This window comes from Blennius ocellaris (assembly GCF_963422515.1).
Source record: "Blennius ocellaris genome assembly, chromosome: 17".
Lineage (NCBI taxonomy): Eukaryota > Metazoa > Chordata > Actinopteri > Blenniiformes > Blenniidae > Blennius > Blennius ocellaris.
The window spans coordinates 3490006-3550953 of NC_137666.1; the positions used below are offsets into that span (position 1 = coordinate 3490006).

Consider the following 60948-nt stretch of genomic DNA (forward strand, 5'->3'; position numbering starts at 1 on the left):
CCTGGTTGTTATAGTTTATATACAAATTTATTGTAGCCTGCACAATCTACATACTTAGTTCAACATTTACATAACTAATTCTTTTTTTTTCTTTTTTTTTAAAATCCTCAATAAAAGCCTTGGTATAAATTGTCTGGCATTTTTGTAACTAAATTCCAAATATTGTTTAAAAAAAACAATCCAAACGACGAGCCTAATTGGTTTAGGACGGATTATTTTTCTCGTCATTGTGCGTTTCTGGCACGGTACATTCAACACAAAATAAAAATCCAACGGAACCATTCATAAATATTATTATTAAGATAAGAGTATTAACTAATAAACCATGTCTTTAATGATAAAACTGGTTGAAAGTCATTAGGGACGATGCGTTTCATGTTAGGCCTGAGTCTCCCCGCCTCTTTCAACCTTACAGTGATTTTAATCCGCGTTGTGTTTTTGTCTAGTCGAAGGAAAAACACGGCAGTCTTTTGTCAGTCTTCACAATGTCAAAGGCAATGGCAGCAGCTAAAATGGAAAATTCTACATTTACAAGTAAAGAGCTTTTCTACCTTCACAGATATCCTAATACAGGCGCTGGACAGGCCTCTCCTCGAGGGGTTTGACAAGCTTTTCCTGTCAGAATTCACCCCGAGGATGACGATGAGGGCGACGACGACGAGGAGGACGAAGGGGAGGGTCCGTAAATGTCGTCGCCTTCCAGTTCCGAGAGCCTTACCGACGAGGACGACGTTAATTCCCTGTCTCTCTCCTTCCTGCTTCCGGTGCAGACCGACCTCTGGGCCGGCTTAAACTGCCAGGTCACCTTCTTCGTGGTCGACAGCTGCTCCACCAACGCCGCCGTCTTGGCGGGCGACGTGTCGGGTTGACTTGGCGTGGCCTCCGTGCCGCCGGGAACCCTTCCGGCGGAGCCACTGTCGCGTCTGCCCTGTTCCGTGAAGAGATCGCTCAGCACCTCGGGTTCGGTGGCCTCGCCGAACAAGTCCCAGTCGGGTTCGGCGGGCGAATGCCCGGGCCGCGCCACGCCGGCCGACTTGGTGCCCGGAGCGGACGTTCTCGAGGAGCGACTGGGATCGGAGTCTGACTGATCCGAGTCCCAGTCACTGTCCCCGGCCACGGATCCGCATCCCAGTATTGACACGTCAACTGCTCCCGAGCCGGAACTCTCCGAATCGGATTCCCTGGAGGGGGGGTGAGAAAAAAAAAATCGGTCAGAAAAACATTAGAATTAAAGAGAAATACAAATTTTAAGTTTCTAAAGTATCTAGAACCTTAGGCCATGTTTACACGCACCTGGACATTTCCACCTCTACATTTAGAAAAAGATTTTCATCGACACCGACCCGCATAGGCATCTGGCTCAGAGCTGCTATGAGCATGCCCAACCTGTAGGGGGCAGTATAGCCAGAAGCTTCCATTTCATCTATGCGCTACCGAATAATGCTCTTAATGCTGTTTTTTATTATATTTCTGTGTTTCTTCACGTAACAGTTCTTAACAAATTTCCAGCTTAAACTTTAGATTCTCTCAAAAATGCGGCAAACCTGACGTGGGACATAAGCAATCTGTGTTGGCAATCGTCATGGCAACCGAAGTGGGAAAAAAAAACCGAAGTGAAATTAGATCCAAATGTTTCGTGTTGAGATGAGAACGAGATCAACTCATGTCAGAGCGTGTCCTCTGTTAAAAAGTTCTCATTTTTAATTCATTATGTTAATTAAAGAAACACTGTGTTCAAATCTTCGCTTCAAGCGTCTGACATTTCCCAACTCGTCCCTCCCACACCTTGGTTTTTATTCATCTGGAACAACAAAAGCTTTCTGGTTTACTGATGAATAAATTGATTTTTCTGGAGTCCCTTTATTCGCAGCAGCTGAAAGGGACTCCCACTGTAGTTTGACGATCTCCTCTGTTTTACTCAAGTACATGCTACGGCCTCTTCAATGGAGGCTTTGAACGTGTTCCCAGCATTCCTGGAAATGCAGGAACTGGAAAAGAGTTAGATAATTTGTAAAGGAGCTCAATACTAAATAATTCCTGTCAACTCATGCGAAAGGAGAAAAAAACAAAACAATCCACAATGAACAGATGGTGGAAGTACAACTGTTGAGTGGATGCGCATAAAGACCTCCGCATAATTTTGAGTATTTTTCAAGTCAGGTTTTTTTGTCATGAATAATTTCCAATAATATTCAGAACAAGGTCAGTCCATTATTGTTTCCAACAGAATGAGCTTGCACAAACTACCACTGAAATCTGTCTGAACATTTGCCAAAACGCTTCCTCACCAAGAACAATTTAGATGTTGGCAAGTAATTCCGAAGTTATTTCCAAATTTTAACCTCAGTTAAAATAAAATGTAATTTACTCTAAATTAAATTAAATTAAATTAAATTAAATTAAATTAAATTAAATTAAATTAAATTAAATTAAATTAAATTAAATTAAATTAAATTAAATTAAATTAAATTAAATTAAATTAAATTAAATTAAATTAAATTAAATTAAATTAAAAAGTTAAGGTCTGAAATAATGTAAGTTCTGCACTTGTTTTGATGGTACAGAAGCAAGTTGGGTTAGTTTGACTATGTGACTAAGACGTATCCCTGTGAAGAGTGTGAGAATAACAGCTTCCATATTAAAAAAGAAGATATTTATATGGAAAAACATGCTTATGGTTCAAAAACCACCAGATGAGGGACATTTCGCTGAAACAATGAAACGCTTACTTTCCACTGTAGGATGTGCTTCCTGCAGGGCCCAGTAGGAGGCAGGCTGGTGCAGCAAGGTAGACAAAGCTGTCGGTGCACAAAAAGTCTCCTTCTTCCGGTTTTTGCGGGCCGAGGAATGCTGCCTTGGTTGCTTGCTCCGTATTCGGTGGGTCCGCATAGGTTTTGGCGCTTTCTGTGTGCTGCTGTATCGTAACTTTTTTACCGTCATAGGGGGAGACGTTTGCCGCCGTGGCCGGTTCCCCTTTAGAGCCGGGTCTCGCGGACACGGCGAGGTAAACAAAGCTGTCCGACTGGACAAAGGGATCCAGGTCGCCGCAGTCGAGTCCTGAGGTTCTGATCGGCTTCTGGCTGGGATCGAGAAAGTGCGTGAACGGCTGTTTCGAAGGAGACAGAGGCAGAGGGGATTCCAGGCCCATGAGGGTCACTTTTTTCCTCGGCGGTAGATCCTCACTTTGTTGGTAAATTGGCATCATGGAGCCTTTGATGACCGAATGCTCTCGGTGGGTCTTGATGATTGAAACCTTTCCTATCTTCACATCCTTTCTTCCGTCGTCATCTAACCCTCTCTCTTCGTATCCCGCCATTTTTTCCAGGGCCTCTTGCTCCCGTTGAAAACCCTCCACGCCTTCTTGCGTGGACGTGTCGAGGAGCGACGGGTAGCACCACTGCAGCTCCGAACTCTCCTCCCTCCCCCACTCCTTCAACCCGCCGTCTTCCCCGTCTTTTTCCAGCGACGTGCTGCTACTGCCGAGGTCGGAGCCGCTGATTGGCTGGTCGCTGTCGGAGCCGGCTTCTTCTTGGCTCTGATTGGACAAGGAGAGGAAGACGCCGCTGGAGTCGGACTCTAGCGTCAGGTTGGAGTCTGGAGAGCTGTCCTCTTTTGTGGAGCTGAGGTGAGATATTTAAAAAAACAAAAAAAAAACAACAAAGGAATTAAATTACTGTTTGACCCACCCCATGTGTTTCCTGTGACTCCTAACGCTGTCAGCTATTGGCACCCATACATGACACCCAATTTGTTATCACCTACTTTTTTTTTTTTTTTTAGATCAAGGGCATTTGATTTGTTTTTGTTTTTATTTAACCTCACAACCCTGAGACAACATGTCTTGGAAGATCTGTGCTAAAGTGCATTAGCGTTCCAATTTAGCAGAGGTTGTGGCATCGCTTAGTTTTTGACATTCATTAGCCAGTCATAATCTCCACATTCACAGCAATTTGTTCTGGTCTTCAACATGATCTTTACTGACAGATTGAGGGAGGAGTGCTTCAGAAGCGTCGCAGTTTCCTCGGCGCAAGTCAGAGCTATTTATTTGATTTGTCTGATGTCAAATGTGCATTTGACACCTGCAACGCCGTCGTATAATATAAGCTATGACAACGATAGTTATGAAATGCTCACTGAAAGACTAAAAGGTAGTGTTACTTACAACAGTCAATTTCATCTAGATAATTAGAGATGAATGAATATGAATGAAGTAAAATGTGTGATTTTTCACCATTAAATCAGCCAATAAAGGACATAATTTCTTAAGCGTTCACAATGATATTACTCCCGAATGGACAAAGTGTACATGTGAAGTCAAATCTGCTCAATTTACAGGCTAATAATCAACCACAGACAGATCGCCTGAAGTGGACATACTATCAACCTTACGATATGCGATAATAAAACCGTCAAATGATGTGGAAGCCAAACACTGAAGTCTAACAGATCCCAGGCTACACTGCCAAGTTTAATCATTTAACTCATCATAGGATAATCTTCTCCAGGAACAGCGTGCTTCGGGACTCAAAGAACTCCGATCTATACGAGTTCTGTCCACTGCTGAGATGTGGCGTCCCTCACGGCTCAAGCATTGGCCCACTAACATTTAGCTCATTCATACCACTCAAGAAAGGCGTTTGCACATATGTTTGTTTTTTGGTTTTTTTTGCTTTTACTTACATGATGAATACATTTTTTAATTGTGAGAAATCTTGACACCATGCTGCGCAGTACACAGTCGCAAGTCAAAATCGGGTGCTGATATATTTCACTGCTCTGCGAGTATATGTCAAAAATATAGAAAAGAAGGGAAAATGAGGAATGAAATATAAACATGCAGACAATGGCAGTGAATAAATCAGCTGTGAAAGATGAGGTGACTCCGGCACCCAACCAAATTGACTCCGAAAATTGTCAAATACAAGAAAGTGGCTCTGAAATATCAGTGAATATAAATAGTATTCTATAAGACTCTCCCTTCAATTGAACTCGGGGTTTGTTGGTATCGAGTAATGCTAATATAATTAGCTCATTTGTAAGACTCACCAAAGATTTATTATATATTGACTAAATTCAGTCTTCAGCTTCAGTTTTTCCTGCCACGGTGACCAAGATCTATATAACCACATATAAAGTTAACGTCACTAATATTATGTGTTCTTTTCACACACTGTGTCTTTCCTTGAGGTACCTGGTGCCGACAGTGGAGGTCCCAGTGGATCTGGTCGACCAGCCGGCGGGGGATTTGTCTATGTCTGTGGCTGGCGAAGCCACGGTGCTGAGCTCCAGAGTCACCTGGGATCTGCTGCCCACTCCTGAAAAGTAGAGCACGTATTCAGCACGACTGCACAAAAAGGACGGGGAGTGTTTAATAAATGCGCTGCCATCTTTAAAGGTGCCTTTGGAATCAGTAGGTCAACGTTAGTGTTGGGTTTCACGGGGAAAGCTTTTCCTTTCTTCTTCTTTCTTTTCTTTTTTTTTTTTTTTTGGAGTAGTGTTGGATGATTGGAAGCAATTGAACAAACAGACACCTCTCTTACAACCTGTTATTTTTCTAGCAGCAAAGATTCTCTCAGCCTTGCAACAGTTACAAAAAAAAACCCTCCACATCAGTCACCTGGTTGAGATTTATTCCCTGGTTTGATGCTTTCGCTCAATCACTTTATGGACACTTGAAGTTATTCTACAGGTTCATTCCAACAATCTAAAACGATCTGTAAAACACATTTCTAGTTAGTGTTTCAGCTTCAAGCATGTGTGCTTTTATTGCACTTAATGGTATTGATTCCAGATTAAAGGTTGTATTTCACAGGCAACAGTATTGATAAACTATAAGAATGAGCCATGGCGTTACTGAAATGGTCTTTAAAAAAAAAACCCTGTGTTTTATGTAATTCACGGTGTAATTCACAGACCTTTTATGATCTCAGATTTAAGCACAAATCATAATGAAATTGAGCTACAGGCCGAAACACTTGGGAGCACTGAAACAGATATTATACAGTTGATTATATTTAGAAGAGCTGAGCTTCTGGGAGAACCAAAAACAAATCTGATTGCTGCTGTGAAAGTAGGAAAAAGAAACTGGGGTCTAACACATTCGTGGCCAAAACTCCTCTTGGAAGTGACACGCAGCGTTCACCTTGAGATGAAAACTTCTGACTGTTTGGTTGTTTATTTCTCTGTGTTTGCTCTGTTGTGAACTCAGTTTAAAATGGTTGAATTTTTTCCCCAAGTATGGCAAAAATAACAATTATGAGTCCAACCACATGTGCAAGAAAGGAATATTCATTTTGTAGCATTAGCTTGTCCAATAATAGTCAAAAGTTTGGTGAGGCTGGTGTCAAATTACAACGAGTCTGTGCTGCATGGTGGCAGGCTCAGCACTGCTGAAAAATCTGGCAACTAACCTTAAAAAAAAAAAACAATGGTGTGGATGTGGATGTGGATTGCTTAAAAATAGAGTAATATTAACAGTTTCAAGTTTCAGTTGTGCAGTGCACAAGATGAAACATGCTACTTTTGTACAATACCAGATTAATATATATATATATAAATATATTTCCCTACTACCCTACCATTTTAATCCTCACGCAGGTCATAATACCCCACGCAGCTCTCGTTTCAATCAGAAAAAAAAGAGCCGGAGAAAAACCGGGCCTGGTGACTCATTAATACAAAACAATGAAAAGTTGCACTTTACTGGCACTAATTCACCACCATTGCCTATTCTGGTCCATGAATACACGCAATAATTCACAGCCACCCTCACAGCCGAGCAATAAAGAGCAAATTCACCGAGCTGCTGTGTGCAATAATGGCAAATATGCGGACATTTTCACTGGTTACACAATCAAATAAAAAGAACTGATTACAAAAGTCCCATTTAGTGACAGAAAATTGAAGGTTGCTGTTTCCAATTTAAATTTTTTTTAAACTGATATACTAACGATGGCCAAAATCCTTAAAACAAAAAAAATGTATACGCTCACGTAAATTGTGAAAGTGGAAATTGAGAGAATAAATAGAAACAGTGACCAGTACAATTTAGTAAAACAGCCCTATTAATGTTTCATTTGTAAAGGCTTTAAATTCTTCATAAAATGTTTATATTATCTGACTTGCACAGATCCTCGTTTGGAAGTAAAAACTCACCCAGCAAGTCAAATCTTTCCCATTGTTTGGTTGAGATATGCATACTTTATGATAAATCCAACACATGGTTATTTACTTATTTTATTAATCAGAAAAACTTTTTCAAAAAAAAAAAAAAAGGAACCGCAGTCCCAACACATTAGACTTTTAATTTATCTAACACTTGCTGGGAGGGCAGCCACAAAGGTCGTCTTTGTGCTAACTCTGATACGAAGGGGCATTAACAGCTGCTGCTGTAAGGTCTCTGAGTTAATTAAACAAATTATTTTTAGAGAGAAAATTCAAAAGATAGAGACTCTGTGGGCTTTTTTTTTTCTACTGTGAAAGAAATGTTGGTTTCCGGGGAATAAATCATAAACACAGTACAGAGGATTGTGTTTGTCAACGTCGGGCATTGAACAAACGATTGTGATGCATAGGGAAAGTATGGACGCATTCTTCTGAGAACATGAAATAGATTGTTTTGTGTCTGTAATTAGCAGCCAGGCTTTCAGTGAAAATTGTTCAATTCATTCAGTTTACATTGACATCCATCAGGGGCTTATTTTCAGTTCTTTTTTTTCCCCCCAGAAAAAGAGGTATTGATTCAAATGCAGTGTGTCACTGCAGTTGGCTGAATAAAATGATTGAGATTAAAGAAAATAGGGATACAGGGGGAGAAAAAAAAAATCCAAGCGTCTACCTGAGAGAAGAGGTGCTTTGTCCCTCTGTGGTCCGGGGTGTGTTTGGTACATGTCGGCCCGTTCCCGCTGGGGCTCCAGAAGTGCTGGGTATACATCCTGCGTGTCCCTGTGGGGCTGAGACAGGTCGAGGTGCTCCAGGTCAGAGTCCAGCTCCCTGGCCCGCCGCTCCAGCTCTGTCAGGCTGAGCTCCGAGGCTGCTGAGGACGGAGGGTGCGAGCCTCCAAACCCAACTGGTGGCCGGAGAAGGGGCCAACGCTGCAGGGAGCCCGAGAAGGAATCTGCGTCCCCTTCTCCGGCTCCTGCCGCCCCCCCCCTTTCCCAGCCGTCTTCATCCCACAAGGTGTTGACCATGTCAAGGACGGCGTCCCAACTCTCCATGCCGCCCTCCTCCCCCGCTTCTTCTCCGTCCGCCTCACCTTCGTCTTTTTGGAATTTAGTCACCGCCTCCTCCATGTCTTGTCCATGCTGCCCTCTAATTGTAATGCCTACGTCCTCCACGTTTGCGTACATTATTTCTACTGCTCTCTCTCTCTTCACCTCCTTGTTTTTGTTCGTGTTGTCCTGGACTCTTACTTCTACCCTTCTTTGCACCTTTTCTCTGCGAGTCTCTTCCACTAGCTCGACACTAACCACGACCTTCTCCTTACCCACTTCATCCTTCACTTTAACTTCGTCTTCTATCCTTTCCTTCTCTCTTTTCTCCTCTTTTCCTCTCTTCTCTTCTCTCTCAGTGTTCTCCTTACTCTGCTCTCCTTGCTTTTCTTTGCTCCTGGACCTCCTGGGTTCTTCTTGCTCTCTGCTGACCCTCCAGTGCTCCAGGTTTTGCTCCTTAAGGGAAGCTCTGCCCACCAGACCCTGTCCCAGTTCTGCGTGAGATGGCTCTTTGAGTGAGCACCTCCCAACGATACTTGTGACATTCACGAGACTTGACAATGGGTTTTCTGAGAAGTGACCCGGGCGGGGGTGAAGGTGGCCAAGTGGACGTCTCTTCTCTAGGGCAGAAAGGACAGCAGGCAGTGGGGGAAGAATGGGGAGATTGTGGAGAGCGCCGCCCTGCCGGACGGTCCTCTTCCTAACAATGATCCTGCGGGGCCAGGTAGACTCGATGCCTTCGGCCGGGCTTGTCGGCTCAAGGTCTCTAAACCCTCTGTTCTGCCGAGGACTGAGAACTCCTGGTCGCAGGCCTGTCGCTGTGCCAGGACGAGTTCTGGAGCTAGACTTAGATGACTTGGATTTGTGAGATCTTGAACTTTTCTCTCCATGACTGGGTTGGATTTTGTCAGTTTCTGATGGCTTTTTCACAGCTTGCTCTGTCAGGATAACCTCAATTTTATCTTCATCCACAACAGTTATGTGAGCAGTATTCATAGTTTCAGTGCTCTTCTTAGCATCACTGACAACTACTGGCTCACTGCTGCTTGTTCTGTCTGTCTCCCTGTCAAACTCAGCTTTTATTGTTGCCTCGGGCTTCGATGTTGGAGCAACCTTAACATCTGCCTCAAGTTTAGTTTCGACTATAATCTCTGCTGCAGGACCAATGTCATCATTAACTTTGGCAAAAACTTCTGCTTTTGTTTCAATCTTTCTGTCCATATACCTTGAGCTATCGTCAATATCTGTCTCCAGACCAGGCTTTATCTTTGGACCAGATCTATCTTCCATCTCAACATTTTCGACAGTCCTGCTCCTGTTCTGAAAGTCATTAAGATTTGGCGGTACAGGTTCAGCAAAAGACTCTGGTTTTGTTGCACTCCTTCCAAGTTTGTCTCCACTCTTTGACCCTCCTCTGTGTCCCTCTCTGTTCACAACCTGGGGCACATTTTGAACATCCAACCCAGACTGCACCTTTCCTTCCAAATCTCGACCACCTGGTCTTGTTTTTACTTGGGAGCCCATTCTTGTCTCTGGCATATTCTTGAAGGTAGACCTGGATCCATTATCATATTTGTTCCAGCTTTCATTTCTGTGATGTTCTTGCATTACAGCCCTATATTCAGCCTCTGACATGTTTCCAACCCCAACTTCACTCACTAACCTTGGTCCACAACCAGATTTACTGTCAATCAACACCAACCCAACACCCCCATTGTCATACTTTGGTACAATTCCCCCTCCTACACCTTCAGGTCCGACCTTTGAACCTGCTCTGTTCCTCCCCACAGCTCCAGTGCCCATTCTGGGGGCAGCATTGGGGGAAGGTGAAGGGGAGGGCTGAGGCAGTAACAAGGGTGTCGTATCGAGACCCTGGTCAGGATCTAAAAAGACGGAGTCTCTCTCTGAACGGAGAGGGACTGGTCGGCCATAACCAAATGTTCCAAAAGATGTTTCCCGCCTCTCTCTTTCTCTTGCTCTTTCCCTCTCCAGCCTTCCCCTTTCCCTCTCCCTTTCCCACTCTCGCTGGGCCCACCCTCGCTCCATCTCTCTTTCTCGCTCCCTCTCCCACTCCCTCTCTCGTTCACTGCGGCCCCAACCCCCTCCTCGTTCCCTCAGGTCTTGCTCAAGGTCATGAGCAGACAGTTGGACCAGTGGGGAGCGGTACGGTGATCGTCTAAGCTCCTGGGGTGGCGACAGCCTGAGGCTCTGGGTTTGAGAGTAATGCCTTGGCTGTATGGCATGGGGTGGGGAACAACGTAAACTTTGAGTCTGACTTGGGCGAGGTTTAGCGGGGGAGAAAAATACTGGCGTATGGTAACCTGAAGAGAGAGGCGAGCCGGAGAAAGGTGAAATGAGGGGGGAGGCAAGAGAGGAGGACTGACCCCCGGGAGTGGTGTAATGCCCTGGGTTTAGATACCCCCCTCCTCTATCCATCATTTCAGAAGTAGTAAGCTCCAAACATTCTAAGTGTTTTGGAGGTGTTAAGACTTTCCAGGAATGTCGACTATCTCTGCTCTTTGTGCTGTCTCCATGGTGATGGTGGTGGTGATGGTGGTGCTTCTTTGATGAGGAGGAAGACACTCCCGGGGCTGAGAAGGAGGACACGGAGGGAGAAACGGATCGGTTGAAATGTCCAGGTGAATGGCAGCTGCCGCCATCTGCATCCTGACCCCCGAGCTTCAATGAATCATAGATGGCTCTTTCATCAAGTCGTCGCACAAAGGAAGGATTTGGCGTTAAAGACCGAGGCGGATCAAACATGTCGGGAGGAGGTCTGCTGACTCGGAGGGAGCCGCTTGCAGAGTAACTGAAGCTTCCCTCTCCTCCGAAGTCTCTCCTTATAGACCCTCCCACATGATGGTGGTGGTGGCTGTCGATCTGTTGATTGATGCACATGGTATCGTAGATGGACCGTTGGGGTATGTAGCCATCCCCGTATCCCCCTTCCACTCCCCCATCCCGGCCTCCCAGTCCCCCGTCTCCAGCTCCGTGTTTCTCCAGGCAGCAAGAGCTCTTCCTGAAACATCCGGGACGGCTAAGAGGCTTGCCCATGATTGGTCGGATGGCTGAAGGTGGGAGGGGTTCGTGGGAGGCCCGGGAGAAGTTTGAAGGATGAATCGTGAAGTCGTTTAATTTGCTAAGTCTAAAAAGAAATCCTTACAAAGTGACCTTCAGAATGTGCAGGACGCCTGGCAAAAGGTTTTCAAATTGCCACGGCATATTAGAAAAAGTGTTGCGTTCAGAACACTGAGGCGTAATCCTTCAGTTTTAATAAAAGGTGAGGAAAAAAAAAAACTTGTGATCAAAGTCTGGTGCTTTTGCAAAAACATCCTTTGGTCAAATGTTTCGAGACCTTAGAAAGAAAAAAAAAAAAAAAAAAAAGTCCATGTGGAAAATGGAAATTGAATCCTACTATTCCCCTATTCCAACCAGATATTGGAGAACATCGTGACAAAAGGTTTTATGTCCACAAGATAACTGTATTTCGCTCATCCTGTTGCCCACTCTCTTCACGACGCGGCTGCATTCGTTTATTGTCCGGGGCTGTCTGTTCAGAGCCAATTAAATCTTTATCCAGCAGAGCGTTAGTCCGTCAGACATTGAGAGACAGAAAAAGAGCAAGTACAGTGGATGAAGGGCTGAATCCAGTCGAAACCGTCTTGTCTCATTCTGGCCGAGTCTGGTGATTATCGCTGCCTCTCTGTGGAAAACAAAACAAACGAGAAAGAAATGACTTTAAGGGAGGACAGCTTGAGAAAGTGTCTCGCTGTATATCAAAGTTAGTCCATAATAGCAAATTCACTATTAGAATATGCACTCGTAATAGATATGTTGTCATTTCACTTAAAGGAGTCATGCAACCAGTGTACATGCCACACAAAGAATTGTTGTTTGCGTAAATGATTGTATACTTATATACCGCCCCCTGTGGCTCTGAATGTAGCTTTCCTATATTTCAAAATAGTCCCAATGATTAGCACAACGTATTTTTCACAAGCCTGAAGCAGGGTGTTGAACAATTGGCATCAAACAAGCAAGAAATATCAAGAGAAATAACAGTGAAGCTTTGATGAAGTCTTTGGCAACTTTGCCCAAAACTAGAACAGAAAAAAAAAAAAGAAAGAAAGAAATTTTTTGGCCTTTTCAGCTTTGATTTTATCCATTTAATTTTAATTTACCAACTATGCTTCCCACATTTTAATGGAAGTATGGTTTAAAATTGCTTGAGTGCCTCTCCGACAGCGCCTGCAGAACACTTCCCAGAGAATTGACAGGACAAGCGGCTCGTCTAAAAGGTTGCAAACCATTTCGTTTGGCCTATCGACTCAAATATTATTGTTAATTTGTGCTCAATTCGCTCTGGCCAAACAGGGCAGACCTGAATACAAAACGCTTTAATTTCTTAAAAGCCTTTTGTTGATTTGGCTTTCCAAAAGTTACTCAGTTAGCTAAGACTTTGTACTGTGTTGAACTTAACTTTAATAGTACAACTACAAGATGACAAGATGAACAAGCATTAATTTAATTATTGTGCCTGACAGAATCAGCCATAATGTCTCGAATGAGAGAGCGTCAGGTACTGTCATATTTACTCTTCCACGAATGACGTTAACTGCTTTCTATTAGGTGGAGCTGAGGACTTAAACATTACGTTGGCCTCGCTCTTTAGGTTTGTTGTATAGATATGCTGACTTCTGCGGCACGATTGTATAAGAATCGTTGAGATGAGATGATGATTGTGAAAAAAAAAAATGGTAGCCTCTCGTGGTCAGGTTGCAAATTGCAACCGAATATATATGGCTCCTACCGCCTTTATGAACAAATAGAAGCATCTTTACCGACCGTCTCCGCGATCGTCTATTGATAGAGCTACTGCAAAGATACACGGGTAAAATTGAGGGTGACTACACACTCAAACTGTTGATTCAAAAAATACAGAAACTTTTTAAGAAATGGTGATTCTGCCCCCATATTTGTCATATATTCTCGATTAAAAACAAAAACCACACACAAAAAAACCTTTCGGGAGAGCTTTCTGTTTTGTTGAAAAACTGAAGTCGCTCAAGGCCAATCCCCCCCCCTAAACATTTTTTCACAGATGTCACATCTGAGGAGATAGAGCATACCAGCAGTTCACAGAAAAGGCAACAAAAGACTAAAAGAAAAAGAAAAAGAAAGCCTCAAACAAGTCAGACTGCATTTTGAAGTTGGAGAGATGTTAATGCGACAGCCTGCACCAAGCAGCCTTAAAGCCCCATGCAAATTTGGATCCAAAAATAAAGTCAGGGTGACGTCAATATTCCTTCAAAGCAGTTTCCCTCCATCAGCACGAGAAATCAAAAGCAGATTTTTTCGGTTTTGTTTGTTTTGGAGGTGGCGGTGGGGGGGTTATTTTTTTGGCCCCACTTACATTGGAATGACATTGAAAAGAATCTCAAGTTTGCCTTCTGTGAATGACCTCCAGCAGCGAGCCAGCTTACTGCAGCCGTGCAGGAGCGAACGGAAACTCCAAATATCACCTCAGACACCTGAAAGTAAGAGCGAGAGACATTTTCAAATTTCAAGCTTCCGAAGTACAGCGGCATGCACCACGCAGATGTGGAAGCCTCGGGGCAGCGCTGGCTAATTTCACCTCCGACACTTCCAAGAGTATGCGTGGGGGGGGGGGGGATAAAAGTTTAGAGCTTTTAGCCCCCCCCGATTCTAGAACTCAACCAAGTGCTGTCAGTTTTCGGATCAGGGATTGCATTCCGCGGTGAGCCGTCGACGCGCATCAATCTCCGGTCGGAACCGTGTGAGTCCATGTATCAGCAAAGCACCCCCCCCCCCCCTCTCCAAAAATCATGAATAAGTCGATCACTGTTAAAAGCAGCTGATTTATAGTTGAGAACCTCGACAAGCCCTTTGCTGTCTTTCTCTATCTTCCCAGTTTCCTTCAAGCATCCGCTCGTTCTCTCTCCTCTCCTGCTTTCTTTCATCGCTGCCACCTGCTCTGCCCCCCCCACTCCTCCTCCCTTCCCTTCCCGTCCACCCCCCCCCCCCCCCCCAGATCAATAGAAAAGCCAGAACCTTATCAACATCACATCACAGTCAGTAAAAAAAAGGCATCAGTCAATCCAGTCCATCGATCCCCGTCCCCGTCCCAGTAAAAGCGTGCGGTCATTCTGCTTCAAATTAGCGTCCGTGGTTGTTTTGGGTTTTTTTTGTTTTTTTTCTCTCTCTCTCCCTCTCTCTCGCTGGCATCTCGAGCCCCTCTCGTCCCTGTCTCTCTCTCTCTTTCTTTATCTCTGGCGTTTTTCTCCTTTTCCTGTCGCTTGCATCCTTTTCTCTCTCTCTCTGCCTCTCTCTGCCTCCCCCCTCCCCTCCCTCTCCCTCTCTTCGCTGTGAATCATGCCTTCTGTCAGTGGAAGGTTTTTTTGACAAGCCCTCTCTCTGCCAAACGACACACCAACGCAAACCCTCCTCCTCCTCCTTCTCTCTTTCTTGCTCTCTCTCCATACCTACCTCCCTCTCTCTCTCTCTCTCTCCCTTCTACCTTTTCTTTTCCTCGAGTCAGCCTCTCTCTCTCTCTTCCTCTCTCTCTCTCCTTCACTCCCTTTCTCCCACCCTCCCATTTGCACTCCACACAGCTCCGGGGCTTCGAGAGCTTTGGAGCTGCAAAGAGACCAACTTCTCCTCTCCCCTCTCCTCCATCTGCCTCTTTTTTTTTTCTCTCCATCCCATTTCTCGTTCTCATCCCTCATTCGTTATCACACTCTCGGGGCTATCCCCCACTTTCCTTCCCCACCCACCCCCAATTCCCAATCTCTCCTTCTCCTCTAGATTTAGTTTGACCTGAGCGGGGTACCGTTGGGAAATCACCACTATCACATGTAGAAATAAGGTAAAGAAGGAGAAGAGGAAAAATAGAGCGGACAGTACCATATCTGTCTATCTATCTATCTCTCTATCTATCTATCCGTCCATCCACCCATCCATCTATCTATCACATATCTATGCTTCGGTCTCCCACACAATCTTTTCTTCTTTCACTCCATACCTCTTAGTAGCCCTCTCAGTTTGCCCTCTACCTCCCACTCTTCACCTCGGCGTTAATGCAACACGCATCACTGTGGAGGCGGCAGGGAGAGTGAGAGAGGCAGAGAAAGCGAGGGAACAACAATGGGTACTCGCGTACTGTACACCGCAATCGGAGCGCGTCATCGTCGGCAGCGTCACTTGACCATATACAGCTGTGCTTCCAACGAACACAAAACAAGAATAATAAAGAGGGGGAAAAAGAAAAGGTGGGAAAGCGGAGCAGTGTGTCGCAACTCGCCGAGGCAACAATCTCAATGGATCCAAATCTCTCTTGACATTTGCGCGGCGTTACGGATTTGAAGGTTTGTTCGGATCAGTTTGGTGTCGGGTGAACAAGTACCACCTGCAGCAACAGAAACTTCATCCAAAAACAAGAAGAAGAAGAAGAAGAAGAAAAAAAAGAAGGAATCCAAAGGAGAGGATGTCACAGTGCTGCCCACATGCTTTGATTGACGAGTGAGCTCAACAGACCAGCAGTACACTGCAGTACCCACTGCTGGAGCTCCACCGCCTTTCCAATCCGTCGAATCTTAAGTTGTTTTATTTATTCCCGATGGACGAGATAATTCCTTGGGGGGGTGGGGGTACAAGGACAGGTGTGCATTACACTCCTCTCAAATATCAGAATAAGAGTGTGTTATGAAAAATCTAACTTGATGATAGTGAATTTGGCAAGTCGATTTCTACGGGAGTCTCCACAGCCAGTCAAAACGGTAAATGGATTTCACTTTATATAGCGCTCCATAGCTGTGTGAGCAGCTCCAAAGCGCTTTACATAGCTCATCACATTCGCCCATTCACACACATGTTCACACACCATTGGAGGCGGCAGCCATGCAAGGCGCTGTCACTCCCGTGGGAATCCGACAGGGAATCCGACTGGGAGACGACCGCTCGACCAACCAACCTATACCGCCCGAATGCAGAATTGCACTGTCGACTGACTATTGTCAGGTTTTTATGCCAAATGTTCCAAACAGGAGAAAAATCAACATGGTTGCAGCTACACAAGATAAGTAAACGAGTCAGTTATTCTTTCTAATAATAATTGTAGTCTAAATTTACACAAATTAAAGCTCGATTTAAAAAGTATGACACTTTAGACCACGAGTGGACAATTAACTCTATAGAAGACCCAAAAAAACCCAACTATGAATGCACTATATAATATTGCACAAGTGAGGCCATATATTACACAAACACTGTTGACATTGCGTAGGCTTTCATAGCATCAAATGACAAAGTGGAACTCCAGTAATAAGGAAACTGAACACTTATGCAAAGAACATTCATCCATCTTCTGCACCGCTTTGTCACAGTGATGCCGCAGATCGCAGCTGCCGGGGAGGACAAAGCCAGGAAAGACAGTTTAACCGATCCCATACCGTCATGTTGGGAACAACCGGATATGTGTATATTTGGTTCATGACTTGTACTGTAATTAACCTCAAACGGATAACAGACACCATCGACACCATAAGTTCTTATGTCAGCCCGCAGCAACGGTTCTGGTGGCCCACAATGAATTACAGTTGTTATTTTTAATCCAACTGGGCATTGCTTTGAAAGGCTGAATCTACATTTCGTGGTCTCAGGCGGCATCTTATAGGCTCGGTCTGGGGATACGCGGTAATTACAGGTGTGGCCTCTAGGGGGTGATGTGACTCACCGATAACAGAAGAAACGGCGTTCTCATGTGGACAGGCCCTGAGACTGACTGTTCTAAATAAGTTGCACACGGAACTGTTGTGTCCCACATTTGACTGTAGAGGGCAGAAAAGCCCATTTTTTATGTGCATTACAGTTTTTCTCAGGTTTTGCCAGGTTTAGCCTCATTTATTCATTAAAAGGTCATTGAAATAGTTTTTGAAATGATTACAAATGGGATTTTTTTTGCCTGTTTTTTTCTTTTTCTTTTTGGGGGGACCAGTCCTCAGTTGAATTTTGAATTTTGGATTACTAAATTGTCCCTCAGCTATCAGAACTTTGAGAACCACTGGTCTATACCTTTTCTGCCTCCAGACACATGAGCCACAATACCTTGTGATGCACACTGCATTAATAAGAGCGTCTTGTTTGTGGTTAAATAATAAGTCAGCCATAAGAAAATTGCTTATATAACATTGTTTTGTTGTTGTTGTTTTTCAGAGCACTGTTTTCCTTGGAGCCCCTATCTAACGCCCCGTTTACACAACAACGCTGAGTAACGTGAAAGTGAAAACACTAAACTTCCGTTGCATAGGGGTCTGCTTTAAGGACATCAGTGAAAACACAACCAATTGAAAATGACTCTCAAAGGTGTAACTTTTCAAAAACGCTCAAAGTCTGTGAGTCTGCGAGAAATGCTGAAAACTGCATCGTTTTCAGCATTTCTGCCATCTCTGTGTAAATGGAAAAAAAGGTTTTCAGACCATTGCCGCGTAAACACAACATTTTTTCGAAACAAAAACGAAAAAATTATGATTTGCCTAAAAGCGATAAGCATTTTCCCAGCTCTCCTCCAGAAAATGTGAAATTTCTTTTTTTTTTTTCACAATCAAAATCAAATTTTGGACAAACTCAGTCCAGACCTCCCCCCAAAAATAAAGGTTTGTCTGCCAAGCTTACTTTTATATATATGAGGGATTCATTGTATAGTTAGACGTTGCAGTCAATATGCATCACAATTAGAGAAGGGAAATACACACAAATGTAGAAAAATACCATGAATAATTCATGTCATTCCTACGACGCCAACATTTTAGCTGCAAACTGCAACGTCCTCCACAGCCTTGTTAAAATAGGACGAGTCATTTCCATGATGTTTCCAGTGATTGACAGAGACAACGACTGACTCACACTCACTTTTATTATGCCGGTTTGTTATGTGAGCTCAAGTGGTGTTGACTCTGTGAATGTGTGTGTGTGGTGTGTGTGTGTGTGTGTGTGTATGTGTGTGTGTATACCGGCTGGAGACAGAAAAACTGAGACAGGAGATAGAGAGAGGAAAGCAGAGAGAGCAGAGAAAGATCTCAGTCAACACTGTGGAAAAGTACATCTGTCAGGGAAAAGAAAAAAAAAAAAAATTGAGGAGCGACTTTGCATGAAAATGTGAATCCACACTGGACTGCTGAGCACGTTGTTTGTGTTTGATAAGGACGGCAACTGTGAGACTGTGACGCCTGGCAGTTGCAAGGTTAAACTTGTGTCTCTGTTTCGGTTTCCTGAGGTCCTCCTCACTAATGGGGGGGGGGGGGGGGGGGGGGGGGGGGGGGGGGGCTGCACTCTCTCTCTCTGCAGGAGGGACACTTTGAATTTTGAAATTTGACCAAATCTGCAACTACAGAGGACTCTTGTGTTATCATGGCCACTTTGTAAAGAAGCAAGGTTTCGCTAAAGCTTCTTTACTGCAGTATAACCTCTTAAAATGACCCACTTATATTCTTGTGAAGCATGTGAATGACTGGCATTGGGAGTAGACTTGTAATTACAGATCATCTTCTTTTTGGAAATCTACATTCTTCCGATCCTTCTTTCTGCTGTTGCACGTCGTCATTTCCTTTGAGATTGTCACTGTGCTTCTTTTTTTTTTTTATGGGCTCAATATTATATATTTCCTCTCAGGCGCGGGGAGTTTACGTCGAAACAGAAAATAGTGAGAAAAGCAAGACAAAGCATAAAAAAAAAAAAAAAAAAGGAAAGGCCTTGGTTTCTATAGTAACCCAGTGACCCAGCCTGCAGCCGTCTCCATCCGTGTAAACTAACTGTAGTTATCTGTATCTTACCGCGAAAATGTTTGACGAAATGTAAAAACAAATCCAAAAAAGTCAAGGTGAGCCGCCGCCGCCGAAACGTCAACAGAGCGCCGGCTTACTTCATGTGCGCTAACAGACCGGTGCTGTTTTTAAGGCTCCCCAAGGAGAAGCCTAAGTGTTCAAGGATGAGACAATTGAAAATCTATTCACCTTTTGTCACGCTGGAAGCCGTAACCCTGTAAGCCGACAAATCTAATCCGACACGACCTGCACAGTTCGACTTCTTTACAACTTCTCAAGAGTTTATGACTTTGGGCCGGGTGTTGTTCGCAGAAGTTTCATTTATAAAATGTTTGGCTGGTAGATTAATATTTTTAGGTCAAGAAAAAAAAAATTTAATCTATTAAAAATGTATTATCAGCTATATATATTATGCCGATGATATTTACTAATTAAAAGGCAAATCCAGATTAGTCATCTGGCATTGAGCAAGTTGAAAAAAGCTCCATGCAAAGTCTGTATATATGTGTACAATTCCCTGCAAGTCTGAGTGATAAATTCACTTTGTCCAATATGCAACTTTCATGCAGCCTTTTGATAAGGAATTTCTTCAATGCAATATGAAAGACACAGCATTTGATTTCTGCTAATTCCAGCAGAGCGTATTCAATTAAGGTGTATTTAATATTCCACTGGGGCATATATATATATACGTCCTATGTGCCGCATTATTGTCCTAATGCACGGACAGACAGTGGCTCCTCTCACTCGTCCCTTCGACGCGAACAAATGAACCACCGAAACCGAATCAGATCCATTTCGTCCCCACGCAGAAAAGAGAGTGGCTGTTGTTCCGAGAGCGCGTGAAAGATAAAGCGCCGGTTAGAAATCTATTCAGAGGCACCACAGTGGGTATCTGGCTCGGCATATGGTGGCCTTCAGCTGACACAAATACAACAAATCATCTTCACAGTGTGACGTGCCAAGGAGGGCAGACACCCCGCAGACATGTATTTTTAATAAAGTACATACTGTCACATACGTTATGATGGGATTTTTGATTGCGTTTGAGATGAATACAGTAGCTTTTGAACAAAAAATGTTTTATTGATTAAAAAAAATTTTTTTTATCTAATCTTGCTGTGATTAAAATGAATAGTCATGTCTCACTAAAGAGGCTGCCTCAGAACGCGCTGCCAGGAGGAGCGCGTCACCGCGCGACACCAGCCAAGTTATACAGAGGCGTCGACAAGCTAAACGCAGGAAGGCAGGCCTGCAGGGTCACGGAACATAAACGACACCCAGCGTCGTCATGTTGCCTTCAAACTGGTGTAAATGACTGATCTGGACACTGATGTAAGCATATTAGACTTAAGGTCTTATACGTCACATTCCCAACTTATTTGTGAACACTTAAGTTTGATTTAGACATGTTTTTACACATGCTTATAGTCCGTCAAACGAGGAAGCCCATCAGTTGTATGCATTTTATTCGTCTTCGTGCAGTGACGTGCAGGTCGTCACCTTCCCGTTGATACTTCCAAGAACTCACCCTACATCTTTGGCTCATTGCTTAACTATGATGGCAGATTTTCCCAGATTTTGCCAGAAAGTCCCACTGAGGACAGCCGGTGTCTCACACGTCCCACCGTTTCTGTGTGACCTTTGGCGAAACGTGGACGATCACTTCAACTGTCAGTTAGTTCTGACCGATCTTGGATTGCGTCTGTTAGTGTTATTCGTATTTAAGAAATAGTTGTCACTGCTGCATAGGAATGTACATTGTGCTGCTGGAGAAATGCACATCGTGCTGTGGGTGCAATCTAAGACTCCTAAAAACAGCAAACAGATCAAGGCTGAGAAAGCCTCCTGTTTGTCTGCTGCAGCACAACAGACCATTAAAATAAGACAAAACAGACACTGAATTAGCAACTATAAAGAATTATTTAGTCAGAGAAAGAATGCAACTTTTTTTATCTAATTTTTTTTCATCTTTTGGACCACCAAACTTGACATTTTCACAAAATCATACCGACTTCTTTCCTTTTCCTTATGATATAAATTGTTTGATGAGGAGAAATTAGTGTTATATTTCAGTCCTTGAGCATATAAAAGCTATTGGCAGTCTGATTCCCCTCAAGGCTCATCAGATCACTTTGAAGAAACGCCACGAATCCTCTACTTGATCTCTCAACATCTCAAAACATTACAGTGAAGCCAAACACATTTTTTTTTTTACAAACATCCATAAAGCAAGAAATGCCTTCAAAATAAAAGTAATGAGCAGTTTCTCAGATCTCCTCCTGATCCTACAAAGTGACTATTCGTGGTGATCTTTGAAATGTGCAAATCAAATTGTGTCTAAAAAGTAGGGAAAGTCTCAGACTCTTATAATTCTGATGTTACAACCTGTGTTTGTTCCAATGATTCATTTCCACTGAGAAAATATATCCATGTGAGTTTCTGCCATGTGAACAGTACAGTTACAAACACAAATTCATAATTTCTCAAATAGGAAAAGATCCTAATGAACCTTTAAAATCTCACAATCCACACTTTGAACAAATAAATCAGACTGGAAGTAAAAAATTATTTTTGTCAAAAATTTCACCCACAGAAAATTCTAATCAAGCGGTTGGAGCTGAAAAGAAACCGTCAGGTTTGACAGAACAACGGCTCTGATGACAGTGTGCAGGGGGACCTTGCTGTGTGACGTATGAATGTATTCGTATCGTTCAGTAGCGCCACGTCGCCGCTAATGCTCTGTATCACAGCTCCATCCGGTGGCTGGGCACTGCCGTTGGAAGGCCAGTGAAGAAGTCACCGGAACGTCTCATTTGGTCTGTTGGGCTGAGCGGAGAGAGACTTTGAGAGTCTCAACATGAGCTATCAGTGGTGTTCACACAGGAAGCAGCTGCTCATGTCACAAAACTCGGCTGCGTTACAAAAAGTGTGTGTGTGTGTGTGTGTGTGTGTGTGTGTGTGTGTGTGTGTGTGTGTGTGTGTGTGTGTGTGTGTGTGTGTGTGTGTGTGTGTGTGTGTGTCTCTCTCTCCGACCACATGTACACATGTGGAGGTTGTGTAGATGCCCTGAGGTGGGGGGGGGGGGCTTTCGTTCTTGAATTAACATGCAAAGGAGGTGAAGTTAGTTCACACGTCTCGTTTGGAGTGAAAAGTGAGCTGAAAGCATGTTGACGTAGTAACAGATACTGTTTTTCTGAATATTTGCTCAGCGTGTTTGTCCAGGATTAACTGGGAGGCCCATGTATTGACGTCGTCCATCCTCAGGCCTTTTACCCTAAAACTCATACACACCAACCATGCCGGTCGTCTGAACCCTTAAGAAACGCACAAAACACTGTGGGTGGATTTTAAGACAACCTGGGAGGAAAGTAAGAACTCTGGTTACTCAGAACTGCATTCAAATGAGTGACTCCTTCCCTAAAAAAACCCGCGTCCCAGTGACATTGCTCGGAATTAATGGAGCTTTCCACTCATCTGATATATACCCACTTTATCCAACGTGCGGTTTCTGGAATCAATTGATGCTGATGATGGACGAGAGGAACACACACACACACACATAAACAGGTAGAACACCTTACAAGAAGACCATATAAACTCCGCACAGAAAGTTCTTCCCACTGCAAGACGACCACACCGTGCCCTCCTTGCAGAAAACCAAATTATCAATAATATCGATGCAGATAACTGCAGGTAATATTGACCCTGAGATAGCCGTTAAAAGTATTCTGCTGCAGCAGTACAATGATTTGTGAAAGTATTATTCAGTGGCTTTCTTTTTATAACGGTTGCCGCAGTTCCTGGAAGATGCTCCCCTCCAACCCTCCGGGTCTTTTGTGTGGCTATTGTAAAAACGGTGTAGTTTTCACTTCTACAAATCCCTAAAATGTGCCGACACTTTACGGTGAAAGGCAAAAACTGAGCTTTAAATTGTAGTGGCGAGTGTCACAAAAGAGTCCTCTGTGGTGAGAGGGATTACACGGCGGAGCAGAGATAAGCGAGACGGGCGGAGGCGGGGCTGAGCCGAGCTCAAAAGTTGGGAGTTTTTCTAAAAGGGGGGGTGGGGTGGAGGTGGAGGGGGGGTTGAGGCTCAGAAAAGTGTGAAGCTTGCAGGAAACATGGAGTTGAACATTCCTCAGTCTGAACCGGGGTGACGTTTTAAGGAGGTGGAGGGGGCGTCTGGAAAGCTTTAAAAAAAAAAAGAGAGAAAAAAAAAAGGAGAAGAAGAGGGGAGGGGAGAAGGACAGAGAGAGAGGAGGAGGAGGAGGCTAAAAGAGCATTTAGGCCATAAGATGTGAGCGGGGTCGTATTTCCAGAGCGGATCAGGGGGAAGACCTGAAGGCGTGTGTGAAATCCTGTTTGGAGGATAAAAAAAAAGAAAGAAAGAAAATGGGAGAGACGACAAGGTTTGACGGAGTCATTAGGTGACACGCTGCCTTAGAGGCAGAGCGGCAAAACGGGGATCAGCTGCAGCACCAGGAAGCATTAGTACACGAAAAAGACAGAAAAAAAAAGAAGAGAGACAAAGAGAGAGACGAGGGGGAAGTCTGACCAAAGTGCTCGACCTCTTCCTGCCCGACGATGAGCTCAGGAAGTGGAGGCAGAAGTTGAGGGGAGGGCTGACACACACACACACATATACACACAGAAACACATTTTCCCTTTGCCTTTTAGTTTTTCCCTTATTCAGTCCTGCTGTGATCAACAGGAGGGAGAAAAGAGAGGGGGGGTCGGGGGGGAGGGGGGGGGGGGGGTCAAAGAGGAGGCGGGGTTTTTGATGGAGCTGAGCGAGACTGAGCAGCCCAACATTCTCAGTCTGTGGAAATATGATGGAAGCCAGCGTCGTTCCCCAGGACGCGGGGTGAGTTTTGAAGGCGTCCGTGGCAAAGCGAGATTACAGTTACTGTGTCAACGCTGAGGTGGGGGGGTGGAGGGAGGAGGAGGAGGGGGGGGGGATGGACGGCGAGGTGGGTGAGGGAGGCTGGCTGCAACTGTCATGGGTGTGTGAGAGAGTAGAGCGGGGAGCACTGGGTCTAAAGTCCAGAGACAATCGGGGCAGGAAAAACAGATGTGATGACTCACCGGCTGATATATAGGTCAACAGCCTCTCTGGAGTTTTAACCAGCATCCCGACGTCTCCTCGTTTGGCCCGATCGACATTTTCAAAACCACATGAAAACAAAGTTATCTTGACTTTCTGAGTTTACGTTGAGGAACTTCCGACGATTTAAGAGCATTCTTTTTCTTTCTTGTTTTTTTCTTTTACAGCCAAACATTTTCAACAACCAAAATACGCTCCGAGTTTAAAGCCAGGGCACTTTTTCAAGTGTTGATGAGAAGTAAAAATGTGCTTATTGGATTTAGAGCTGACCCAGTTGTAACCTCGAGCAGTCTAAACTCACTGATCTTTCCTCCAAGTGAACTAAAAGTAGCTTTCGTTCTCCGCGCTGCTGCAATAAACCTCCATTGTACTTGTTCTGTAGTGAAATACTTGGTGTCAGCACCCTGCAATGTTCTTTACCCATTCTTTTTTTTTTAAAGAGTGGTATCTTCCTAAAGGTCACGTCAGGTAAAGCAAGTCCGTACTGGGAGAGAGGTTGACTCAGTTGTGGGCTGACTAACTATGAGATGTTGTTTGATACTTTACTTCACTACTGTTTGCTATATTATAACCTGCTAAATCATGTTATGTTATACAGCTTTGCTGATCAACGCTGTGCTTACTATAATCTACACAAGGCTATACTGCAAACAGTATAATTGTTGGGTTTTTCTCTGTAAAGGTGTCTTGAAATTACTGTTTTGTATCCATAAAAATTGAATTGAATTGAATTGAATAGAACGCTGCACTCAACTACAATATGTGAGACTGCCCTGTGATATAGTGTACTGTACACTTCTATACTACACATATAATGCATTACTCAACTGTACTCTGCTATTCTTACGAAGATTTTCACAAACTATGCTATGGTATGTTGTGAGATACTTTACTATCCTATGCCATGCCATAATCATTCTATACTTTACTGTTAATCTTTAATTTAATAAATCATACTAGGCTACACTATGATACCGCATACTATGGTATGTTGTGAGATATCTTACTACACTAATCTATGCTAAATTATATAATGCTAAAACATAAACATAAAACTATAGAATAGCATATTACGATGTTGCATAGTGATGTTATGCTACGCATAACAGGTATACGTTTGGAATGTGAGCGTGTGTCGCACAGTCGCGCTGACGTGTTGCGCAATACGTGATTGCGCAATACGTCGGCTGCGAGTCAGCGCGTGTTTTCATCGTACAGTGTGGCAGGCTGCGGCGAGTAAGATTGTTAAAATCGCACAGCGTGCGGAAGGATTTAGACAGCGTTTCATATGAAAACGCATCGTTTTTATGTTTTCGCTTCAGGAAAGTTTCGCTTTTACAAGGCAACGTTTTGAAAACAATGTACTTTTGCATGGTAACCTGCAGAAATGATGAAAATCATGTAGTTTTCACGTTAGGCCACCAGTGGGTGCTGTTTTTGCAATGAAACCGCACAATCATGCAGAGAACGACACGCTAATAAAACATTAACAATGTCCTTCTTCTCGCAGAAAAGCTATTTACTACATGAGCATGCGCAGTAGCAGCATTTCAGAAAAGTAGGATTTTCTCCCGTTTACAGAGACAGAATCGGAGCGTTCTTTTTAAAAGTTCCACTTTGTGCATTTTCTGTGGTTTTTAGCAGGACACCCTAAACATCGTCATGTAAACAACCCCGGTGCTTTATTGTGAAATACTTTACTAAATCATGCTATGCTTTACTTTAAAAAAATCTTGTTTTCTTTTGCTTAGAAAGTGAGCTCACGAGCAGACTGGGAAATATTCATCTGAATACAGTTTTACTCGAGTATACGAAAAGTATAGTATGCATATAGTTTTGCACAAGATGCTGAAATTCAATACATGTACTTTGTGATGGCATGTTAATACTAAATTGAAGAAAAAATCCCACTGCGTATTTAAAACATTTCGCCCGTTAAGTATAAATATTTTCTTGACAGCGACATTGTTCTATGACGACACGCGGTTCAGATGTGCTTGCGTTATAATATCCTTCCTTGATGAAATCAGCTGATAAACCATTGTTTCAGTCTGTGCCGGAGTGTTCTACTTACCAATACAATTTATACTGCTGTCACAGCCGCACTATTCAGCTGACCCCATGGTTATTCTACCCCTTTCCCTGAGAGGAAGCGCGACGCGACCCGTTCGAACGAAACGGGTCGTGCGTGATGTGGTTTTGTGATTTACTCAGTTCTGATCCACTTTCAACAGAGAAATAAATATTTATGACGAATTATCCACTATCCACAGAGGATGAAGTGAGTGCGGATATTGAAGACGAGTATCTTTCAAAACTGGGGCAATAAAAACAAGCACAGGAAGTGGCTCAAGACACGTTTTAGGGAAGTGTAGTAACAAAAAAATAAAAAAGAAGAAAAAAAAAAAGGCATATTTGAAGAAACCTCAGATAAAATCTGTGCCGGAGCTTTCCTGAAGCGTGTGGAAAATCTTGAGGTCGACTGGTAAAAAGGGGAAAAAAAAGAATTCCCTTTGATCTGGTTTTGCCATTTGGCTCGCGGGTCAGACACAGTAACTGCTGATCGATGCACATCACCACATACACACTAGTGACTAGTCCCTAAATGAAGCAAGGCAGCGGCATCATCATGGCGTGCAGATGTTTCTCACCAGCAGGATCTGCCATGCCATGCAATTTTTTTTGCCTTCTTCCTTTTTTTTTTTTTTCTTTTTTCTCCACACTGGCTCAGCGTTGCTGCATTGAGGCAACGGACGCTACTGAACAGCAACGTGGAGCAACGCACCAGTGGCATCAGCATGAAAGTGGACATTTTTTTTGGCAGATAGGATTTTAAAGAAATATCCGGTTGCTCATTAAGATTCTGTTAAAAGAAAAAAGAATGAGAATACTTCTCAGAATGAGAATACCGAACTTAAACTGAGGAAAAGATTAGGAGTTGCTCTACATACTGTGGGTGCAGGTGAACGTTGACTGAACACCCCTGAGCTACAGCTGAGCGCAAAAGTTACACGAGAACGGACTAAAGAAAACAGATCTTATTCTGAGGCGGCCAAATCCAGACCACAAACCAGTAGAGAAAGTAGAAATTGGAGCTGGTCTTAAAATTAGCTGTTGACTCGAAGACCTTGAGAAGTTTTATCGAAAAACCCTTATTGAGACCTCCTACATAAACTCAGACCATGATTCTACTCATGAAAGTAGACAAAATCCAAACACACACTGTATATACTTTACTTTTTTATTTGCATTTGATGATATATATTTTTGCTTTGGTTCTCCCCCCCCCATTTTAGCAACTTAATTTACCTTTAAGATAAAAGATTTTCACACTGAATTTTCTTTTTTTAACCTCAGCACTCATTCTGTTGAAGATGAGTCACTTGATTCTCAACATACTTGGTTTCTGATTGAAGATGTTTGAACTGGATTAGCTAAAAACAGCTTGTCAGATCACATCGTCACACTTCCTCCCCCTGGGGAGTTTGTGTGCAGCGTCTTAAAGGGGCTCAACTCTCAAGTGGAACTCTTTCTAATTTGCTTCGACATTTCCATTGTTATAAATGGTGTATGTTAAAGTATCACCAAAACAAAAGTATCCCTTCAATTTCAACAACATTCAGAAGCTAAGACTCAGACAGTGGAGAAGAGCCTGTAATATCCCTTTATTGTTGTTGTGTGAATTGCAAATGACAAAGTAATGTATCCCTGTGTGTTTATTCTTGTATTTACTCTTGGAGTTTGCCGCTGGCTATAGGCCTAAAGTGGGTCATGTGGTCGACTGTGGTGGTTTCCAGAAAAGAGTATATTTGAAAACAAGACATTGTTTTAACCCAGAGATACCAGAAGCTGTAAGGACAAACAATTTTATTTTACTTTTTTTATTTTTTTACCTCATTCCACTGAAGCAATACATCTTTAATTAGCACACATTTTCACACTATTGGGTTACCATTTGAAACAACTGAGAGAGCTTTGCTCAGGAAGAAAGAAGTATTAAGTCTTTCTTATCTGGTCATCTTATTTTGTCATGAGTCACTGGGGATTTCAGACTAAATAAACCAAACTAACTTCCTGAAGCCTTCAGAGGGCGAACATGCTACAAGGTCACCGCCGCGATGAGCTGCCTTATCTTATCAGCCCAAGTGGGAAGTTGAATGTTGTGCATTGCACCGGTGGAATCCCTGATAACGTGTTTTTTTTATGGCTCTTTTACAATGTATTTTCACTTGAAACGTGTAAACGGCGCCCGAGATTGAGATGTAAACACAGCATGGTGGGAGGTTGGAGACAAGTGCTTTCATCAAAATCGCTCGGTAATTTCATCAAAGAATAAATAAAGGGTAGCAAGTAGCAATCCACCTAAATAATACTAAACCACATCAACTGAAGTGTTTGTATATTAACCTGAACAAAATCCTGAATGGATTACACTGAGAAAAGGGGTACTTGTAATTATTTGTTTTCAAAATAGACCACAAAACTCACATAAAGTACAAAAAACATCAAAACACAATGAGTTTAAAATCTTCAATATTGTGTTTACATTCAGATTTTATGTTGAGAAAAAGATTTTTTTTGCATAATCCCATAAGGTGATGTCTGTTTAAGCAAAACAAAGTGGCAGAGCTCCCAAAGCAAACCCGTGACAGGCAATCGCTTTATAAACGACAGATTCATTTCGATGCAGGAATGAAACACATCATGTGTATCAAACCTCATGCATTGTTAATAAACTGAAGCTAAAAGGTCTGCAGTCATTCTCAGTCTTTTATCTGAAGAAAATTCAATCTGATGCAAGAGCTGATTAAAAAAAAAAAAAACCTCATTCAGAAGTCGCTGTCATCTTTGACCTTTGACTTTGTTTTTTTTCCCTCTTCGGCAGCCACTCGAGTCCCCTGACGGGACCGGTCGACCCTCCATCCATCCCCTCATCCTCCGCCCTGCCTCCACCCCTGCAGTCCTCTAACCCTCCATCCATCCCCTCATCCTCCTCCCTGCCTCCACCCCTGCAGTCCTCTAACCCTCCATCCAGGCCCTGCCGGCCCAAGCCGCCGCCGCCGCCCATGGCCAAGCCCTCCCAGCTCCCCTCCCGACCTGCTTTGCCCCCGTCCACCCCTCCTTCCCTCCCTCCCCCTCTGCCCCCTGCCCCCCCGCCTGCTCCCTCCTCTCTTTCCCCCACCCCGACCCTACCCCCGTCCCTCCCTCCCCCCCTCTCCCCGACCCCGGTCTCCCCTCCCCCCTCGCTTTCGGACCTCGCTCTCTCTCTTTCCCCCACACTTCCTCCTCCGTTATCCCCGACAGTCTCCTCCACCCCATCGCCCGCTCCTCCACCGACTCCCGCCACCCCACCGCCGCCTTCGCCGGCTCCGCCACCGCCGCCGCTGAGCTTCCTGGACAGGCTGGCTGGGAGTGCGTCTGTGTGGCAGCCCAAAGGACTCAGCGAAGAGCAAACCACAAGTATCGTGGAGGGAGAAGCGGCTGGGGTGAGCGACGCACTTTTCAAAGTCTACGTGACAGCCTCTTGAATAAAACACTTAAATCATTAACTGAAGCGCTGCGAAATGCAGAAGACCACCGCTGCCTGACAACACGACCAGCGCGACCTCCCGCCGCTGCCGTCATCAAGAGTTTTGTTTCGCCACCGTTAATGCAGAGCAACACCCTCTGGGGGACTGATTGCCAAACGCTCCTTCCAATTAAGTAGATTCACGGAAGGATAAAGACGGCGACTCGTCTGTTTACATCGAGCATAAATGAGCCTCTTCTGACTGCAGAGTGCGTCACGAGCAAAGAGCCGACGGCGTCCATCCAGCAAAAGTTTACTTCTGAGCCTCATCCGCCATTAGCGTTTCTCCTGGAAATCACCGACGGAATGTTGACACCGACACCCAGCCTCTTGAGTTTGAAACCCGCTCGCGTTGACGTTTGCAGGCGTTCCTGGTTCACGGCGCAGAGGACGAGGCGACGATGCTATCGGTGCGCCAGCCCGGGGAGGCGGGAGCGCCGCTCGTACGCAAGCTGGCGGTGAAACAGCACAAGACGTGTACGTGGCCGCCTTCCCTTTCCGACAAATGACAATTGGGAGTCGAGATAGTGGAAAAGGCAAATTGCTGGATTTGCATGAATGGGCAGAGATAATGCAGCAGCGGCAGTCACTTACTCTCAAACTGTTTCCCGTCACAGTTGTCCACTTGGAGGGCTCCTCTCTGGTTTTCGACGACATCTTCAAGCTGATTTCCTTCTACTGCGTGAGCAGGTAACTCCTACCTAAACCTATACGTACCATCACATATACACCAGTACAGACCAGTACGGGTGTGTGATATAATAAACCAAAATTATAGATTCGCACAGAGCTTTATCTAAAGCAAGCATGTCCTTTTACTTCAAGTGTGGTTTTCTTTCTTTTGTTCATCCACCAATCAGAGACGTCTCACCCGTCCCTTTGAGGTTACCCCAGGCCATTGCCACAGCAACTAAGAAAGAGGAGCTGGAGGTCATCTCGGCCATGGGTGCAGGTATATAAATCTACACTTGTATCGCACTGAAACTGCACGGGATCACCGACTGCAATGTAAGGAGTGAAAATATGGAGCGAAAAGACAAAGAAACAGCAGTGTCTCTGAAGGCGTGAGTCATAGAAAATACTCAGCCATAGGATTAATGTATGAAAATGAAAATTCAAAGCCACCGAGAGGAGAAATGCACAGCGAGAAAGCGGCATTAATACCCTGGGTAGGTCGCTGAGTGCTTGTTGAACTTAAGACAGAGGAGTATCTTGCCAAAATCGATGCCGTTCTCCCATCTTTCTGTTAACCCTTTTTAATGCACTCCCTTGAAACTTTAAAGTCATCATCAGTATTCAATTATATCTATCACAAATTATCTTTAAAAGTAACATGTTACACCATTTGTGGTTGAAAAGATTCCTCCTGAAAGATTGGAAATAAGATATTGAGTAATAGTGTTCAACAATAAAGCATAATTTACAAAAAAATATATGAAATAATAGACTTGTTGAATTTATACAACTAGCATATAAAGTTATTGTTCCATATTATGTTTTGGCTTGGTGATATTGACTTTCACAAATTGCTTGCAAACAATTTTAAAAACCCTCCAAAGACAAAACAACCAAAGTAAAATCACAAAACGTTCGTTGTGTTTTTGGGCCTCCTGTTTACACGACAACGGGGCTCAAAGCTCCTGAAAACAATACTTATTGAATGCAGCTCACACTGTGGAACTTTTTGAAAACGCTCCGACTCCATCGCCATGTAAAACGGCTTTTCATTGAGGACGTGAACCTAATGTAACTTTTCCTCTAAGCTGAATATGGAAACGTGAAAAAAAAATGACCAAAATCTTCATGATCATGTTAAAATACATTCAGTTACATGAGCTGGACAACAAATGGATCTTTCTTTTTTTTTTTTTCACATTTTCTTTTTCTCCGGGTGTCTTTGATGGTGGCTGGGCTGGGAAATAGTCCAGCACATTAATCAGAATGCTATTAATTCTGACATCAAACGCATATAAGTGAGTTTCCTTGGCGATCCAGGGCTCATAAATGAGCTGCGACCAGTCAAAGAGAAAATGTCAAAGACTTCATTAGCATACGAAGACCAGCAATTTGGCTTCAAGGCTAAAAGATGTAAGTAAAACCTTGAAAAAAAAAATTTGTTTACTGACCTTTTCCCACAAACTTTTTTAACAGGTGAGCTCATTACTCGAAGATGTCTACCTGTATGATCTGATTTGATCAGAAAAGAGATGGAAGAGAACATTATCTGAATATCGACTGACTTTCTCTGCTGCAGATTTCTGGACGTCCGATTTGAACCAGCGCTCCGAGAACCAGGACCTGCTTTTGCAACGGGACCAAGCCACTCAACCAGACACGTACTGGTATATAAACCCGGTCACCGTGGAGGACCGCCCCAGCAGGGATCCAAAGCCCCGCGCCGCCTCCACACTCGACACGAGCGACAATGACAACGCCACCTCCGCCCTGCAAAACGGAGAAGTCCCGGAGAAGATCCTCGTACAGGCCAAAGGTTCGACGAAGAGCCCGCCCAACCAGGAGACGAAGTACAAGCGTCCCCCGCCCCGGCCCCCCAGCTTGAGCTCGGGGTCCGGGACGGGCCTCCTGTTCTCCGCCGGCTCCTCGCCTCAGTCCTTACCTCCCGTGACCTCAGAAGCCGAGAGAAAAGAGGACGCAAAGGGAGGAGTCGGAGCGAAGGAGGACCGAAAGTCTGTATCACCCTCACCTCCTCCATCCAGACCCCCCGTCCCCCTGCAGAGCCGAGCCGCTCCCCCCCTGCCTCCCGCTCCCAGTCGGCGCACCTCCTCCAGCAGAGGCGCCGGCAGGGAGGTGGGAGAGGCGACGGAGAGAGAGAAGGGACAAAATCCCGCGAGGAAAAGTGAGAGGGAAGGCGGCGGGGAGAGAGGGAAGGAGAGAGCTGGTCTGCTGGCCGAGAGCGGCGAACAGAAGAGCAAGGTCGAGGGGGGAGCCGAAAACAGGGGGAAAGAGGACGAGAAGGAGGAGAAAGAGGAGAAAATGGAGAAGGGGAACAAGCAGAAGTGCAGCGCCCCGTGTCCGCCGCTGGGGAAGAGACCGTCGCGGCCGGTTCCTCCACCGAGAACCAAGCCGTGCTTCTCAAACTCGTCCGTGAGCTCCGGCCAGGCCGGGGGACAGATCACGAATCAGAGCGCCGCCGTCCGGCTGCCCCCTCCGTCTCCGGCGCGCCGTCCAGACGTGTCATTGTACTCGCCACAGGGGGGCGCCGTCGTGGGGACCGATCCGGACTCCTGCTCGACCAGCAGCACCGAAGAAGAAGGAGACCAAAACCAGGACCAGGAGCAAAACCACAAGTAGGTGTCGATCAGTCGGTCAGATTCACGGCGTTACGAGAATGTCGTAGTTAGACAGCGAGCGGTAACCCGGTGTTTGAGACGAAAATGTGGATATTCTTGGGTTTGAGGACGGCAGCAGAAAGAAAACCTTGCCATACACAGATATTTTGTCCAGTGAGGTCGTATACAGTATAACATAACACTAGCCTCGAGATGTATGGAAGTTGGATTCAATTTTCCAAAGCAAAACTCAGAAAAACATGAATTCAACATACCTACAAGAGTGTTTAAAAAGCTGCGCTCAAAGCACCCTAACAGAAAACCCATTCCTCTAAGCTTGATCTTGTCCAACTCTGAACTTATAAATCTACAATTTGGACCGTTTGAGTGAGTCTGACTCAAATAGAACGCATGAACCCAAATAGAAACAATAAAGCTGCGAAGGCAAACTTCCTGTGGTCCAAACAGTCACCCTGTGATAATTACCAGTGACGTGACTCAGAAGTGAGGACTTCAATACTCAGAAATATGAAAAGAGTTGGTATGGGAGCATATCTGTATCTATCAGTTCATGAGCTATTCGTCCATTTCCCTACATAAGTTTCAACAAAGCGATGTCTTCTCGACGCCTTAACCAAATTGAGAATATAAAAAAAAAAAACAGAGCGGCAGGAAAGCTAAAAACAAGCAAAGCTCCATTTTGCTCTGTGTCATAGTGCAGTGTACATGCACACAGACAAAATATGAACTTTGGCAAAAAAAAAAAAAAAAGAAGTGCCTAACCTACAGAACAATAAAGAGTAAAGTCATACATTTCTCAAATTGTTATTTACATTCAAAGCATGGAAGGCTTTATACCTATATATAGGATACACTTCCATTACTTTTATGCAGAAGAGTGCTAAAAATACATACGGCTACTTAAATTGTATTTTGTAATAAGTGAAACTCCAGTTAAAGAAGAAAAACACTCAAGTAGAATCAATGCGCAGTTATATTCTCCACTGAAATAAATTGCAGCGTCATCAGCGTTCAATTTGACTTTTGGAAATATCTCCAATCAAAACATATTTCTTGAATAGGAAAGCTAAGTTTAAATTTTAAAAAAAAGGATTATCCACGATAAAACATGTAACGTGTATTTATTCCAAGCCGTTGAAGTGTCACATGCTCTGCTGTGTGACGAACCAGTGAAGCGCGGCAACAGAGATTTTTTTTTTTTTTTTTTTTTTAACGACACGTGAGCCGCTGGATAGACGGAACATGAAGAGGAAGAGGGTTTCCACAAGAGACACTTGTGCAGTTCAACAAGTGTCGAGTTGTGGGAAACACAGAGACGCTTGTGGAGGACAGATGTCAAGTCTCTCTGGCTCGCGATCAATATCGGCGTTAAACAACCCCCCCAGAGAAAAGCACCATTACTGCGTCATCCGTATCCATGATCGTGAAAATGACGGAATGCAGAAGAGAGAGAGAGAGAAAGAAAGAGAGAGAGAGAGAGAGAGAGAGAGAGAGACAACTTCACTATACAATCTCACTAAGTATAGAGGAATATCTGCTAAGGATAGAGATCGTAAAAAAAATATCTGTTTTTACAATAATAGCATATGAAAGTTCATATTGTGAAGCTCTTCCTCGGTTTTGCATTTCACAAAAGTTTTCCATTTTCACTTGAATGCAGAAAACAGATTAGTGTAGTTTTTTTTATTTATTATTATTATTTCACATAGTCATATCAGACAACTGATTAGGGTGCGAGTTGGAAGGTCGCGGGGGTCTAAAGAGAGCTTATATATCTCCAAATGTACGCCCCCACATTTTCTGACTGTTTAAAAAAAGAAAGATTTGCACTGGTTCATTTCAAAGCCTCAAAACATTTCACACATTTTGTAGTCTGTTCCTTTCGGTCAGTAGAAAACCTCTACACCTCAATTTGTTGCGATAAAAAAAGATCTCACCCCAAAGAAGTAACGCTTTAGACATTTAGGAATAGTTCTACCGTTTTTTTCTAAACAAGCCCTCTCACTTCACTCGTATCATTTTTTTTTAAGTTATTCCCTGAATCGAGATGCAATATTAGAAATAAACTTAGAATTGGTGTTCTTATAACATCCTGAAAAGACTTTCATTTCTTATGGGCAAAACAACTAAAGGTATCCATTATGTTTTAATGCTGAAGAAAGAAATGCTCCAAAATGAGCAATAAAGTCAACATCTGGAGGGACGAGGGACGAGTGGACGGATAAAATCTACACAGGAGTTTGACTTAAGTCCAGCACATGTAGAAAACCATTCATTCCCACTCGTCTGGTGTATTGTGGCGTTTGACTCCATCGTCCTGCGTAAAGTGAAATTTTATTATGAGAATCAACTGAAACCACTGAGCGGCTTGAAGCTATCTGAACTTTCATGATCATAAATTACTACGACATTTACAAAATGGAACTCTGGCGATCAGGAAGCTGCCTATTTTTACACATCTGTTACGACGTGTGCAGACTAATGGACTCGTTTACGCTCATTTACATGACGACTGGTTTCTAAAAGGCGTCATAAAACAATTAACAAGACAGAAACCAGTTGAAACGTCCCTTCGAAGAATCGTTTATATCGTCGCTTTTTGATCCTTCGATGTCGGCTCTTCCTATCATTGTGAAGCAGAATTCACCAAGCGTTGGATTGTTCACCCACTAATAGGGAACGTGAGCTGGGATTAGACCGTCGTGAGACAGGTTAGTTTTACCCTACTGATGATGTGTTGTTGCAATAGTAATCCTAGTAATTATATCGTTTATAATCAGTTGGTGCCGCTATTCCGGTCAAAGAAAACTCAAAGTCACGAGACGCGCTTAACTATGAATGCATCATGTGTGATGGGGGGGGGGAGGGGGGGGGTAAAAGCTCACAACTGAGCTTGGAGATCAAACCGCAGGCTTGCCGTGTCTTCCCGCTCCAGTCGCATCGCGGACAGCCGCAGCCCCAAAGCGTCGGTGAGGAGGACCCCCACCACCATCATGCTGGACCGCGCTCGCTACCGCCTGTCCACCGTCATCACCGGACTCATCAGCCACGAGCGCCGCCTCACACAGCGAATCGTGGAGCTGGCGCGGGACCCCATGAGCTACTTCGGTAACCTGGTGAGTACGTGCGCAAGGGGGGAACGTGGCAGTCTTGTAACAGGGAAAAAAAACTAAACAGCGGTTCTCGTGCTTCGCGCCCAGGTGAAGGAGCACCGCGCGTTCACCTTGGAGACCATGTCCAAGCACCCGTCCTCCACCGAGCTGCTGCAGGAGATCCGCCAGATGATGACGCAGCTGAAGAGCTACCTGCTGCAGAGCACGGAGCTGCAGGCCATGCTGGAGCCGCAGCATCAGTACCCGCAGGACAAACTGGGTGGGTTGGCGCCGTCACGTGTCTGCTGTCCACCGCACTCCTCTGAGGTTTGAGGGGAATTCTGAAAAAACTTCCACTTCCTCTTTTTCTCATGGTTTTTTTTTTGTTTTTTTTGTTGCCACGTGTTTTCTGTGGGTGAGTGAAAAACACCTCAGGGGGTGTCAACATGCGTTTTGTAGCTGTAAATGTACGTCAGAGAGCCAAACTGTGGGAGTTTATGACACGAGGATGTTCATCATGCATAAGCTGTATTTTTTTTTTGGTGGGGGAGGAAGGTGGGACGACAGACAGCGTGACTGATGAATTGGGTCTTCTAGGCTATTATTGTTTTTTTTGTAATTCCAAGTTTTCATTTAATGTTTTTTCTTGGTACATGACAATCATTTGGTGCTTCTTAACATTAATAATCAGAGCTTTAATACATAAACGAAAAGTATAAATAATATTATATTAAAGCAAACAAAAAAAAACAAATAAGTATATTTACATATCTAGCCACACCATGAAAAATCCTCGCAGACGAGATTTACGCGTGAGCAAAAACATTTGACATATTTTAGTTTGCGCTGAATCTTCTGAATACTTTGAAAGCAAAATTTAGCGAGCACGTTTACTTTAAATGAAGTTTTGGTGCCAAATTTTTTTTTTTTTTTTACATAATAAACATTACCACAGGCTCACAGAAAGCTTTACCGTAGTATCATTTAAACAATAATCGCATTCAGGACATAAATATTAAATGAAAATATTCAAATTTTAATGTTAAATATTTCAATATTCAAATACTAAATTAAATATGAATAGATCTGACATCTGTCATCTGTGAGAGAGCTAAACACTGCAATACTATTTTTTTGAAAATTACATAAAAATTGAGATATCAAATTTTATGGGGAAAATGTGAGAATAAAAATATTAAATCAATGACTTGGGAGGAAAAAAGGTTTGGAATCATGGACCTAAGTACGTTTTGTCACAACACTGTTCTCATGTATAAAATCAATAGTTCGTACCTTATATTGGAATTCCTAACAGTCTTCACTGTATTTATTATGACTCAAGAGTGGTCACGCTCTGGAAACCTGTAACATTCCAACCGAATTTTGTTTTTCTTTGCTTGTACCTTTGCAGAAAGTATAGTAGAGGCTGCTTTATGTAAGAGCGTCCTGAAACCGCTGAGGGAGCCGATCTACCACAGCCTGGAGCAACTGCACACCAGCAACAACAGCCTGAAACAGCTGGCCCTGAACCAGGTGGGCCCATTATAAAACTATTAAAACATTCGCTACTGTGCTACAATGGGAGGATCATAGTGATACTAAGAGTTCTGCGTGCTGTCTTGGTTGTTTTTCTTCAGTCTGTTGTGCTGGGCAGCACCACCACAGCGCTAGGAGTAACCACCGCCATCCCCGAGGCCTCCGCCATGGAGAAGATCAGCATTAAACTCAACAATCTCCATCAGGAGTACTCGCCGCAGAAGAAGATCGAGATGCTGCTGAAGGCCTGCAAGATCATCTACGACTCGATGTCCGTCAGCAGTCCAGGTCAGGAAACGGATTTTAATTTTAATGACGCAACATGTGAACACTCCAGGGGAGGTCAAAGTTCATGGAAATGTTCGTTGTGCTTCATCTGCTGAAAGTGTTTAGGTTTTATCTGATTCATACAAATGTCATTTATGACACAAGGGTGACTTTTGTTACTGAACTTGCTGCCTTAAATTAGAGCTGTCTATACTATTAAAACATTACTGTTCACTAGGAAAGAAATTAACTGCAGCTCCCATTTCGGCCACTATGCCACTGACGCTTGTGAGCTGATTATAAAGTCTGACAGCGATGGTTATATGGCCCGTTCAAATGTAATGCCAAAACTGTCACAAAAGCAGGATCTGCTTTTCAGGTTTTATAGAAATTACAATACATTAAAATATAATAATAATAATAATAATAATAATAATAAAAAGTTAAATGGCATAAATGGAAAAACTCTAAACTGGCAAGAAACAAGCTAAGATAGGAAAAAGATGAAATTAGTAAAATAACTAATATTCAAAAAAGATGGTTTAATTTTCCAAAACAGATTAATATACACAAAAAAATTTAAGAAACATTTGCAAAAAAGCTAAAAAAAAAAAAAAATTTTTTAAAGTGAATTCTTTTAAAGTCTTTTTAAATCGTTTTTTAGAAAGTGAAATACAACACAGTAGATATGGCAAAACTTTCTATCTTTACGTGCTGCATAATTTGTCATTTAAACGGTTGAATATATTTCTTGGCTCCGGATTATTTCTTTTTTTTTTGTGCGTGGAAGTTGCAGACATTTGCACTCCTCCGATCAACACATTCCCTGTGTGTGTGTGTGTGTGTGTGTGTGTGTGTGTGTGTGTGTGTGTGTGTGTGTGTGTAGGGCGGGCCCATGGTGCCGATGACTTCCTGCCCGTAATGATGTACGTCCTGGCTCGATCCAATCTGTCCGCCCTGCAGCTGGATGTTGAATACATGATGGAGCTGATGGACCCGTCATTAACCCTCGGAGAAGGTACATCAACATGCGACATACTAAACAATCTCTGTTGGATCTGCTTGATACTGGTGTGTGACAGTATTATTATTATGTGTGTATCTGATGTCCATGTGTGTGTGTGTAGGGTCCTATTATTTGACCACCACCTACGGCGCGCTGGAGCACATAAAGACGTTCGACCAGCAGAGGTCAGCAACGCGGCAGCTCAGCAGGGAGGTGCAGGACTCCATCCACCGCTGGGAGAGGCGACGCACGCTCAACCAGGAGCGCCTGGGCGAAGGATCTGTGAGGGTACACAGTTTAGCTCGCTCCTACCCGAGGCCGCATGCCGACGCATGGCCCTCTGTTTGACTTGGAGAGAAATCTTGACAAACAAGGCGATAGGCGGAGGGTGAAATTAATCACTTGTGCAATTTTTGTGGAAACGGTATGCCGTGTATGTATTGGTCTAAAAGGGAGATTTAAAGTCCGAGTGAAATGAAAATTCGACCTCCAAAACACTCTGGCTGTCGCTTCTGGGGACATTTTTTTATGCCAACTGGTCCAAGGGTAAAATGTTAAAACACGGCAATCTGCGAGAAAATAGCCGATAAGCAGCGGTATTTTCGCTGCTGGGCGGAGCTTCTGACAATAATAGAGTGACATCACGAGTTGTGCACACGCCCAAGTTGTGTTTACATTATGGAGGATCAGAGTTTTGACGACGAAGAGGGCTGAATTTAACGATATTTCATCATCATCGGGCATTTCAAACCCAGTGATTGATGAAGAAGCCGCCCGAGCTAGCGGCTAGTTCCCGCTAGCGGCTCCCGCTAGCCGCGCGAGCTAACGGCTAGCCGCTCCCGCCGCCTGTGATCCTTTTCTCCTCTCTCGGGTCTCTTCCAAGCTCAATCTTTCATCAAGGCTCATAAAACGCCAACTATAACTTCAAAACACCGTTAAAACTTCGATATTTAAGAGGGAAACAACGCAAGTCCATGTAAACACAACAGATTGAGATATGCACATCTCTTGACATCACGCTCACGAAAAAGGATTCCCCCGACTTCCTCGGCTGGAGATTCAAAATTCAAATAACTTTGTTATGCGACAACAGTGGTGGGGCAGAGTTGGAGAAACCTTAGAAGTAGCACCCCAACTATCGTTTTTTGCAAAGTAGTGTTTTACATTTCACTAGGCCTTTAAGGCTGGGGAAAAAAAAAAAAAAGACAAAGAAAAGTGGCTGTGTTCACTGGCATGGAGAACAAATGTTTGCTTCACTCCGAAATCTTCTGATGACTCTTTTCTTTTTGCCCGTGTGCCGCACAGGACTTTCTGACAGTGTGTTGTCCCGAGGTCGGAAGCAATCCAAAAACTCTGGGCGTCCTCCCCACGACTACAATCCAGCAGCTGGCGGAGCAGTGTGCCGCGCGCTTTGAACAAGGTATATGTTTCATTAAAAATTACAAAAATAAAACTAATTTCCAATTTCTTTTTCTGAGGACTTTTTCTGGGATTAATAGTGATTAACTTGCCAGAGAAAGTGACCCAACAGAGGTTTGATCCTGAAATAGACACAAAAATGTCTGATCTCACAGTTCCCATGATGCATCTTGCTACAGTTCATCAATGTGGATATTTGTGCTGACGTAGAAAATAGCAAGAGAAACCATTTTCACCCTTCCTTTTAACAGTAATAATTTAAAGTGCATTAAAAATATTTTCCCAGACCAATTTCTTTTTTTTACGGTTTTAAGTAATAGTTTCAATGGCAGTTCCATGGGCCACTCTATAGTGCAGGAGACACCATTAATAGCTAGTAATAATAAATTATTATTAATAATTAATGGAAAATGTGGCTGCAGGTTGTGGGTTTTTAGTTACAATCTAAGAAATGAACTGATGAATCCATAAATAATGCACAACACAGTGTAATTTAAATACAAGTAACCAATTGTGCTTTTAAAATGTGCTGATCAATATTTATATAATTGATCAATTAGAAAACTGGAGCGACACTCGGTAGACTGCAGACCTTCGCCAACACCACAACTGAGTTAGCGGTAGTATGTTAGCCATTAGCTCATATCAACGCTAACTAGCCTGTCAGGTCGCTACATCACTATGTGAAACACGAAACAGGGAGCATCTCCATGGCAACAGACGCTGATCTCTTTTGATCTCCTCCATGAGGAGCCTCTCTCATCCGCTTTGGATGGGACTTTTTTTTTTTGCAGTTTCTTGGGATTTATTTGTAAACGGTGAGGCGTTAACTTCCCAAAATCCAATCGATTGGTCCTTGGATGATGAGAAAACATCCCTAAAGATTTCATGCAATTCGGGCTAATACTTTTTTGCAAAAAGTTGGTAAAATACATACACACCAACACCTTCTCAGCCAACGTTCATTGACAAAGGTAATAATCCCACCCTGGCTGTGAAAATACATCATTTTTGCGTTTTCATTTCAGAAAAGTTTCACGTTTACATGGCAACGCTTTGAGAATTATGTCATTTTCACATTGGGCCACACACACACGCGGAATAAACATTAACGGTTGCGAGGATACGGACATTCGTACGGACGGACGACCAAGTTGGTTAACGGTAAAACTACCAAGCATATGACTCGGAGTCACGACACTCCGGAGGCCGCCATTGTTATTGTCAATCGACTCGCACACGTGCAGGAGTAGTAGAGTGATCCGATTGCTCCATTCACCCTCCACCCGCGTTGTTCTTTCTCAGATTCCTACACCCTCGGCGTGTACATGGACGGCGCCCACCAGCTCCTCGCCCCCGCCCAGCTGGCGCTCAGCGTGAAGAACAGCTGTAAGCCGGGAACCTTCTGCTTCGTCTTCCACCCGCCCGGCCAAGTCTGTCAGCTGCCCGGCCGGAGCTGCCCCACCGACCCACCCCCGGCCCCGCCCATCTCACCCGAGGACTTCCTCCCGGCAGACGCTGCACCGAGTGATGGGGAGGCGGAGGTGGAGGCGGAGGCGGAGGTGGAGAAGGAGGAGGAGGAGGAAGAGGAGAGCCTGATTAGCTTGTAACCGCTAGAGATTGACAAGAGCTACTGCTGGAGGCAGGTTCACTTAAAAAAAATAAAATAAAATGAATTTAAGAATGTATCTTAAACTCAGGTCTCACTTTGAAAAGAATTCGATTGAAACGGTAGAGATGGTGAATACGAGTGTATTCAGATTAATCCAACACATAATGTGAAATGTGGAAGACACATTTTATGTAAATCACCAAATGGAGCATTCAACTGAGACCAAATATTAAAAAAAAAAACTTTCAGTAAAGGGGTCTGGAACCCTGTGTTTTTTTTTTTTTGTTTGTTTGTTTTTTTTAAATAAAATGTAACGATGCCCGTAATGGCAACAAATATATGCAACTCCACCGTGTTTATACTGTTTATACGCTTTGGCCGCAGACGCCATTCTGATGCTCAAGCCTTCCGCTTCAGGCGGGAGTGCGCTGTATTTTACCAGGACGAATGTCGAGTTTCTCTTATTAAAGTGGAGCACAGTTAAGTCAGTATTACTTTGTGGAAAAACACAACAAAGGAGGCTTTTTTGTTTTTTTTTTAACTTAAAAGTTAGGTATAAGGACCAAAATTTGTAAAACTCACTTTGTCCACCATGTAATAAAACTGATTGTATTGTAAATAAACTGTCTGTTGCAATTTGCTGCTTCTCCACTGATTAAACATTTCTGAAGAACAGAAGTTTCTTCAGTATATCCATGATTTTTTTTTTTTTTCGGGTTTTGACCAACCCGGGGCCCAGGTTGATGTCGGGGGTGTTAAAAACACTCGATGTGTAAACTATTGAACCGCCGAGATTCGCTTCCATTTCTCAACAATACGATTAAGTCTCCGATATCGACTGTCGATGAGACAATATGGGATCCAGGGGCGGGCGTTCGTTCGTTCGGAGGGCTGCGCGTCGTGCGGGGTGACTCAGGCTTCGCCACAGAACCTCATTATCCCCTGCAAGAGGGAGCTAGCCGCGGGGCCATTGTTAAGGCCAGCCGCTTCCTATCGGGCCAGTCATTATTTCCAACAGCGCCCGTAACAAGGTCCTTAAATGGCAAACAAGCTTCCTGTCGCAAACTTTTTCGCAGAATCTCCCTCGCTTCGCCCTTTGACTCCGCTTCCATCTCGGCGGACGTCTGTGGGCAGGAAGCGTTCCGTGACCGGGGAGCAAACTAGAAAACGCGCGACTTGTCAGATGGAGGGTTTCTCAATAACGACACACTAACTGGGTGCCTTTATAGAAGTGCCGACGTTAAGACTTTCACACACAAACACACATACAGAAACAAAACAAAAAAAAGAACGAGTGTCGGCGACTCGGTGATACGAGATGACACAGGTGAGCGTCGCAATAAAAGCGGCGGAACGTTCAGACTTAAATGCTGCTCCGTGGCACCGAGTGACACTCAAATGTGAGAATTGACTCCCGATTTTTTTGAGGCTACGCAATAACCGCCATCCATTCGTCCATCCATCTATACATCCAGCTTACAGTATCCGTGATCACATCGTTCTCAGTGTCATGAGCTCCATCAATAAAACACGATCCCCTTCACTGTCCACTCTTAAAACTAAGCTTAAGACCCATTTTATATTCCTTGGCTTTAAACAGTGTTTGAGACTCTGTGCCTGGTTTTATTGTCGTCAATCTTATTGTTTGTAAGTTTTATTTTGTCCATTATGTGAAGCACTTTGGCTTCAGCCAGGGCTGTTTATAAGATAAGAAAAGATAAGATAAGATAAGCCTTTATTGATCTCACAATGGAGAAATGTACTCGTAACGTTCAGCTCTTAAGGACACTCGTGAGGAAAGGAAAGACAAGGAATGTGCAAACAGTTAGGTAAGAATAGAGGTATCTTATGTACAATGACTATCAAATAGGACCAAAAATAAGATAACAAAATCACAAACTATAATAAAGTATAACAAGTTCTAAGGGGGAGCAAAATATACAGTAGTTTATAAAGTAGTTTATAAACTGCTCTATAAATTAAGGTGACTTGACTATTTGATTTCCCCTATTTTGTTCGAGGGTAAAATTACGGTTTTTTTTCTTCCCAGTACTATAAAATCCTCTCTTTTTATTTATTTGTCTTTTTTTGTACGGAGCGTGGTCCCGGTGAGAGAGAGAGAGAGAGAGAGAGCGAGAGAGAGAGAGAGAGAGCGAGAGAGAGAGAGAGCATTCATTGTTAGCTTCGCAGCCATTCATCTCGCCAGTGTATGAATGAAACACACTTGCACGCACATATACATACATACACAGCAGAGATATAATGATTTTTCAGTAATAAGATCCCGGGGATTCACGGCGACAGCTACATGACGTGGAGAGAGAGAGAGAGAAAGAGAGAGAGAGAGGAGAACAGAGAGAGAGAGTCTTTGAAACCAAACACTAACAAGCCAACTATCACCTCCACTAGTCGCCCATCTTGCAGGTTAAACCCAGATTTGGATTGATCTGGAGAAGGGTGTACACGCTCGAGTATACGTGTGGGTGGGTGGGTTTGGGGGGGGGGTGGGGGTGGGGGTGGGGGGGTCAGGAGTGGTAGCGTGGACTCGAATCCTCCTGTCCAGCATATATAAGTATGTAAGACAAGACGCTGCTGATTTTCAACCAAGTCGTGAGGAAGAACAAGTAAAGATTGTTCTCGTTTTTTTTTTGGGGATCCCCCCCCCCCCCCCACTCAAACTTTGGACTTAAACTATTTGTAGATATACCGAAAAAAGGAAGCACCTTTCTGGATTTTTTTAAATCTCACCTCGACCCCCCCCCCTTTCTTTGGCTGGTGCTTCATTTGACAGCTGACTTCTAAATCTGAACTGTGAGGAAGCAAACCACAGGTAAGGACTCGTCCAACTTCCAGGACAATTTAACAGCTTTGAAAAAACAAAACAAAAAACACTTGTCCCCCCCCCTACAAGAAGCCAATGGTTTGCTAATTGCCTTGTGCAGAACAGGTGAAAAGACCTAACATCTGTTTAAAAAAATCCTCTCCGCTCCTTTTTAGTCTAGTGCACACTCAGCATGAGCCAGCCTCGAGCAATCATTGAAAAAAAAAAAAAAACCCTGCAAAGTCACCTGGAATAGATCACAATGAGCTTTTTTGGGGGGGGTTTTAAGAAGTGGATCACAAATTAAAAGCGGAAACGCTCCCAGGCTCTGCAGCTCATTGAATGCAGTTTAAAGTGGCTTATTACAGCAGCGTGAAAGAAGGTGATGTACCGTTTAACATTTCTGGTTCCTTCTCGGGCCGTCGTTAAATTACTCCAAAGTTGGGATTACGTAGGAGGGCGATGGTTCGTGTCCCCGTGCAGAGAAAGTGCAGATCTGCCGCCTCAGAGCGTCATGATACGCTGCGACGAAACACAATGATCAAATCTCATAACAGGCAAAATGTGATTTTACCTGAACATATATGGAAGATGGCAAAGGTGCCGGTGGAAATTGTTTTATACTTTGTTTTAGGTCAGATAAGTTACATTTCCCATATGGACATTAAAATGTACAGTATTATTATAATTTGAATTGTTATTATTATTGTCGTTATGATTATTGTGCTGATTAATAATAATTTATTTTTATTTTTCATGTTATTAGCACTGGCATTATTGGTTCAATTTATTTTATTACAAAATTTAATTAAGAACACAATTTAAATTGAAAATAAGGACATATTACACAAAAGGAGTTCAGTTCTGTTCATGTTACGGAAATATAACTAATTTACATCACATTCAACTTTAAACAATCACAGTCATCCTGATTAAAACCGAGGAAACAACAAATAATATGAACTTGCATTACTGTAACTGATAATAGGGGAAATATACATATATAAATAAATTAAGATATTGCAAAAGTGTAAGGCAATATAAAATATAAGCAATCCGAGTGATAACGGTCAAATCAGGTGATTTTGATGAGTTGTTTTTATTTGTGTTTTTTTTTTTTTATGTACTTGCAAATTATGTGCTCAGTGACACTTTCTATGAATTCCTGCATGTGATCATTGTGGCATGGAGGCGATTCGCCTGCTTGAGGTGCTGGAGGAGCTCCGGCTGCTCTGGTTGTGAGCTTCACCTCATCTGGTTCCTTTAATCTCCTTCTTTAACACGAAGCCGCAGGTCATCTGCTGGCGTTTGAGTTCAGGCCGGCTGGGGAAATCACAGCTCTCCGTGTCCAGACTCCAGGCTCAGGCCACTCAATTTGCATGGCTTGACCATCATCTCCGGGCTGCACTTTGTATTCACGGTCGATTTTAAATCAGCTCAAGGCAGAAACAAGAGATATAAATGACGTATTCTCTAATTCAGAGATACAACTTTTTTTTTTTTTTTTAAATCAGCAACAGTCTGGTGAATAAATATGATGAAATCAGGCTGAAATGTAAAAAAAAATAAAATTTCTCTTTTCTTATTTGAAATACTCAAGCGGATGCCGTATTGAAAGCGAAAGAAGGTAAAATAAATCCGAATATCACAGAGAGTCTATTTCACCCCGAACAAGTCAGAGCAGCAGGACTGTGTTTAGTGCAATCTGTTGAAATCAACAACAACAACAAAAGTCAATTTAAAAGAAGTCCATGAAGATGAGCAGCCACTCCGGCAAAGAGCATGTTTAATAAGTGGATTCTTCTTTTTAACTGTGTAGGATGCCGGAGATTCCTCTGTTCCCTCGCCTGACCCGCCTGTTGTTCTGCATCCTGGGTATGACCCTGGTGACGTCCGGCTTCCCTCGGCCTCGCCTGCCTCTCAGGTGGCCTTTTTGTTTTTCTCTACATCTCTTTATACGTCCAGGACGGACTATTCAGAACTATTCGCCACTTAGATATGACGAATAACCCCAAAAAATGTGAATTTACTCTATTTCAATGCCCGAATTCCCAAATTTTCATTTTCAAGTTGGACCGTCACCTCTTGCAGAAATCCCCGCGACTCAGACGGACCAGAGCGAGACGACCGGGACGTCCGCTTCCCCTCCGTGTCCCTGCGCGACTGGAGCGTCCACATGATGTCGGCGCCCGCCGACAGCAAGGCCCGGCTGAGGAGCGAGGCGTGGCTTTTCGCCCCCGAGACGGCAGGAGTGAGGCGAGTTTTGCAATTCGCCTGAAAAGGCGAGAAGGAACCAAATTAAACTGGATTTTTAACCCACGTTTTGACTCCTAGTGCAAAAACAGTCCTTTTTTTTTTTTTTACTTACTCTGTTAACTAATCGAGAACGACCGTTTTCAGCCTCTTAAAGGGGAACACACCAAGTATTTTAATATTTCCTAACACATGTATAATAATTCTAACTAGAAAATTTAAGAATTTTTTTGTTTTTGTGCGAAATCCCGTTCACTGACTGGCAAATGTATCTTTTTGTTTTTTGAACGGGCGCCTATATAGTAATATTTGCTTCTTGTCAAACAGAATTAAATATGAAAAAAAGCAGCATAATTGGCTTAAACACGTGAAGTAACTAAGCGAAAAATAAACTTAAAAATGAGCTTTCAGACCATCCAAACATTCAGTTTTGGTCAAACATTCAAATATTTGTCTGATAGAGGCTCAGCAGCACATAATGACATCAGTGTCGGGAACAAAACATTGTGTACAAGCCTGCGGAATAACTGAGGCGCTGAAGGAGACTTTACATAATCCCGTACAATTTTATATAACATTATAGGAAACAGCATACAAGGTGATCTTTTATCATAAGTGCCCCTGAAGTGATGCAACAACACATTAAGTACAGTTCAAGTCATAAGTAGCACTCATACATAATTAAACAAGACCGTATAATATTGTGACACTTGTGGTTTTTATATTATTATTGTTTTTAATATTTATCATTAATGTATTATTCTATAGCCGCTCTTTTATTACTGGCTATTTGCTGCTGCAACAATGCAAATGTCCCCAATTGTGGGACAAATAATGGTCCTGTCCTGTCAGAAAGCTGACCTCAACCCCCTTTAACTGACCACATCTCAGAATAACATCATTAGCAGCAACTCTCACACATAGTTGCTCATTTTAAAGGTATATAATCCTCATAGATAAACATAAAAGAGACTCTTTTATAACTTAGTCTTAAAACACTGACATGATTTATGTATTTTTGCTCATTGAAGCTGAGAAAGTGGAAAAAAAAGGTCCATTTCAAATCATTTTAAAATGCATATTGAAGTCCTCAGGGTAGTTAATTCCCCAAAAAATACATACAAAATAACCTTAGGTCACGCTAAAGTGATTCATTTACAAAAGAATCACAAAAATCGGTCGTTTTAAGGTGAAATAATCTCAGTAAAATGACAAAACGTAACATCATGTGGTAGTAACTGGAGCCAAGTCAAAACCGTATTTTTGGATATACTTAATACGACCAAAACAATGAATGAAATCATTTCTTTATCACAGCGAGTGCCAGGTATCTCACCAGTATGTCGAAGTCATCATTGTGTTTTGTGTTGTCTCCAGCGTGGAGGGGCCGTGGTCGTCTCAAGCAGCCGGGACGATGAAGAGGAACATCGGCGTGGCCGACGACGCCGCCTTCAGGGAAAAGAGTAAACTTCTCACTTCTATGGAGCGACAGAAGTGGCTCAACACCTACATGCAGAAACTACTGGTGGTTAATTCTTCGCGATAACCGAGTCCGTTCGACTTTTAGACCACGAAAACGCTCCCAACTCTCAAATAACACAAAACCATACAATTCTCATCGATTTCTTCATTCATTTCGACACTAACTTTAATCACTTCTGATCCATGAATGTTTTCTCGTGTTTTGCTGAACAACACTCGGTGTGATTCAATGAGATGAAATCTTATTTTCAATGTCTTGTCGCTTGTGGTTAGATCGACATTTCATAGCGCTGATGCCGCAGGTGAATAAAAACTACCTGCGTGTAATTCAATTCCTGTAGAAACATTTTTATTATAGTCCTGTACAAAGTATGGAAAAAGTTGTTTTTCGCACATCAACCATGTGTTTTCTTTCTGCCCCTTTATCAGAGGCAACATTCTCAAGAAAACACACATTAAATGTGACATTTTGTATTAATTTTCAAAATGTAAATAAAGTGTAACAGCCAGACATGCCGTTTGTGTGTGTGTGTTCCGTCTTGCATCAGTGTTGTGAATTACTCAAATTAATTCTATAAGCTAATGTCACAGCTACACACGACTCTGTTTATTTGCCACAGGCAAACGGTACACTACTCAAACACTTCTATCTTAAAAAGAAACTATAAATAGCATCCTTATTAATACAAACATAATTCAGTATGATTCACTATTTAATACTACTGATGACCATTGACCCCGAATAAAGGCTCAAGGAGGCCATAGTGATCAGATGTTAGTTCTTCACTATCACAGTTACAACACATGTTATCGTTAGTATTTACCTGTTAAGTTTGATACCACAGAATGTCAAATGTTCTCATTTCAGACTACAATAAGTCGAACATTCTCACATCATCTCAAGCTCAAAGCCACTTTCATCAACTATATATATATATTTTTTTATATTCTCATATTTAAAATTCAGCAATTCCTCCTCACCATGTTTAAATACCGAAATATATTGAACTTCTGCCATAATTGTCTGATGTTGGGGAATTTAATGAAGTGGCCAATGAGCGTGAATAAACAGTAAACAGCGACACCTGCTGGGCGAAAGCGCACAACACCACAAAAATCAACGGTTTGGTCAATTAAAATTTGGTAACATGACTAATCGATTAAAGACAGGTAAATGAATTGTAATCTCATCTAACACAACTGACACAGCAAAGATAATCATCTGAATTAAATAATATATCAAAAAGTGATTAGCATCGATTAGCGATTAGCATCGTGACACGAGCAGCACTTGATCAATAAGCATTATCGTGAAACGGACACGTGGATTACTTACAATTTTTCTTAAGAACGTAGAACACTTGAGGTAAAATCCGGCATTGGAGCTATAAAAGATATATAGATAGCACAACTCGAGGAAACTGATCCTGACCGTTGTCGCGTCGTGTCATTCCTCCAGCCAGCAGGTGGCGCACTAACATGGAACTTAAACGTTTTACACAAAATGTGTTTGTATTTATTTTAATCGCAAAAACTGCCAAATAAAACAAACCAACACGAAAGAATACACTATTTTACTCAAAGTGTGTTTTTATTTATTCTTTTTAAAATCGCAAATGGCATTTGCAGACAAATCAAACAAAATAAAACTGTCGACTGTTACAGCAAATTGTTGATTGAAAACAAACGAAAGAAAAACACCACCATCTTTGGTTAAATTCTTACTGTGCACATTCACCCATTGCATTGCATTACTATTTTTAATACAGGGGAAAAGCTCATTTTTTCATATAAAGTGGCTTCTGAGCCAACAGCTTGACTATTTAAGCTTCTGAAGTGAGAGTTTAACATTTAAGCGTATGGAAAGTAAGTCCTCAACAAAAATGTTCCTGTTATTCTATTATTTCAAGAGTATTTGGCCACAAAGATGAGTGTCTTGCAGCTTGTGCTCCATCTGTTCTCTTACACGTAGGCATTTTGCCAAGACATTATTAGAAGATACACTTTGTTTCTCACATATCATTAAATATCTACAGCAGCATGTCAACACAAATCTACAAAAAGAAACCAAGTGATCGTGAATTATTTCCTGAAGATCCAAGCTTTTGGTGCAGCCTATGAAAAGATGCAACTTACTTTGGTCCTATTTTGGAGTGATACACATTTCTCTTTTTTCTTCTTCAATATACCCACACATCCACAGGACAGAAACATTCATCAATAAATAATTTCTTTATGTGCCTTGTGATTGTTTTATACATTTGTATTGCATTCTCATACAAAGCATTTGACATTGAAGGTCAAGTGGACTCAATCATTACAAAACTGAAAACACACAATAGGTTCATGGGGGGATCAACACCAGCTCATCCAGTCTGCCAATCATCTCCTGCAGCTGCCCCCTGTTGGCGACCCTCTGTCTGTTCCTCCTCTCCAGAAGCTGAGCCTCCAAACTGCGCAGCGTCTCTGCAGCGCGAGATGCGGGGAGGTGGTCCGGAGACTGAGTCGAGCCGGGGGGTCCCTCTGCTGGACAGCCGCCGCGTCTCACAGGCCTCTCGGTCTGGAGCCTGACCCGACAGACCCGAGTCGCGGCGGACAAGTCGAGGAGGGGGGAGGCAAGGGGAGGAAGGGAGCAGTCTCCAATGTTCCTTCCTCCAACACCCCCTCTGTCACTCCACTGTTCTTCCTGAGAGAAAAAAAGGTGGAATAGACTTTATATGTGGGTTCTGGCTCAACATTTGATTTAAAAAAAAAAAAATTTAAATCCTGCAGCAGCATAGATTATTATTTACTCACATGATCTATCAGAATCTGACAGCAGATTACATTGGGCAGTATTACTTATTTCAAAGTCACACAGAAGCAGTTTATTAACTCCACAGCAGCTGTCCTCCGTCCCGACCTTCAGCTGCCACTTTCACTGCTGCTTGACTTCAGTGAATGAGACTTTGTGCGTTCAAATCGAAGTTGTTGATATTCAGAGAAGCACAGGGGGCGTGGGAGACGATACACTCGCCTCAGAGTCAGTAGTGCATCTGTTCTTTGAACGAACTCATGCAACCTTGATTTTAATAGATGAGGCAATTTTAATAGATGAGGCAGGTAGGAATGGATTGGTGCTTTTGTTTACAGTTAATTCAGTTCATATACATAAACATAGTACAACTTAATTCTAAGAGGGGAATGTCGGAATGCTTTATTTGGAGTGACGTTCCAAAACTCCCTGTGTGTATGTGAGAGAGATACCTCTGCCGTGTGCAGTCTCAGTAGCATGTCTTCCAGTTTCTCCAGCCCGCGGTTTTGGTGGAGACACACTCGCGAATTCCCATCAAATGCACCTGAAGGCGTCTTAACCACTGACTCTGTCAGATGGCAGTCCATCACACTGTCCTATATGAACACACACACACAGATGGTCACATTTACGTCTGGACAAAACATTGCATGATGTAGAAATGCAGTAGTTTGGGGAGATTTGGAATAATAATGTCTGAGCGGGTCAGGACACGCAAACACTTTCTGCTGCAGATTTACTTTTTTTCAAAAGTTTACAATTTGTTTGTGGCAAGAAAAAATAGGACAGGTACAAGCAGAAATTTTGAACAAAATGAATACGTTAACTATCTAAATAGATTTACTACGAGGTGGGACAGTGTGGAGGGCTGTTTTCAGTCTGTCCCATCCGGAAATAAACGTACTCACTATTTTTTTTTTTTTTTTTATGTGTCAGATTGAGCATTGCAATGTTTCTGGAAGAATGCTCCACCGAAACATGACACTAAAATATATATCTCTTTATGAATGCACTGAATCAGTTTATTGACCACCAAATGCAGCACAGAACTAAAAGTCCAGTTTTACCGCTTTCAAATAAGGTGGCGGCACCATCATGCTGTGCGGCTGCAGTGGAGGCACTGACTCGTCTCAGAGAGATTATCAAGGCTTGAGACACCGTGGCTTTCTCAGGTGTTGTCGTGTTCTTGAACGCACCATCCACGTCCAGAACACTGCCTCCACCTGTTTCCAGTTCACATACGCCTCCAAGAGATCACACAGCTGCCGGATACAAACGCAATCCTGCAACAAAGAGGGGAAAAAGACAATTTCAAGGACATCCGTTACTCTGCTAAAGGATGTAAACGCTTACATATTGCTTTGCTGATTTGTGTTGCACGTCAAGCATGTCCAACAAAATTTATGGTATGCGTTATTTTTCGCAGGATTCGTGCTTTTATCAAAACAAGCCCACACATACCTGCTTCAGCACCTCGGAGGTTGCACCAGGAGGAAAAGAGGCATTGGAGGGAATACTAGCAGAAAGAACCTGAGAACAAGTTAATGTTTATTTTATTTTTTTTAGTCACAACTTCTTCAGATCATGCGGTTGATTCATTTCTCCTTTTTTTGTCACTGTTGCATGAATGTGTTTATAGTCATAACTCCTTGACAGACCGACCAGAAAGCAGAGAAAAACAGAAGATTCTCAATGACATCAAAAACTCACAGTAATATTTAAGGGAAGTCAGATATTGAAAGTGTAAGTCATCTAGGAAAATGGGCAGTAAAGTGCATTATCGTTTAATATTACTAAAGCCACAACATCAAAATAAATCCGGCAAAAATAATTAACCTTATAAGGTGAGATAACCCCATAAATGTCAATCAAATACCCTATGTTGTGCCAGGCATGGATATTTCTTTCTGACTCAAAAACATAAGTGGCACTCTATAAGTGAATCAGAGTACTATCCGATTAGTGTCTTTATCACGAACTTGTTAGGCCGTACAGAAAGGAGAGGGTTTCCTTACAGCGTGAAGCGTTCCAGTTCGCTCTCGCAGCATCGCCAGCAGTGTCCGTCCCTGATGTCTCAAACTCCCGGTGAGCCAGTGAAGTCTCCTCAGGCAGGAAGAGTCAAACCGGAGCTCGCTGGACGGATGAGGGCCCCGCTAAACACGCAGTGGCATCACAGATGTACACAAATAAAACAAACGATTTAGCAGCATATATAGAATTACGAGCACGTCCGGTGTTACCGACAGGCAGAGACACGAGTAGTGTCGCGTCCAGTTTCTCCACACGCCGAGCGACCAGCTTCTCCAGCGCTCCTGCGGCGAGCAGCCAGCCCAGTGCCAGGAGGAGATCCCTGCTGGAGAAACTCCTGCTCTCGTCTCCTTCTCCCTCGCCCCCTTCTTCTCCGTCACGCATCCAGTCAGCATGGTAGCCGGTCTGCCAGAGGCCCACTGCAACCAGTTTCCTGCGATCTGATACGCAAAGAAATCCAGTTTAAAAAAAAAAGCATTGTGCGTTCACAACTAATCACAGATAACGCCTCTGAGAGACAGTGGCACAGCAAAGTTAGGTGGGAAGAACAGGATGGGATTGCTCGTCAGGGAGGAAGACAGCAAAATATAATTTATAGTGCAAGGACAAGGCGGAAAACATTCATATAGTACAGATATTGTGGAAATAATTTGCAATGTTCTGTTGGACTTTCTCACATAAGGATGTATTAGATGTCAAGAAAAGAAGAAATGGAGAATAGAAAATCTGTAAAAACAGCTAATGACCTTGAGGTAAATCATTTTTTTAACACTGAGGCAGATGTTCTTGATCTCGTGTCGAGTTAATCAGATATTACCCATCCAATAGGAAAATATTACAAGTTTTGTCTAAAAAAAAAAATGAAGTTTAAGAAAATTGACTCAAATGAGCTCTTTTTGAGATTTTACCTTTGAATATAGGTGTTCTATAGTTTTCACAGTTCCTCTCTGAAAGTGCCAACAGACGATAACAACGTGACGAGGCCTTGAAAGCCTCTCAGTCACAACTGCTGCTGTTAAATGAGCTACTCATATGAAATCACAGCAGGGTGAGGAACCATTTAGGAAGGAGAGAAAAGCTTGATTTCATCCTAATTCGAGGCCACTTAGCTCTACTGCACCACTTTTGTTCAGATAGGCTTGATGCTATTATGTAGTTACATAATGCTGTAACACTGTGACTCCCTATCTTTTATTTCCCCTGGAGCCTCGGGCCTCAGATTACCATGTAAAAGAGCTGTACATTCCAACTCCAATCCGCATTTCCGACCACATTATATTGGGCAACACAAGCTTCGACATCTTCAGCATCAATATCACAGTAAACAATACAATCTGCCTTGTTTCAGTTTTCATTGACCTCCTCCAAGCCGCGTGGTGACTTCAGGAGTAACAACACCAGCTGTCAGAAGGATGTTGGAGAGAAGCTGCCAAAACGGATCCTCCTAAAAAACAAACAAACAAACACGTGGTGATATTGGATCAGGCTCAGCCTTCAATGTTTACCCTCATCAAATCCACGTGCAATCGCTGGGGTGACAACAACAACGAAATTGACCAATATTCAGATTAAAGACTCGATTTAATCGTTTGAGCTCAAGCAGAAGCAACCTGTGACCAACGCAACTCACCTCGCCTCTGCCTGCGAATTTCGCCCGTCTGAAAGTCTCCGGCGCGGGCACGGCGTCCAGCCCGGCGGCCGCCAGGAGCCTGCAGAGAGCTCCGATCACCTGCTTCACCTCCACACTGCTAGATTTATTCCGCTTCATGATATCTGTCATATTACGTCCACTAATTGCCCGTTTGGGCTGCTGAACAGATGATACTTCGCGGCAAAAACAGCAACTTCCGGGTACCGAAGCCGTTGTCAAGGAAGCTCGCGACGGGATTGTGATTGACATTTTTATCAGCCAATAAGAGTCGTGAGTTGAGAGCACGTGGTTTGTTTTTTTTACGTCAGTTCCTTTTCAAGCAACGTTAAACTGCTCATTGAAGAACACTTATCCACATTTGTAGAACTCGAAAATAAATGTAGCTTTTGTAACAACGAAAATGAATAATATATATCTAATATTAGGAAAAATGTAAACTGACAAATCTATTGAATTGTTGTTGCTATGGCAACCACTCCTGGGCTGGTAATCAGCTGGTAAAAACTTGCATTAACCGAAATGAGACAGATGTTGCAAAAAAATAAGAATGGAGAGTCGTCAAATAAATACAAATGTTCAAGGTACACAGAGACGATATCACGTTGCTTCAATAGTATTTATTTAAATATCTAAAAAATAATAATAACAAAACATACCACAATTAGTTGTACAAACATGCTTGAAATAACTTAAACATACAAATTACAAAAACATTAGTAATAAATGAGTGTGTCCAACATGTAAAATCAATTCTTTAAGAGTAGGAAAAATGTAAAATCTTCAGTATGAAATCGAGGACGAGAGGAAAACACTGTGTCAGATCGTTTCCCTTTCGGCTCAAAGTGAATATCAGCAAGTTCAGGCAAACACAGAGTCACTCCTGGAGAGACAGTAGTCAAACAGAGCTGAGTGTATTTTGGTCTTTTGGCTGCACTGTCTCACATGAAGCGTGTTGTAATGCAGTTGAAGTTCCTGCTCCTGTTTTAATACTCTCACGAGATTCCTTCAGCGCTGTGTTGTTCAATTTCAACGGCAGGATTGCAGCTGTTTACTGGATTTTTAACTTGGGAGTTGAAGCTGTGGCACCCCAGGTCACTTTTAACCATTACTGGCTCCACGGTTTGGTCCAGTGTGTGTAAGGAGTCTACACCCAACTTTAATGAGTACGGAGACGACCCATCGGCATATAGAGTTATTTTATCCAGATGCCCACAAAGATCTGTGCTACAATATGCATTGGTTTTACTTAGAAAAGCCCATCATCATGAAAGAAATAAAACTCACTCACAATTGTAACGATTGGCTTTAAAAAGAATCCTTCAAAGCAGTAGGAAAACAATTAAAAATCTTTAAAATACTAAAAAAAAAAAACTTCTTTCTTAAATGTGCTTATCATGATATTTCCAATCCCACGAGGCCAGACATGATTTGTCAATCATTTTGTGCCCTTATATCTACAACAGAGTTGTAAAAATCATTATTGTATAAAGCACCGCGTCGTAAGAAATCATAGGAAGTTTCAAAAAAGGGAAGACTTGATTGTTGGACATTTGAAAAGCAATGTCTTCTCAGCTCTCTTCGTTTGCTTCGTCCTCTTCTTGCTTGATGAGAGGGGTTCCTGAAAACGACCGGAAAGGCAGAGCAACCCAATGAGACCTGAGAACAGCAGTGGGAGTGGATGTTCGGCGCGCTCGTACCATCAAGCTTCTTCAGGTTTGGAAGTTGTTTAGAAGCCTCTGCCATCCAGGTTCCTTCGGTCGAGTGCTTCTCCTCCAGGGGATTTCCAACAAACACCAGATCTTCCAGGCACGGGAGGTCTGCCAGCCTCACAAACTCTACTGCACGGCATGCAAAACGAACAGCGCTTAAGTCAAAACTGCACTCATTCATTCAATTCAGAGTTCTTCTTTAGTTATAGACAACGAGGACATGTCTGTTTCAGATGTTCTCATGTTGACTGTGTTCAGGATCGTAACTTACCCCAGTCTTTGACCAGATTATTGGACATGTAAAGGACCTTTAGGTTCTTCATCCAGTGTATCCCCTTCAGTTTTTCGATGGCGTTATAAGAAATCCACAGCTCTTCTAATGTGTCTCCGACTGCCTCCTACACACACACACACACACACACGTACATAAATGAGTCAGAATAAAGCCCAAATATAAAATGTGAAACCACTTCTCAAAGCTTTAAAAAGACAAAAGTGAGTGTGAAAAGAGGACGATAACAAAATGAACTAAAACGAGTTTCGTTAGTAACTCACCAGTCCAGTGAGTGCCTTGATGTTGTTCCTCCCCAAGGATAAAATTTTCAAGTTCTCTGGAAGGACACAAGGCATCACATCACATTACAAAGACCACGAACACAGTGAAAGTGCATCTGTGTGGTTTCAAGTATTCACGCAGTGGCTACTCACTCAGGCCAACAAGATTGGATATTTTGTCAATGCAGTTTGTGGACAGAGACAGTTTCCTGTGGAGAATACAAGTGCAAATGAATGGATTTCTTTTATTCTGTATTTCTTTAATTTCTTTGTAAAGCACTGTGAAGTCTCTCTACATCATCCATGCATTCTTCACCTGGAGGCTGGAATACTGCACCAATATTGATTTAATCTGTTTAATTCTGTCTGTTGCCTCTTAAAGTGTCTTGGAATGTGGGGAAAAGCACAATACAAAGCAAACTACATTTACTATTCTTGGTATTTATTAGCACTGAATTTATAAGGGCTTCCAAATCCTACGACGCTGAAATAACCAGCATGCAAATGTGTAAATAATATGAAAATAATGTGAGAGTCTGCGCAGCAGGCTGCATTCATGGAAGCAAATTTGTCTCTGCGTATCAGTTTGAAAGTTGGTGTACAATAAGAGCTGAAAACTATGAACAAGCCACAAAGGGAAGAAAAACATCGGTGGAAAAAAAAGGAAGGCCATCTGTATTGGATGTAAATAATAACAATAACAACAATAACAACAATAACAACAACAATAACAATAATCATCATCATAATAATAATGGCATCTTTCAACACACCCAAGGTCACTGCACAGTGCAATTAAAAACAAGTTAAAAAAAACAAACAAACATTAGTACCAGTATAAACAAACACTAAATGTGGATGCAGAGTTTTGTCTTAATCTGATCTTGCCATGTCTTGCCTTCTCTGGTGCAGAAATGTGACGCTTGCCCCTCGTCAATGATGTAAAAGTGAGACGAAACGCGACACGGCTGTTCAGAATGAACAAAGAAAAAAAACAATCTGCTCCATATCACATTTGGGATGTCAAATACAGTCAGACGTGGGTCTCATAGGAGCAGAAACTCTGACTTGGGCCACTTTTGCCTTAAATGAGTGCTCGAAAAAGAGACACGGGAGAGGAGATCTTAGGTTAAATTCTTAACGAAGCTCAAGCTGCAAGAATGGTGAGTTTTGGAAAACAAAAAGCAGGAAGATGACCGCCTAAATCCTTTTGAGCGCCACCTTTGCAAAACAACAAAATCCTCCAGACACTGAAAAAGCCACACAAAATTACTCACTCGCAGTTGACAAGCGTGGCGACAGAAGGATCCATCTTCTCTATAGGAGGAATCTGACCATACAGTTTGATTTCCTTGGCCTCGCTTGCTTTCTCTCCGGATTTCTCCTCCTGTGTACAAAAAAACAAACAAACACATATTATGGTACAGTTACTTCTTCATGCACTCTGCTATACAAACACATACTTCTCTGTACTCTCATGTGTAACAGCTGCATGTGTGCACTACTCACCCATTTGGACAGTGCTTCTTTCACAGTTGTTGCTTTTGCCTGGGGGGTTTGGGGGGGGGGGGGGGGGGGCAGTGCATAACACTCAGTCAGACAGGGAGGAGCTGGATTATACTGAATTATACTGACTTGATCCAAAGTGCAACAGAAAACATGGCAAATCTTGTCAGATAAAACACACACACTCTTCAGACTCAAGAGTCTCACGTGCAAGGATGTTGATCAATAACACGTCGAGACGGGCAATAGAATCAAACACAGTAACGTGCGTTTGCCGAGACAGAGATAACAGACAAGAGTTTTATTCCTGAGTGGGCTATTTAACGAGCTAACTGGCTAATTAAAGTTAGCCTCTCTGCAACGCAAACAATGCGTGTCACGTGCGTTAAAACGCCCGTGAGGCGAATCCGTGCCCGTTCCCGTGGGGTTGTAGCAGTCAACGTGACACATGGGCTCATTGGCAGACATGAAATTATGAAAGAAATAGCGGTGAAAAGCTCACACACTCACCATGGTGCTGTCTGGTCTGCTCCGGTTGCTATGGTAGTGACATGCCAGCCGTCCGGCCGCGCATGCGCACCGTGACCATCTCTCAGTCACGCACAATAACACAGAGGCTCTTTAAAGTCAGGATTTAAATGTTGGATTGTTAGAGTTAAGCGGGGAAAAAACATGCACATAGTTTGAGATTATGCAACAATGTACCGCAGAAATGTAATTCAGGATATCTTTTATTGTTGTTGTAATTTGTAAAAAGGGTATAAAGACATTGGTTTAATTCACTTATTTTATTCACAATTAACTTTTAATTTTTAAATCTCTTCCAAACAGTAAGAATAGCCTGAATTTATTTGTGTAAAATCCACTAATTATTTCCATAATACTATCATATATAAATTAGTGAAAAAAAGTGTTTTTTGTTTGTTTGATTTATACAACGATTACTTTAATGTTCAGCTTTTTTTATATATATATGTCTGCCTCTCGCCTCACAGTGAGAAAATCATGGCTGTATTCATGTTTATATTAGCTCTACTTGATTGTACCTGGGTTGTACAATGTCCTTCACGTCATGCATTCAGTTGATATTCAATACATTTTCTTCAGTGTGTTGAGTTGCATTTGACAGACAGGGGTAGAGCTCATCTTTTATTCAGATTTTACACGTTTGAGTAGAAGCGTGCCATTGCACAAGTGTTGTGACGTGACAGAGAGAGAGAATAGGTTGCAAAAATAAAGCACTCCATTGCATCACTTGTGAGACATTAAACTGGTGCGATCCCTCTGTCAATTCCACATTTCCACAATTTCACATCGACTTCACTAGTGGCTGGTGGTCTTTAATTTAATAGTATAATATCGTCCTCTTGTGACGAGATTTTAGCATTGCATGTAAGCCTATTGAGCGCATGATGCTTTAGTTTCCTTATATATGCATTCCCATGACACATTTGTTTGCTGCTGTAACCCCTTGGAGCTCTCGAGCAGCCCATTCCACACATTACTATATCCATTGATTTAAAGAGACATGTGAAATGTCTGTTGCCTGTGTTGCACATCAGGTGGCAGTGTTGCGTAAAATGTATCCCCAGTCTGTCCGTTTGCATTGTTTTCACGGTTTTTATTCTTTTACGTTTTATCTTAATTGATAGTTGCAGTGGTGCAGATTGACAGTAGTGTAGCCCAGAGCTTGAACCATTACTGTATTTATTATTAAGCCTACTGTTCCATTGAGTGGCTCAGGAAACCAACATGTAATAAAAGACTAAATCAGAAAACTGGCTTAGTTTGGTAGATATGCCTCAAGAAAATCATAAAATTGTTTTTGAGATGAAATCATCTTTTGACTTATTGTCATTTATTTTATGTTCTACTAAATTTACATTAAACAAACATATTAAATATCATAGGGAATGTGTTTCTTAAGTGAGTAGCTATAATCAGTTTGTAAATTATCCTGATTTGGATCTAATTATTTGCTTTGTTGAAAAAAGATTCAACCTAAGTACTAGCAACAGTGATTTGTGATGATTCGAGTCATTTTGTCTCAAAAGTTTCAATTTACACCTTAAAATTGAGTTTAGAGAACTATTTTTGAACTGAAGCGTGAGAACGAAACTGATTTAAAAAAATGTCCTTTGCATAACACAAGCGATCATAGTCAAATGAAGTACATTAAGCAATG

General features: G+C 42.8%; 4 protein-coding genes across 5 annotated transcripts; 2 read left to right on the plus strand and 2 right to left on the minus strand.

Moving 5' to 3' along the window:
* Positions 1–23770: 23770 nt before the first annotated feature.
* On the plus strand, positions 23771–42660 carry rin3 (Ras and Rab interactor 3). 2 transcript variants are annotated; one of them, XM_080513516.1, is made up of 14 exons: positions 23771–23912; positions 29038–29638; positions 30087–30198; positions 30339–30411; positions 30582–30673; positions 31976–33029; positions 35968–36148; positions 36233–36404; positions 37536–37657; positions 37762–37948; positions 38814–38945; positions 39055–39221; positions 40239–40353; positions 41658–42660. In XM_080513516.1, exons 1-14 carry the CDS (start codon positions 23878–23880, stop codon positions 41960–41962), a joined length of 3348 nt encoding a protein of 1115 aa, XP_080369642.1. In that variant the 5' UTR covers positions 23771–23877; the 3' UTR covers positions 41963–42660. The 2 variants fall into 2 exon arrangements, with proteins under 2 accessions (XP_080369642.1, XP_080369643.1); XM_080513517.1 differs by having other exon boundaries at positions 39055–39215.
* Positions 42661–46605: 3945 nt separating this feature from the next.
* pth2 (parathyroid hormone 2) lies at positions 46606–48584 on the plus strand (the record flags this gene model as incomplete). Its single annotated transcript, XM_080512593.1, has 3 exons — positions 46606–46709; positions 46877–47041; positions 48416–48584. 3 exons carry the CDS (start codon positions 46606–46608, stop codon positions 48582–48584), a joined length of 438 nt encoding a protein of 145 aa, XP_080368719.1.
* Positions 48585–50864: 2280 nt separating this feature from the next.
* Positions 50865–55110, minus strand: tedc1 (tubulin epsilon and delta complex 1; the record flags this gene model as incomplete). Its single annotated transcript, XM_080512594.1, has 7 exons — positions 50865–51206; positions 51767–51910; positions 52511–52597; positions 53330–53467; positions 53559–53782; positions 54702–54786; positions 54973–55110. 7 exons carry the CDS (start codon positions 55108–55110, stop codon positions 50865–50867), a joined length of 1158 nt encoding a protein of 385 aa, XP_080368720.1.
* Positions 55111–55590: 480 nt separating this feature from the next.
* dnal1 (dynein, axonemal, light chain 1) lies at positions 55591–59292 on the minus strand. Its single transcript, XM_080512992.1, has 8 exons — positions 59274–59292; positions 58767–58805; positions 58535–58644; positions 57411–57466; positions 57258–57313; positions 56974–57100; positions 56691–56831; positions 55591–56611 (listed from the first exon to the last, which is right to left on the minus strand). Exons 1-8 carry the CDS (start codon positions 59274–59276, stop codon positions 56562–56564), a joined length of 582 nt encoding a protein of 193 aa, XP_080369118.1. The 5' UTR covers positions 59277–59292; the 3' UTR covers positions 55591–56561.
* Between the last annotated feature and the right edge of the window lie 1656 nt (positions 59293–60948).

What these genes read in the sequence shown, in the direction of transcription:
- rin3 (XM_080513516.1), top strand. Translation starts at nt 23,878, where the DNA reads ATGATGGAAGCCAGCGTCGTTCCCCAGGACGCGGG. An exon ending in GTCGTTCCCCAGGACGCGGG is followed by an intron (nt 23,913 to 29,037) that starts GTGAGTTTTGAA and finishes CCTCTTCGGCAG; the next exon opens with CCACTCGAGTCCCCTGACGG. An exon ending in AACAGCTGGCCCTGAACCAG is followed by an intron (nt 37,658 to 37,761) that starts GTGGGCCCATTA and finishes GTTTTTCTTCAG; the next exon opens with TCTGTTGTGCTGGGCAGCAC.
- dnal1 (XM_080512992.1), bottom strand. An exon ending in GCCACGCTTGTCAACTGCGA is followed by an intron (nt 57,467 to 58,534) that starts GTGAGTAATTTT and finishes TATTCTCCACAG; the next exon opens with GAAACTGTCTCTGTCCACAA. An exon ending in AAACCTGAAGAAGCTTGATG is followed by an intron (nt 56,612 to 56,690) that starts GTACGAGCGCGC and finishes GGTCGTTTTCAG; the next exon opens with GAACCCCTCTCATCAAGCAA.